Raw genomic sequence first — 71,756 nt, 5'->3', positions numbered from 1 at the left:
CCTACTTCAAAAAAACTAAAAACAATAAATTTTAAAAACACGGCAGAAGTGTGTTATTCTCTCAGGATGCTGGAGGCTGGATGTCCAAAATCCAAGTGTCAGCAGGGCTATATTCTCCCCACAGTCTCTAAAGGAGAATCGGTCCTTGCCTTGTCCTGCCTCAGTGGTGTTGCTCTAAGTTCTGCCTCTGTCGTCCCACAACCACCCAACCTGCTCATGTGTCTTTTTTCTTACACAGACACAGGTCATCAGATGTAGGCCCACATGTCATCACGTAGTGTAGGATGATCTCATGCCAAGATGCTCAGTTTAAAGCTACCAAGACTTTTTCTCTGGATAAGGTGACATTTACAGCTTTCCTGATGTGAATATAGCTTTTAGGGAGCCACTATCCAGCCTACTATTCTGTAAGAGATCATAACAGGGAAATTGTGAGAAAGAGCACTGCAGCCATGGTCAGTCTGTGCAAAGGTCCTGAGGTCAGCTGAAGTAACAGTGCTCCAAAAACTGAAAGAAGGATAGCGTGGTCAAAACAGAGTGAGTAATGTGGCCTGAGGTGTACTGAGGTCTGATGGTGCAGACTGATCCTGACGGTACTAGAAATCACAGCAAAGAGCTAGAGTTTACTTCAAGTGCAAGAGAAAATTGATGAGGTATTTGAAGTTTTTGCAATAGCAAATGCATAGCATTTTATCATTTACAATGCTATATTGAATTCAAAGGGCATATAGTAACTCAAATACAAGCCAAGGCACTATGTAACCCAGAATCTATCTGCATTATAGGTAGAATTGTGTCCTTCTGCAAAAATTCATATGTTGAAGTCCTAATCCCTAGTACTTCAACTGTGACCTTATTTGGAATCAGATTTTTGCAAATATCATTAAGTTAAGCTGAGGTCAAATCAGAATAGGGTAGACCCCTAGTCCAGTGTGACCAGTTCCCCTACAGCAGGAGAAAATTTGGATATAAACGTGTTTAAGTGGCCAGTGTTTATCTCAGCTACACAAGCGCCTGCCTGGCAAACGCAAGGTCATGACTTTGATCCTTGTACAAAAAAATTAAAAGGCATATTTAAGTGGCAAAATGCTGGAGATAATCAATTTACAAATCAGCGAGGTTTATCTCTGCTCAGTTTTGGAAGTTTCAGTCCCTGACTGATCAGCCTGTTGCTTTGGGCTGGTGGCAGCGTATTACCTTACGGCAGGAGCACACAGTGAAGGAAGTCTGTTCCCAGCATGGCTGGGTGCAAGAGACAGAGAAAGCAGCACAGACCAAGGTCCCTTGATCCCCTGGGAAGGCACACACTCCAGGCCTACAGCCTCCTCTCCAAGGTTCACCAGCTGAGGAACAAGCGTGTTTAACACATGGCTCTACAAGCGATATTCCAGATCCGAACTACAGGACACACACCCAGGTAGATCAGTTTATGAAGACAGCCATGCACAAGCCAAGAGAGGCCCAGAAAAGATCCCTGTCTCCCAGCACTCAGAAGGATACAATCTCGTCACCTCGGGCTCCTGAACTGCAAGGCATAAATTCCCGTTGCTGAAGCCACCAGGTCTGTGGGGCTCTCTTCTGGCAGCCCAAGCAAGCTAACACAGTCTAGTATCACATTTTAAGAAGTAAGGTTCAGAAGCCAAAATTAATTAAAGGCAATCCAATCTCTCCCAGCACCTCTCCCAGAACATGCCAGGAATCTAATTCACACCCGTACCATAGCTAATCACCCACTTTTCTCCCGTACGTCTTTGTTTTGACCTCTGCAACCTCTTCTGCCCTAACTTCCCAACAAAACTTCTCCTAAGCTCCCCCATCCGCTTTCTGTTCTTTCCTCTCTAGTGGTTATTTACCTCCCAAAAACTCTCTCTGACACCTCTTCTCCCTAGTGATTACCTCATCAGCATACAGGACGCGGGAAGCCCCCAGACCCCTTAACAGAGAGAAAGACAAAGCTTATGAGGCCAAGGACATAATTCCACCTCTTTCCCTCTCCCCTACCTCATATCTGTCTGTCACAAAGCAGAGGGACATGAACAGGAACATAAACAAAAGTTTATGTCTTGTCACTTCTCACATGCAGATTACTTTTAATTTTTATCTCTATCAGAACAGAAACAATAATTTGCCCACTTTGCCTCCTCCATCTTGCAGGAGCCCCTCTGCATGCAGGTGGTACAAACTGATCCCAAAAGCTTCCCCAGTCCCTGAGGCCTTGCTCCAGGCTCTGAAGTCTTGCCCCATCTACAAAGTTACTGAGCTCCAACTGTCTGGTCTTAATTAAGCTTTGGCGACCTTGGCCATGAATGAATGGGGATGGTTTTCCATCTGCTCATCACTCCTGAAAATGGATGCGCTCCTGCTGATGCGGAATGAACAGCCTAAGGCGAAGAGACACAGAGGTGAAAGGCAGGAGAGTCACCAGGTGGACAGGAAGTGGGGAGCAGCCGCTGCAACGGGCACCCCAGTCTCAACTGCAACTAGCACAAAGAGCAAAACCTCCTTCTGCCCACAGCATGTTCTGTCAGTCAGATACAACCTAAAGGAGAGAGAGGGTCTCCAGGAGAAGCCAGCAAAAGGCCAAGAGGCTCCAGAAGTCAGTACAGACCCTAGCTCCACAGGGAAAGGAACTGTGCTTAATTCAACGTTACACTCCCTCCCGTCCACCTCCAACTTCCCAGCACAGAACCTAGCACTCCATGACCCTGGCTGGTCGGAGGGATGGTTGGCTGATTCGTTGGTTGGCAGGATGGGTTTGGCTGGATGAATGAACAACCAAAATCTCTATTCCTTTCCTGAGTACCACTCTATGTCACGTATTTACATTGCACGTATGGGTGCGTGTGCGGGTGCACGTGCACGTGCGCGTGTGTGTGGAAGGCTAGAGACTGAACCAGGGCCTTTGCACTGAGTTACTCCCCAGCCCTTTTTTTATTTTTTAAGACAGGGTCTCACTAAGCCACTCAGGGCTAAGCTGGGCTCAAGTTTGGGGTGCCAGGTGCCCGATTATCTTGAATGCCTTCTTCAGAGACTCCACAATGCCCAACTCCAACTTTATAATCTGCAAAGGAAGGTTAATGGTTTCTTCGAATCCCCGCGTCCTCGGAGAGGCTCACGAGCTGCCAGGAGGCGCACATCTGAGAATCCCGTTATTAAACTAACGCCAAGCATGTGTGTGACTACTTCACCTTTATCCCCTGCAGTGCTTTACAAACTTCCTTCCTCAAATCCAAGCATCTCTAAGCATCTCCTGCGCCACAGAGCAGGTGGGCTTTAAACTTGAAAGCTCACGTGGCCCCTAAAAGAATTCTGATTCACTATTTGGCCTTCACACAAGTTTGTCTGACACGTAAAACTTTTATCATGTATTTAAATTGCACAGAGGGTACGATTATATTGGATTGTAAATATTGACGTTTTATAAATAAAACTGTTACATCACTTTTTCAGTGTTTCCAATGGGATCTAAATAGCACAGCAATTTGATACCCACCATCAGCTATATTTTTAAAGGCATAAACAAACTCTCCCTCATGAGTCAGAAAGCTTCACATTTTTTCTTTTTTCCTCTTTGAAATCAAATCTATTTATCCTAATACAATTTCATGCTAGAAAGCTTTTTATCACAATTCTATGTACAATCCTTAGTATCATAATTCCATATAAAAATGGAAACTTTGTATTTTCTGCCAACATTAGGCTCTGAGTATTACATTTTCTCCTCTGGATTGAACTATCATTGCAATTATCTGTACGCGTTCAATCAAGAAACATTAAAAAAAATTTTTTTGAGACAGGGTCTCACTATGTATTTCAAACTGGCACTGAACTCACTATACAGCCCAGGTTGGACTTAAACTCCCAGGAATCCTTCTGCCTCAGCCTCCCAAGTGCTGGGATTGCCAGCATACACCACCAGGCATGGCTAAGAAACACAAATATTTTTATGTCACAAATCTTGATATCCATTAAATGTACACATACAAATCATTGAAGACACATCTTAAGTGGGACAAGGAGAGATCTGAAAGCTTCATGAACTCTTATGGAGGGTTTTGTCTTGTTTGGCAATTAGACGCAGGGCCCCATGCATGCCAGGCAAATGCTTGGCCACTGAGCTACCCTCCCAGCCCATGCATACCAATATTTTGAATGTCACTGTTTGGCACTTCAAGAGAAAGGGACTAGGTTTTCCTTTATTGGGGTGAGGAAAGAACATCCTGAGAGAGCAGGAGGAAAACAGAACCAGCCTTCACAGTGGGCATGGTGGGCACGTTCTCAGGTAGGTGGGTGTTCACATAAATAGGAGAGGCGGGTGTGCCTCAGTGGTAGAGCACTTGCTTCGTATGCACAAGGCCCTGGGTTTAATCTCCAGCACAGCCAATAAATAATAAACAGATTTCTTTGAAATTACCTTAGCCCAGAAACCCTTTGAAAGTTTTTCCCATACTCCCAGGGATACCAGTAGCCCAAGTTTGAAGATCAAGTCATGGACAATTCAGATCAGACCAAAACTCAATTTTGCACAATTTTAATCTTGCAGGAGTTTACATTTGATAGGGAGATAGGCTGTAAATCCTTCACTGAGTGTCTTAATAGTAAAAGAGCTGAAGAACTGTTCATTGGCAGAATAATGATCCCCAAAGATACCTACATTCTGACCCTCAGACCCTGTGGCTCTGTTACATAACATGGCAAAGGAGAGGTAAGGTCATGAATGAATTAAGCTTGCCCATCATCAGAGCTTCAAATTGGGATAGTGGTCTGGGTTACCAGGTAGGCACCATGGTATCACCAATGTACTTAAGGGGAGAGGGGAAGGGAGGTGAGATCATTGGGAGTCCATGTGAGAAGGACTCAACCCACCAGGCTGGCTCTGGAGATGAAGAAGCACGGCACAAGCCAAGACAAGCAGGTCACCTCTGAAAGTTGGAGAAGATCTTCCCAGAAAGTCCTCTCTTCAGAATCTCCAAAAGGAACACAGCTTCCACGATTTCTGCTTTTGGCCTAGAGAATCTCAAAACAGACATTTAACCTCCAGAACTATAAAATAAGTCTGTGTTGTTTTAAGCCACTATATGTATATATACATATTTTGGCACCAATAGGAAATCAACCCTGAAGAAAAGTTCCCCACATAGGACACAGGTCCCAGCAGGTCAGAAAGAGGTGCCTATTTCTTCTAGGAACTACAAGTGCTATGGTATGGTCATGTTCTGTCCAGCTGGAGAGAGACCACACCTAGATATGTGTCCCAAACCCATATGGTTTGTTTCTTGGGCTATGGTCAGTCTGGGAACTTAGATGTGAAATTACTCAGCTGCCTGCCACTAGTCTCCCTGCATCTACTCTGTTGGCCATGGGGCCCCACAATCTGGATAAAGTCCAAGCCCTCTCGCAGGATCTACCAAATCCTCACAACAGCAAGATCCACCATACATATACACACCATTATACAAGATGCCAGACAACTCAGGAACCTGAGATTCCAAGAGGTGGAGGAGCTTGTAACTGGTGGGCTGAGCTGCCATGGCTATTAGATCTACTGTCCTGGGAGATTTCCAAAACTCTAGATTCCTGAAATCCTGTCATTTGTGGCAAGATGGATGAAACTGAAGGAATTCTGCTAAGTGAAATAAATCAGGCCCAGAAAGGCAAATACCACATGATCTCACTTATATGTGGAAGTTTTAAAAAAGTTGATCTCATAGTAGTAGAGGATAAAATTGTGGTTACCAGAGCTTAGGAGGGGTTTGGAGAGGGGGAATGGAGGAGGGATGCTTAAGGGGTACCAGGGTACATTTGGGCAGGAGGAATAACTTAATGCACTACAGGGTAACTACGGGTAACAGTTAATTCTATACTTCAAGGGAGGTAGTAGACAGGAATTTGAATGTTCCTAACAAGGAAATTATAAAACGTTTGAGGCAGTGGACATGCCAATTATCTTGGTCTGATCATTACATGTTGTATGTATGCATCAACACATCATTTTGTACTCCATAAATATGTACAAATATTATGTTTCAATTAAAAACTTCCTTCAAAGTTATAAAAATAAAAACCTATATTCGTGAGGTCCATTTCAGAATCACTTTAACAAAGTCTCCAGGTATCAGATCTAAGGATCTGCCCTTTTTCTTACCTCCCAGGTAATTCTAAGCACTAAGGCTGATTCAGAGACCAACACACAGCATAGCTCTGAGCTGCCAGGGCAAACCCTCACCTTACCACAGTTAACTCTCAAGGACCTGACCCTGTCCTCACAGAGTGAAGGACTAGTGCCAAGCAAAGGCCATCTGGGGCCATGTGCTCTTCTGCTGGGTACAGACAAAAGGTTCTCAGCCTCACCTGCACATAAGAATCACTTGGGAGCTTTTAAAACCAAAAGCAGCAAGCGGCGGGTGCCCCAGGGAAAGAACCAGCCAGTGTCTCTTGAGATCCATGCCATGTTGGAACTAGAACGCTGGGAAAGAAAGCAACCCACTGGCCTCCCTGGTAAGCAGCTATAAGAATCAAACGTCTCACACCCCACCCTCACCCCTATCCCGTTAGCGAATGGGAGCCAGAAGTCTGACAATCTCTTGGGAAGTTGACCCTATGCAAATAGGGGGGATTTCCTTCTACCATCTCTTTGAAGGCCAATATTATTATCACTGTTTTGCTTTGTTCTGATTAATGGTATTATTCTATTCAATATTCTGTTTTGATAAGTTCTTTAATGTTTTGTACTTGGTTTGATTTGCTATACTTGATTGAAAGGACAACTATTGTGAAGATAACAAGATATACTATGGTACCTATTACTGTTATCCTGGTAACCTGCTGTGACGTTCTGTACCAATTTCACTGCATTGTCTCAATTGGTTTTGTTCTATCTTGTTCTGTTGTGTTTTACTACCTTCAAAATAATTTTTAAAATGAAAAAAAAAATAAAATCAAAAGCCAGCAGGTGTGATGGTAACACCTGTCATCCCAGCATGCTGGGAGGTTGAAGCAGGAGGATTGAGAGTTCCAAGTCCAACCCAGGCAACTCAGCAAGACTGTCTCAAAAGAAAAACTTTAGAAGGAGATGAAGATACGGCTTAGAGCAAAGCTCCGGATTCAATCCCCAATATTAAAAAAAAGAAGCACCTTTCAAACCATGACCATGAAGGCAGAGACTCTGCTTCTGTTGACCCAGGTAAGGGGTCAAGAAGTTTCAGAAGTCTCTGAAGCTCCCCAGGTGACTTCAGTGTGTCACCAAAATGAAAAACCACCAACCTAGAGTAGCAGTAAGTATAATGAAAGCCCATGCTCTACTCTTGATAAAGCTCCAAGTGTTTGGTACATGCATATGTATATGCATATTTATTTAATCCATGTAACTACATTAAGAGATAGACACAGTTCTAAACCCTAATGTAATAAGAGATTAGAAATTGAGGGACAGAGATAAAGTAATAGGGGAACACACTCAAACCAAGCAAGTATATTTCTCATGGTTCCTGAGGCCAGAAAATTTAGCAGTAAGGTGCCAGTCTTTGGTGAGGCCCTTCATGCTGCGTGGTGCCGTGACAGGAGACATCACACGTGGAGACGGAGTATGCTGGCTTGGTTCTCTTCCTCACCAAGGCCTACCATCATGGTCTCTTCTGCTCCTGCTTCCCAAGAGCCCCACTTCCAGATCCCATCAACACATGAACCTGAAGATTAAGTTTCCAACACCTGCACTTGGAGCATGCTAATGTGTGTATAGCGTGGACCCGGGACGTCCCCCAAAGGCTCATGTTTTAGAGTTTTGGATGACAGCTTGGCATTATTGGAAGGTGGTAGAAACTTTAAGAGATGGGGCCTAGTGGAAGGTCTTCCAATCACTGGAAGTTATGTCTTTGAAGAAAGCATTGGGAATCCAGCTTTCTCTTTCTCTCTCTCTGTCTCTCTCTCTCTCTGTCTCTCTCTGTCTCTCTCTCTCTCTGTCTCTCTGTCTGTCTCTCTCTGTCTCTGTCTGTCTCTGTCTGTCTCTCTGTCTCTCTGTCTCTCTGTCTCTCTCTCTGTCTCTCTGTCTCTCTCTCTGTCTCTCTGTCTCTCTCTCTCTCTCTCTCTCTCTCTCTCTCTTTCTCTCTCTCTCTCCCTTTTGCCTCCAGCTACAAGGTGAGCAGCTGGCCTCCACCATGTACTCCTGACCATGATGTGTTGCATCACTACAGACTCAAAGACACCAAAGCCAACTAACCACAGACCGAAACCTTGGAAATCATGAGGCAACATAAACCTTCTCTCTTTTAAGTTGCTTATCTCAAGCACTTTGCTACAATGATAGGAAGCTGACTAACAAAGGGAGACGCACTCAAACCATAGCAGTCACAAAGTTCGAAGAAGGAGCAGTGGGGCTTCAACCCAGATAATTTGGCCCCAGCGTGTGAGCCTCCATCTCCCCTGTAACCCATGTCTAAGCCTCAAGGAGTTCACATTTCACTGAGATTATCCCAGTGTCAATAAATACAATGGCAGCAGACTCTCCATCCATCCATTTTGCAACTGAGACCAAAGCCATCTCCTAGGGGCTGGGGATTTAGCTCAGCGGCATAAGCACCTGCCTTGCAAGCAGGTGGTCGTGAGTTCGATTCCTGGTACCGATAAAAAGTTAAAAAAAAAAAAAAAGAGTAAACAAAGCCATCTCCTACTATAAGAGGAAAGTCAACTGGACGGGGCTTTCCTATGCACATTCTGACAGAGCCTTCGCCTACTCCAGCCCTGGCCAGAACCCTGAGAACCACAGAAATGCCTCATCAGGGAAACCCCTACGCTGGTGCCCTTGATCCACCTCTCAGCCCTCAGCCTTCACACTGTCACCCATGAGACTGCACACAGCTGGAGTCAGGTATGATGTTTTTTCTGGAGAAGCCACATTTTATTGGATTTTAAACATTATGTTCTTTTAAAAATCATTTTAAAACATCATGAACAGATGGGCATCAGGAAATGAGAGGAAAGGCGTTTTACTAAAAGGATGTGTAGAACAGTGCCCATCTTGCACCAATATATATGTAGATACATTTTTAAAGCTGAAAGAATATACACCAAGATGCTGACAGAAGGCTGGTTTTCATTCTTTCTGATTGTCTGAGTATTCTAAATATTTTACAACTAATTTGCATTACTTTTGAAATAAGAAAGAGGAAATAAGAGTATTTTTAAAGCAATGGTCTATAATAAATTAGGATGTTTGAAATTCTAACCAAAAGTATTTTTGTACCTAATCCTATATTAGTGAGGGTTGCTAAGGAACCATGTGCTGCAAAATTAGGAATAACCTCAACTATAGCTCCAAAGGGTAAAAACCAAAGCAAACAGAAGCTGCTGGACAGGAGAAAAGAACTGGGAACCAGTGTCTTCTCCTGCTGGCTCCTTTTGCCCAGCTCACATGAAGAAAGAAGCTTTTTTTCCAAACACAAACTCTGCAGAGAGGAAACCAGTGCAGAGGGTGAAGGACCTAAGAATTCTCCAGAGAAAGCCCAGAAGCACAGAACTATTATTATCCCCACTTTTCAGACAAGAAAACTGAGCTACAAACAGCATCTCACCCCAGCTCACACTGCTAGTAAGTATGAATCGATCGCCTTTCAAGCCAAACAGCCTGATTCCAGATGTCTCAACTTTTGCCATTAAATGACAACAATATCACTTCCAGAGAGGGAAAATCAAGGGCTTTTGTTCAGGTCAAAGAGCCAGGAATAAGACTCAAGGGCAGTTTTTATGCCAAAGTCAGAGTGACAGGGGGTACTGACCTCACTCCTTAAAGCACAAGTAGGGTTGGATAAAGATGGAGAGATATTAAAAGGAAGTAGAAAGAAAAGTATAAGGATTATGTTGGCATTTATTTTATGAATTTCTGCTAGGTTTGTTGTTCTATAAATAGTCATTTAATGGTTGTGCTTAGCTGCTTAACAAAGGAGTTATGTGGCATATATGTCTATGAGTGAGCATGGATGTGTATAGTACTGCGTGTGAATATGAGCATTTGTGCATGCATACAGGCTTGCATGTGAGTAGACACACGTGGCACACAAATGCATGTATGCATATGAGTACTGTGCCAGGGGAATGGGTGCACATGTGTGTGTATGTGTGCACATGTGTGCATTTGTGTGCAGGCGTGATGAATGGCCACACCCACGGGAAGCCTGACTGGGCTGACAATCCCCAAACACTCTTGTGTTCCCAGAGGCAACTTAGCTTCACTGCCAGCAAAATTCCTCATCGGAAATAAACAGCCTCCAGGGAGCCGGCCCTCAACCCCACGCTGGAAGTGACAGCAATGTCTCCTTCTCCGTCCCTCCATGAGCCCACAGGGCCCTGCAGACAGAAGGGCTCAGTCCGAGTTGTTGACTAACTGACAGCAAGCAGGGCTGTGGCCGGGCCACGGATGCCACTGCCAGGGGCACAGTGAGCGGTCACTAATGCTCGGACAACTCACCTTTCACACATTCCTCGAGACTTGAGAAAGAAAGCTTGCTTATTCCCACTCTCACTGCAGACACATGAGCATAAATAACTGTCTCCAGGTTGGCCAGCAGCACAGGCGGCCCCACGTAGGCTGCAGCGGCTGGCACTGAGAGAGGCACCTCGGCTCCAATGCCTTCTGATCTACTATCAAATTTAACCCATTCTTTTTAATTGATATACAAGGCTTGAAGGTATAGCTCAGCAGTACAGTACTTGCCTAGTATGCTTGAGGTCCTAAGTTCTGTCTCCAGCATCTCCAAAAAAGGAAAAATAATGAAGGAAAAAGTAACAGATAATTTAATCATACATTTGTATGGGGTGCAGAGTGACATTTTGATACCTGTACACAATGAGTGAGGTCACGCAGGGTCATCTGCACATTCATCACCTCAAACACTGGTCATTTCTTTGTGATAGGAATATTCAAACCCCTTCTTCTAGCTAGTGGGAAATACACGGCAAATTACTGTTAACCACAGTCACTCTCTAGTGCAATAGAGTGATAGAATTTATTCCTCATATATGACTATAATCTTGTCCCTGTAGCCAGCTCTCTCTAACTTCCTCTCCTCTCTACCTTCCCAGCCTCTGGTAGCCACAATTCTACTCTTTACTTCTGAGGGCAAGTTTGCTAGCTTCCAGATATAAGTAACAAGTTACCTACATCCTATATTTACGGCAGCATTCCTCATGATAGCAAAGATATGGAATGAAATTAAGTGCCCATCAGTGAATGAACCAATAAAGGAAATATACTATGTATATATGCGAGGGACTATTACTCAGCCATAAAAAAGAATTGTCATCCTGTCATTTGCAGCCACACAGAGGAGCCTGGAAGAGAGTACGTTAAGTGAAATAAAGCCAGGCACAGAAAGATAATCCACACAGTCACATGGCCTGCTACAACAATGGCCCCATGCTCAAGTCTATCCCTCAGATGGTACCTTTTATGAACCCCCTGGGAAGGCATCCCACTTACTAAGGTTTTCTTCAAAGCCGAAAAACTACAGGAAACCAAAACCCCATAGAAACTTCTTAGCAAGCATGGCTCTTCCTTATCTAATCCTACCATCACCAGTAACCTCAAAAAATATGGCAGGTATGAAAAGTACTAAAGCCATAAGCAGAGTACTTCCTTGGGTGGCTTGCAGGAGGCTGCACTCCGTGTGAGAGGTGACTCCCTGGGATCTGGTCAAAGGGGACAAGCCCTGAGAGGCACTTTCTCAGATCAGGGGTCCAGCTGCCCCACAGTTATACCCCAACCAGGGCTGTCCTTTTCCAGTTTTTTTAAGCCACAAAACCCTGGAATCATCTCCTAAGCAATGGGAAAAAGTATAAGAAATATAGAACAAATCAGGGGTCATTTAGGTTATTTTTAAAGCACCCCAAAGAAGGCCGTTCACTCCCCATGAAGGTCAGCTGCAGAATAGGAACAAATGGTAGAAAATGATCAGAGACATAATGGGGTGTGAGGCTGCTGATTAACAGAGGCCAAGGAAAGAAAATGCCATTCTCAAGCAAATGACTCGTGAGAGCATTGCTGAAGATGACAATCATTCCTCCACTCCACAGTCACCCCACCACCCCCGCATCTGCTCCGCACCAAGCCCCAGGATGCATATTCTCTGGAGGCAAGCAGGTGACAGGAGGCAGTCAGTTCCTCAACCAAAGCAGCTCCCATGACCCTCTTCCTTCTCCTCCTCCTCCCCCTCCTCCTCCTCCCCCTCCCCCTCCTCTCTCTCCCTCCTCCTTCTCCTCCTCCTCCTCCTCTTTCCCCTACTCCAGATCATGTCCTTCCATAGCTCTGAGTAAGGCAGTCCTCAGCCTCCCAGGCCTCAGCCCTTTTGGTTTAAGAGAGGGCAGCCCTGGGGGGGCGGTCCCTCCACAAGGCAGGGTAGAGACAGAACTAGAATCCAGAGCTCCTCCAGCCCCTCTCATTGCTGGCACCATTTCTCAGGGAGGTATCTAGACACAGAGCAAGCTGCCAGGAGCCTGGTGCTCCTCAGTTTACACATGATAAGCCCAAATCCAAAGGGCACCCCATTGTGAGCAAGGTAGACATCACTTGTCATCTGTAAAATGGGCATGATTCTTGGATCTCCTACCCCCTCAGGTAATGCTTATTCAGAGCCCCCCCCCCAAGCCCTTCCTGAGGCCTCTGAGCCAAGTCCTGAAGTTCCAAATGCCTTAAACAACACATACTAAGGCCAGTCTCTAGGGGTGGTGTCTGGAGAACAAAGGGCCAGCAGACAGGAGATTGTACTTTACAAGGCTTGGTCTTCAAAAGACTCAGCTAGAACCACACTTAGATTAGAGGGGAGCAAAAGTATTTCAGGGGAGAGGGGATGTGAGCCAAGCTGAAACAGAGGGAAGCCAGTCAGGGACTCCAGAGCTATTTCTCCATTAAAACTTAGTCCTCAATGGCCAGGAATATAATACAGTGGCATGGTGCCTGGCAAGCACAAGGTGCTGAGTTCGATTCCCGGTACCAAATAAAATAAAACAAAACTTAGTTATCTTCCGGGTATAGATGGTGGCGAAAGAACCACAGGCATTAAAGCAAGGATCACTTCCCCTAGGTTTCAAAGACCATGAAGAACAAAGATAAGGGACATTTATGGAGAACCTTTACTGTGTTCACATCTTAACAATTCATCCAGTCCTCACCATAACCCTATGAATTGTTATTATATCCATATTACAGATGAGAAAACTAAGGGAATTTAAACAACTACCCCCAAATCATCCCAAAATAGCAGAGATGGGATTTTGAACCTTTGCGAGCTAACTCAAAAACCTGTGTGTTTCTGTACTACACTAAATTGCCTCTAGTTAGATGCTAACATCTAAATAAGAACAAAACACCATTGTCTACTGACTAGCAGGCTCTACGATTCGATTATTTGGCTCCACGGAGAACAGAAATCCAGGCAGCTGACCGAATTTATTTTTCCATTTTCACCCAGATGTTTGGCATCACATAAACAAGATGATGTGCCCATGAGTGGGAGCCACTCGGGAATTAGAACTCTGTCACCAGTCGACACACTGTCTTAATTCAAGGTTGTCATTTCATGAATTAACATCCTACCCAATGATGCTTGCTTAACCTCTAGGCTATTTTACTCTTCAGGCATGTGTAGCCAATCACCTTTTGGTCAGCTCTGCATGTTTAAGTACCAGTTAATAGACATTCGGACTATTTCTCTTTCTCCTCTAGTATTAGCCCATGGTACACTGGACTTTTTCTTTCCTTTCTTTTTTTACTTTTTTTTTTTTTTTTTTTGGCTTCACAAATAACAAAAACCATGCATATTTTAACTTCATTTCTGGGATTAAAGTAAATACATAATTTTGGCAAATTACTTGGAATTACGGGCTAGCAGCATCTGGTTCGGATATTCTCAAGTAAATTATTGGCACAGCCCCTGCCACATTTTTAATTTTAACCAAAATGTTCTCAGAAACATGTGTTTTCTGTCCTGTTTGCATGTAATCAGTTGGAGAGGGCCTCGGAGTCTTAAACAGGGGGCTCAGAAATCAGCTGCGACACCTGGGCACTGCCCGCAGGCCCGCAAGCCGCCTTCCCTCCCGCTCAGCTCCAGGGGAGGTGGTGACCAAGGCCAGCGGCCAGTGGCACTCTCTTCCGCCTCCAGCTCTTCAGAAAAAAAGAGGCCGCAGGTACTGTGTGTACGAGTTCCTCGCCCTTCCCTCTGCTCCCAAATTACATACCTCGCTTTTATGTCAAGTCCAATATAGCTTCCTTAGCAGTCCCCCTCCCTAGTCCACATCAAGAGTACCCAATTACTTTTATAAATACTTGTTTTAAAAATATCACAGTGGCTTCCTGCTGCTTCGCGTTCTGAAGGGCTGTACAGGATTTTAGACTTATAAATCTTTCAAACAGTTCATATTTTATCAACAAAGTGTGCTTTTTTATAAACCCCAAGTATAACTCCTCATGGAGGACATTTTCTCAATTATTTGACCTTTCAATAAAAATGACAAAATAAAAGGAATTTTTCCTGCCATTTCAAAACTCATTTGCAGCGCCTGCCTCGTGTTTATTAATTCTGCCTCGCCCGCCGACAAGGGTGATGTTTTTGGTTAAAAGAGAACATGAGGGTTGTCAGTTTCAAACATCCCAGCAAAGGTAAAGCAGGGTTATGTGGCGGGTCTTCAAAAGGAAATTCCAGGAAGGCCTTGGCTTTTGTTAAAACTGAAAAGTTCCCTAGCTCACGGCAAGGGCTGCTATGTGAATTTTCTCTGTGGCCACCAGGCCATGTCATGAAATATCACCAGGGACACAAAAGGGCCTGCACTGCGGAGGTGGCTACTGGGACCTCAGGCTGCCCTGTCCTACACTGTCTACTCAGCTGTGTGGTTGGAATAACTTGAAGATGTCCAAGGGCTGGGGCTTACGAAGCGAACCCCAGAACGACATGCCACCATGAGAAAGACTCGGTTCTTAGCATGACACTCAGGCTATGGCTGCTAATCAAAGGAACGCAAGAAAGCTCAGGAGTGAAATGTCTATCTTAGCCCACTCCTGCTGCTATAATGAAATACCTTGCACTGAGTAATTTATAAACAACAGAAGTTTCTTTCTTATAGTTCCGGGAATTGGGGAGTCCAAGATCAAGGCATTCGTGGTTGCAGTGTCTAGGGAAGATTGTTCTCTGCTTCCAAGATGGCACTTTGGTCCGGGGGTGTAGCTCAGTGGTAGAGCGCGTGCTTAACAAGATGGCACTTTGTTACTGTGTCCTCCCGTGGAGGAAGGTGGAAGGGCACAATAAATGAGCAGTGTCCAAGTGTCCAAGCAGAAGAGAAAAGAGTGCAAAAGGAATGAATTCTGTCCCTCGAGCCCTTGTAATCCCACCCTAATCCTATGGGCCTAATCACACCTCAAAGGCCCCTCCTCGTAGTATCACCACTTAGGGGTCAAGTTCCAGCCTAAGAATTTTAGAGGCACACATACATTAGGGCGACAGTAATGTCCATAAGATCTCTAAGCTTTGCTTTTATGCCTGGAAATAGAGACAGGTTGAGAGATAACTAGCAGGAAAAAAATATAGTTAGCATGTATTTTCTAGTGCAGAGCCCCAAATACCCAAAGAATAAGCCTCTGAATTGTAGATTGATACCAGACCTTTGATTTCATACCCTTGACTCTGCCCTGAAAATGCAGGATAGTTTTCCGATCACTTTAGAGCCAACACCCCTTCAGTCCACCACCCATCCTCATGCATTCACTTAGCAAACATTGGGTGATCACCTAGGACGTGTTCCTTTCTCCTGGGAGCTAGAGGATGAAAAGAGGAACACCTGCCCCCCACGGTGAAATCAGGTAAAGCACTGTAGAGCTGTGGAAGCCCACAGCACTGCAGCAGGAAAGCCGCAGGAGGCCTCCAGACAGCCTGTGTAATGGGAACAGAGAAGACGCCAAGCTCCTGGAGGCTGGATACCAAACGGTGACACTTGAGACAAGCACCAAGGAGGTTTGTGAGTTAGGTTTTCCAGAGAAGCAGAACCAGTAGGGTGTGTGTGTGTGTGTGTGTGTCTGTCTGTCTGTCTGTCTAAATACAGTCATCTCTCAGTATCCATGAGAGATCACTTCCAGGAACCTCTGTGTATCCCAAAATTCACAGATGCTCAAGTACCTTATGTAAAATTACATTGTATTTGCATAGAACCTACACATATGCTCCCACAGACTAGATTACTTACAACCCCTAGTACAATGTAAATATCATGTAAATAGTCGTTACAGTGCATTATTTAGGAACCGGTGGCCAAGAATAAAGTTCATATATGTTCAATATAGACTTTTTTTCGAATAGTTTTGATCTGTAGTTGGTGTAATCTGTGGACCAGATCCCACAGATATACAAAGAGACAGAAATTTCTCCTAAGAATTGGCTCAGCAGCTGTGAGGCTGGCACAGCTGAACTCTGTAGGACAGGCCATCAGGCTGCCACTCAGGCAGAAGTTGACGCTGCAGTCTGCAGGCAGAATTTCTTCTCCAGGTGACCTGGGTTTTTCTCTTAAGACCTTCAGTTGAATGGCTGAGGCCCTCCCACAGCACTGAGGATCATTGTTTTGCTTAATGTCAGCTGATCACAGATGGTAACCCATCTATAAAATTCCTTCACAGAAACCCTACATTAGTATGTGATGAGAGAACTGTGTAAATAATCCAGACATAAAACTAACTATTGCAAGAGCCCATCCAACAAGGAGCAGGGAAAGGCAGGCTGAGAGGGTGACAGCCAGGCGGAAGACAGAAAGGTGGGTGGGGTGTTGAAGGAGGGGAGGCTGGGACCACTGGGAGGTGGGAGTTAGTTGGGGGAGGACACTGGACTCCCTGCTAAGAGGTCTGTGGCTGAACTGACCTCTGAGAGCTAAGGTTTCCCGTGAGACAGGAAATACCACAATCTCACAGGAGCATCGGGATGAGCTGGAAAGAACAGACCATGGAGAAAGCAGCTATAGAAATAGGAGGGAAAGGCCAGGGCCCAGGAGAGCTGTGGGGGAAAGACAGGGGGAAGGCAGTAGGACGGACAGCTGTAGGAGGCAGGTGGACAGGGCGGGAAAGAAGCCAAGCTGACCCAGCTGAGAAACTGAGCTAGGAGAAGGATGGTACCTGTGGGCCAACACGAGACAATTAGAGGGGGCAACTTGAGGGCAGAATGAGGAGACTGGTCCCCAAAGTTTTGAGGGTATGTAGGGGACACGTAACCAGACTGAGAGCAGAGCAGGGGACCAGGTAGATAATTTGGGAATAAGAGATAGAGAGAAAAACCACTGGTGTCTTAGAAACTGACAGTCACCAAAGAAGAGACTGAAAAGATCAGAAAACAAATAGTTGACCACAGGGTCACCAACGGACCCGGGAATATAAATGAGCCACCTCTCAAGGCTTCTCCCATATGTGAGAGAACCTGAGAGCAAAGGCCACAGTCAGAGAGGACATGGGGCCAAGGAGAGGGCCCAAGGCAGACAGACATGGAATAGCCCCTCTGGAGTCTGGAGGTGCCGGCAGCCCCCACCCAACCCTGGAAGAGGCTAGGTGAGTTTGAACTGGACTTGAGTAGAAGTTCCTGGACACCTAGTAGATGGAGGACAGGCATGGCAATGACTGAGAACAGAGGGCCCCTAACAGGGATGCAGATGGCATAACCTAGGAAGAAGGGACAGCCCGTGATCTGTGGGAGTGGAAGCACTGGGGCAGGCGGAGCCCTGTTACGTGAGAGGGCTTCCAGGCATGAGAGCTACTGCGTATCCAAAGCAAGCAAAGTCAGTTTGTCGAGGACATCAGCCCAGCCATGTTTGTCACAGTTCTGCTCGCAATATCCAAGACAGGGAACATCCACTGACAATGGACAAATGGATAAAGAAAACGCGGTGTAACATTATCCAGCCAAAAAAAAAGGAATGAAATGTTGTCACTTGTAACAACGTGGATAGGAGAGAACACTGTGTTAAGTGAAATAAGCCAGGCATAGAAAGACAAATCCCACACGTTCTCACTTCTGTGGAGAACCTTAAAAAGTTAACACTGTAGAAGCAGCATGTAAAATAGTGATGGTGAGAGGGTGGGGGGAGAAAGCATGGTTACCACGTACAGGATTCAACTGGATAGGAGGAAGAACTCCTAATAAAAATGATTGAAAGAGTGGGGGAAGCATATCCAAAGCAGATGATGTACACACAGGACACAAGAGACCCAGCGTCCCATTCAACATGGCAGCGAGTCGGCAAGTCATGCCGACAGAGCTCCCAGCTTCCGGCTGCGTCCTGGTACAAGAGGGGGAGTGAGACGGCAGCCTCACGATGCCAGTAATTCTTACTTCTGTGCACCGTGCACACCACACAGGGCTGCAGGGACTCCATACACTAACGTTTCTTCAGCCTGTTATTACACAGTCACCTAACAGGTGAGAAGTAGAATTATCACCACTTTACAATGAGAGACACTGAGGAAGACAGGGGTTAATAAACTGTCCAAAGTTATACAACTGCCTGATGCAGAATCCAGACTAGATGTCCAGGTAGGTGTGAGAGGTTAAAAGACATGTACAAAATCGGAAAGCAAGGAGGTAAGTTCAGTACCCAAACACGGGTCCCAAGGTTTACCTACTCAGAAGTCTTGATCGCCCTGAGAACAGGAGAATGTGACACCTTTTCCAGGCCCTCAACCAGACTCCTGGCCCCAACATCCTTTCAAAGACCGGTCTCGGATCTGGATGGTGTCTTTACGGGTACCCAAGGCCTGGCGTCCAGAGGAGAAGGGTTGCGATTTTAGGCAGCAGCAAAGTGAGAAATGTAAGAGGTGCAGGAGGTTGTCCACCAGGTTATATTCACATACTGTAGAAGCCAAAAATACCGGAGAAGCCTCAGCCAAGAAGCTGTGAAGAGGTGTTTGCTACAGTTAGAACATGGTTTGAGTGCATCCTCACCATTCGTGTGCTGGAACCTGGTCCTCAGGATGCTCACCCTGAGATTGCAGAAACTTCAAGAGATGGGATCTACTAAAAGGTCGCGGGATTGCTGCCCTCAGGTGGAAATAATGTAGCTCTCAAGGCATCCCAGTTAATTCCTGCAGAAGGAGGGGGTTATAAAAAGACCAGCCCTGGCTTCTCAGTTTCTCTCCTCCTACCTCTCCCTCCCCTTGTGTTGTGATATAATCAGGGCAGCCCACATCAGACCCAAGCAGATGCCAACATCACACCCCTGAATCTCCAGAACTCTGAGCTAAATAAACCTTTCTCTTTAAAGCATCCAGCTTCAGGTATTTTGTTACAGTGTCAGAAGAGACTGAACAGTGTTTCACATTCAGGTGTTTTCAAGTTCTAAGATGCGCTGCATCTACACTGGGCCATGACAACAGATTTGGAGTTTGGAGGTTTATTGATGATTTGCTGTGTCATTTGATCTGTTAACTTGCTGGAACCTGAACTATTCATTAAGCTTTGTCCAAAATTTAAGAAGGAGTGGGAAGACAGAGGCAGAAAAAGAAAGACTCTTTACTTTATGAATAATCTGGCTTTTGCATTGATGCTTTGCCTTCTATACCTGAAATCTTTCATTTTACAGAAAAGTCACCCACTGTGATCTGAGAACCAGCAGGTCAGCTCCTTAAGGCCCAGTAGACTCTGACCCTCTGCTGCCTTCTCCTGCTCAGCTCACCCCATCAGCACTGCCACACGGATGCCATCAACCCACACCCCTCTCAGTCCTTGTCTGCCAGGTCCTGACTCCAGTCCTGTCTCTCCTCCCCAGCCAACTGGCCAGTTTTCAGCCCTCAGCCCAGCCTCCCTGTTCCTTCTACCCAATCTCCTTCTCCACATCTGCTCTCAGGACAAGAGCTGAGGGGGCAGGTCAGAGAAGATGGGCAGGAGTGCAGAAGCAAGATTCAAAGACCGAGCCCTGGTCTTCTGTTGGCCCTCGGTGGCCACCTTGCCTGCAGCTCACAGAATGGAAAGATGCCCAAGACACAGAAATTTGCCAGAGATAGTTGTCGTTCTTGTTAAATGCATCCTCACTCATGATACAAATCAGAGTTCCCTGGAGCGTGATGTGCATTTTATTGGAGCCCTGAAGATGATTCAGGGCACTGGACATATGCTTTCTATTTAAGAGTTTTGGATTTAATTTCATGATCACCTTCTATTTATGGGAAGGGATACTGGATTTCATGTGCGGTCACAGTATGAAGTTTCCTGCTAGAATAAATTTTCTAAGTGAAAAAAAAAAAAGCCATTTGAGGGAAAGTAGAAAGTAAGTCATTGCCCTGGGAAAATGCAAGGGTGAGCAAAATCACAAAGGTGGTAAAAATAAAGTGACTGATGGATAAATGATTCTGATATCAGTTGTGCAGATGCAGACTCGTCTCATTGACCCTCTAGAGGTTCACTGAGAACAGATGGGTATCACAAGTCAGTCTGATTCAATGAACAAATGTTTGCTATAAGTCTTCGTGCTATCAATAGCCAGGGAAGTCACAAAAAGGGAGCTCTCAAGCTCTCATTGACTTGCCAAATTCACAGTTTTCTTGTTGGGAAGAACAGGTCTAACTTGTATAAACCATAGAAGAATGGAGCAGAAGAGTGATAAAAGGAGGAGGCAGACTGGGGGAATGGGAGGGAGGGGAAGAAGAACCCAGAAGATCTGAATGCATGGGGCAATTCAGAAATAGTCCTTTGGTCCTGATCTCTCCCCCAAGGCCCTGAGAAGTCACTTCCAGTCCCTGGAGACCTTGTTGTGACAGTGAAAGTCACCAGAGAACTGCATTTCTAAAGGAACAAGAGCCTTGTGAGGGACATTCAACAGCCTTGCATTTTCCAGGCTCCCGTGTGTACCAGAGGCTCACAGCAAGGTTTTCTGGGCTCACCATTGCCTGATGGGCCCTCACCGGTGGTCACTACTCTCACCCCTCTCCTCTGCTTTCCATTTTTAATCTAAAACTCCTGGTGCTGTTCGTGCTCTGTGCAACTGTCTCCTCCCTCTCAGAAAGAAGCCAACCCAAGAATCCCAGAGCAGGAACAGAGACAGGCAGACAAAATGGCCCTATTTCCCTTTAAGTCTTGGGGTTGACACCTTGGGTGCTTGACAGCTTGTCTCCCATGAGGTTCCATCATGACATCAGTCCCCACGCTACCTGCTGGGCTGCAGAGTAGATGCAAACTGACAAGTTCGAGGTTTACGCCCCGCCCCTCCCCCCACACAGAGGATTAAAGTGGAGGTCTTCCGACAATCAGACCTTCCCTCTGCAACAAAAACCATTAGGAATTTTGAATTAGAACCTTAAGATTCCAGCTTACACCAGGCCAGCTCTAAACAGCAGAGGTGCCCAAACAGCAGAGTGCAAAGGATGATTTTGTACTGTGTGACTACCAAACACAAAAAAAGGTGGAGCCCCAAACAAAAGCAAAGATCTGAAACCTAGTGCACTAAGCAGCCCAGGAGCCAAGTTCTCCACCCGCCCTACGCTGGCCTCCTGCTCAGCCTGTGGCCAACCACTCTCTCGCTCTCTAGGCCTGGCATTCCCTCCCTCAGTCCCTGGTCTAACATAACGCCTATGGGGCTCAAGAGCTCAAGAGTTCCATCACATTTAACAATAAAATCCATAATCCTTGCATTAGCCCTATTTTTTGTTTGTTTGCTTGTTTTCTTTCAGGCTTTTATAGAAATGACCTCAGTTCAAGGAGGCCTTCGCTGACCACTCTAGCTAGCCGAGTCTCTTAGTTCTTTCCCTTTTTTTGGTACTTGATTTGCTGCACAAGACAGCTGCATTGCGCATTTCATTCCCCTAAGTATCCTCCAGAAGCAGCACAGTGCTTGCTACATCAGAGACATTCACAAGATGCATATTGAATTAAAGGCTAACACATGCGGGTCGGCCCCTACTAGTGTACGAGAGAGCCACGCTGTTGTAGAGCAAGTGGAAAGAGGTGACCCCCAGCAGGGAAACGACCCCTAACTTGTCCTGAGTTTAGAAGTTTCCTAGTCAGTGAACTGGTGCAAGCAAATACTCCTAAGGAAACACAAGATGGCAAAGGACTTGGCAAATAGATCCCAAGGCTGGTCAAAAGACAATCACACTCTAAAATATGCATGACCAGATTTTTGTACACTGTGCGAGTTTTATCTTTGACCGTAATTATGGAAACATTATTCAGGAACATCGTGAACACACAAAAATAAATCTTTAAAAATATCATTTGGACGACACGCACATACAAATGAAAGATTTTTGTCTTTCTACTATGGCAGCCCATTAAGGCATTTTTAAAAAGCAAATGTGGCAAGTTACTGCACACAAAAATCTGCAAATGAAAACGTTTTCAGTTACAACCCAGTCAGCTCCCTCACCAATGAAACCCACCCCGATCTTCCCCTCTAAAGGAGTCATTCAACTTAAGAGTCAGGGGAAGCAGCAGCTCACTAACTCTGCTCCTTCAGGACTTGACCACAGGGCCTAAAGCCACCACAGGCCACAATTATTTACACTCAGATGTCCATCAGAAAATGATCACAACCATTATTCCCTACTTTAATCATGGAGGAAATAATGACTATTTGGTGCCTGCCAGGTGTCAAGCAAAAACATTTTAATACCTTACTTCATTAAACCCCATAACAGCCCTACAAAGTATGCATACTCTTACTCCTGTGCTTATAAAGCTCAGAGAAGTGAAGTAACTTGTCCATTGTAAAAAATTAATTGACTGTGTCAACTTGAATATGAAACAACCCAAATGATTGGATCAGCACAGTTCTGGGTCTGGCTGAATGGATGTGCTAAAGACAGACAACCCACCACTGGCATTAACAGATTTGCAGCCTGCTGGAATATGAAGGGGCAGGCTCACCTGCTGTCTCCTGCTGCCCTGCCATGGTCTGTTTCGCTCCTGTCACGTCACCTTGCTTTCGAGCCAACCAACTATGGACTGAAACTTCCACAAACAGTGAACTAAAATAAACCTTTCCTCCTTTGATCTGTGTCAGGTATTTTGTCCCAGCAACAAGGAGTAATTATGAGAACTATGATAACTACAGTTAATTAATGTTAAACTGGGACTTGAATCCTAAAGCCCCTAAACCCAAAGCCCCTACTTTACCCATAATGCAGCTGTTCCCTATCCCTACACTCCATAGATTGCCTCTCCTTTCCCTAAAGCATTTCCTTACATGGTTGCCACCAAAAAATGGAGATCAAGGGCCTAACATTTCCTCTTTTCCCTCACCCTAAGTACTCACATGCTGTGTTATGGATTCTGTATAGAAATCTCAAAGCCTCATATAGTCATAGATGGAGCTTTTTCAGAGGTGGTTGGATCCACAGTGTGTAATGTTGGAATTGATTTATGGTGAAATGCTAGAATCAAAGGCACTAGGATTAGGGTGTAAATGCTACCCACCCTAAATGGCCTAGATAAGATCAGTCATCTCTTGCTTGCTTTGCTGCATTCTGCTTGCCATGAACTGCTTCTCTGCTGCAATATCTGTTTGCCACATCACCCTGCCTCGGAGCCAGCCAGTGATGGACTGAAACCTCTACAAACTGTAAGCTAAATAAACCTTTCCTCTCTTAACTTGTGGGTGTTGGGTATTTTGTCTCAGCAAGAAGAAAAGTAAGACTTGACTGGCCTGCAGAGATCACTATATTGTTGGTGACACTAGTGATCTCATATACTGCTTATCACCACCCTTCTGACTAGCCTCCCATTTATTCTGCCTTCTCTTGGGAAGCTATTTTTGCCTTCTTTATCAATTATCAGTCTTTTGACCTTAACTGTGTGCAATTGATCTTGTTGCCTAGGGTTTTTTTTTTTTGTTGTTGTTGGTGGTGGTGATGTAGCCTTGCAAAAAGAGAAAAACACAAGAAGATAAGAATATTATTTGACTTTCTTTTAAGCAGTAATCTTAACTTTGGTCCTGTTTCTTTCCTCTGAGGCCTTTCTTCTAATTAAATTTTTCTTTCTCCTTCCTCAAAGATCTTTCTTTCTTAAAGTTTTTAAGATCTTAAAAAGAAAACAAAACTAACACATTTTTAAAATCATCTGTAAACTAAGTTTACTTTGATCATCATCAAGAGGAACATGATTTTCAACACAACCCATAATCCCAATTGTCCACAGGTAAGGATGGAGATGTGGATTATGACTTTTAGGATCATAAGCAAGTATCAAGATCTAGGGATTTGAATATCAAGATTCAAATCTGAACTGAGATTCTTAAAGCTAAATGAACTTCAGAAAAGCCTCTTTGGACTTGAGGTTTCATCTTTAAAAAATGAGATTAATAATTCCCAAAGAGGTGAAAGGCCTAAAGGGACAATGTGTGTGAAAGCACTTTTAACCCATAAGTAATTTCAGCATAAAGCACTAAGGGATCATGAAATGCCACAAGAGTTGAGAGGATGCCCAGTAACTTACCCACCAAATATCTCACCTGGATGCCACTAACCCCTTATATCACCACCTCCCCTCCCTACGCTTTCTGTAAGTCCTAGTCCTGCTAATGGAACTTGGAGGCATTTTGTCAGTCAATACACCCACACACACACACACACACACCCCTTTAATTTGCTGTATCAGGGGCTATAATAGTGCTAGGAATTGGACACTGAATATGGTAGGCAATGTCTCTCACACCAGGGAGCTTACAGTTCACTTTGGGTAGGAAGGGAAATAAAACAAAAAATAAATAAATAAAGTAATAAAGGCCCCGGTCTTACAGGAACAGCCTGCACTAAAGCCCTACGGAAAGTGCTTGGCCTCCTTGCAGTGTGGAAAGAAGGTGCTAGAAGGGAATGCACAGGAGATCTGTTAAACCTCCAGGGCCAGATCTGGCAGTCTTGCAGCCTGTGGTCAGTCTGTGGTCAGGAGTGTGGACTCGATTCTAAGGAGAATTTGGAGTTGAGCAACTAACTGCTATGATTTGGGGTGGGGGTTGTTCGTGGCTGAGGTGCTTTTGTTTATCAATCTGGCTGCTGTGCAGAGAATTGGGACTGAGAGGGTGGTGGGCAAAAGTGAAGCAGGAGACCAGCTGGTCAGCTCTGCAATGGTAAAGAGCTGTCTGAGGCCAGAGTGGGGAAACAAGGAGAAGTGAATGGAACAGACATGTGCTTTAGAGTCAGAAATGTGAATCTGTGATGAGTTTCATGCAGAGATACAAAGGAAATAGGAATAGCAGAGTTGACCCTGGGGACCTGCCAGAGAAGCATGAGGGACAGCATTATTAGGAGTGGAGGAGCAGGGTACAGAGGAGGGGGTTAAAAGAGAAGCCCAAACTTTCATTATGATCCCCATTTTCCCAGCATGTGCAAAAGTCAGAGTTTGCCAGTCTGCCCCCATGAGGTTCCTGAAATCACCTCTTCTTTCCCATCTCCAGCCTGCCACCTGACTTCTCAAGGTGTGCACACCTCAGGGTCTCTCCCTCCTATCCATCTGTGGCATCCACGCTAGTGCCACATCCTCAGGACATCTGGAAAGGGGAGATAATAATGTCCGTCATTATGATCCTTGCACTGGACTTTCTGTCGTAGCCATGCACTGAGTAAAAGTTTTGGTCTAAAATGAATCACATATATTATGTCTGTGGTCTCCGAAAATCACATCGTCTAGTGACAACACAGCGGCTTAGTGTGTGTAAGCACACTATGGTTTTCACACAGTGACAAAACCATCTAACATGGCATTTCCCAGATGTATCTCCACGCTCACGTAAGCAGTGCATGGCTGTGTCAGCAGATGAAGCCAGACAGCAGGTCCATGAGGTCCAACCTGAGCCCTCTCCTTATTGAACACTGTCCTTCCCAGCTTTTCAACCTGGCTGGTCGCCTGCTCCTCTGGGCTCTGTGTGTGTTGGTCCCTGTGCCTGGATTTTTTTTTTTTTTTTTCATCTTTTCAGTGCATCCTAACTATCCTTCAACAGTGTTAGGGATTTTTTAAAAGTGAGCATTAAAAACTAAAATGTTTCATCTTTGACACTTCTCACAAGTCCCTCTACCACCCTCCTGGTTCTTCTCGAGTATAATTTCTACAACATGGTGCTATAAAAATATTTCGTCACCCTCTGATTGCTACCACAAGAAGGGCAGTGCTAACACCTGTCTTCTCATTGCCCATACTGCAACAAGTCTACTATACAGATATGCATGAATCTGTTGAATGAATGAAGGTCAGAGTGGATGAGGTTCTAAAGCTGTCAAAGTAGAAAACCTTGAGTGTTCAAAATCTGTAAACATTCTGTGGGGGTGAAGGATGTAACTCAATGGTCAAGGACTTGCCTAGTGCACACAAGATCGTGGGTTCTAGTCCCAGCATCATAAAAAGTATCGTATTTTTAAAATTCTGCAAAATGCCCTTTCAGATACAGTACTCATGCCATGTATATTCAGTTCTGTGCAGTAATTCTTATACTCACCGGAGTCTGAGAAGCACTGAGTTTGAGTAGAGGGGAGAAAAAGCAGGCTATTTCGTGGCACCTCTCCTGCAAAACCTTGCTTTAAAATAATCCTCAGACTGACGATCAGTGATACAGTCTGAAATGGAAAAACGCGGGAGTCGGGTGAATGTGTCGGGAACGGATGATGAAACTGACCGTCTACACACAGTGACTCCTACTTGCTGAAGGCGTTTTCTTCGTGTTTGTTTTAATACTTGTCTCTACAACCTTAGCTCACGCAGTGTACTGGGAAAAGGATGGCATCATCCCTACCATCAGGGTCCCATGGATGGATCCTTTTTATTCTCATGACTAATCTATGCAAATGAGACTAAAAGAGTTTAACTTTATTAGAAAATGTAACAGTTAAATCCCCAACTTTAGGGAAAATTTTCCACTGTGTATTTTCCTGGGAGAGGAAGGTATATAAGCCCAAAATGGGCAAAGTCCTCGACTAACTGACCACCAGGCATTCATTGTGTACGAACCTGGGATGGATCCACTGTGTAAACACTGATCTCAGATGCAAAAAATCTAAATTCTGCCTTATCATAGCTTCTGGTTCTTCATACACTTACAACATAAAACACCTTGCTTCTGAAACCTCTCATAGCTCATAATTGTTTCAGAGAAGACAATCATCCTCGTGGCTCCACAACTGCAAAGCACTTTTATTTTTACATTTATTAACACCCATTAGAATGATTAGTTAGGGGGCTGGGGATTTAGCTCAGCGGCATAAGCGCCTGCCTTGCAAGCAGGCAGTTGTGAGTTCGATCCCTGGTACCAATAAAAAGGAAAAAGACAAAAAAAAAAAAAAAAAAAAGAATGATTAGTTAGGATGTTTTTCTTTCATTTCTGTATCACCTATTTCTATTCTGTCAACTCTGTAACCATCCTTGATCTGATTTCTTCATTTGTCCATTTTAAGTTATATCAAAAATTTTGCTAAGCAAATATCATAGATACTAAAAAGAATATTAGTAGCCTCCATTCTTTTAGAAAGATAGGAAAGTCCAGGTTCAGGTTGCAAAACATTACATAATAAAATCATTCCCCTCAAATGACTAACTGAATGAGAATATATTTTCTTTCTATCTTTAGAAATGCATTATTTATTCATAGATTCTTAAATTTGAGAACACTCATCTAAATTACTATTATATAACACACAGCCTGACATTTTCCTTACATAGTGTATTTCACCATTGTCCCCAGAGTACAAAATGCTGCTGTCACTTTGTAGTGGTTTTCTGATTTGTCTAACAATTCTGTGTTTCCCTCTGTCAATTTTCTTCTCTTCACAATTTTGTGCAAAAAGTAAAAACCTTGAGTGAGCATAGTGGTACACGCCTGTAATTCCAGCACTGAGGAGGCCGAGGCAGGAGGATCGCTATGAATTTGAGGCCAACCTGGGCTACACAGGGAGTTCAAGACCATTCTGAACTGCATATTAAGACCTTGTCTCAAAAAAGAAAGAAACTTCTACATTCAAAACTGTATTCATTGAAAGCAAGAATATATCTCATAAACATGTACGATTTTGTAGCAATTAATAAATAATGAAATGCATATTCAAGCAAAAAGAAGAAGACTAAAAAGAGGGTGTCTTTTTAAAATTTATTTTTATTAGTCCATGTTCGTACTACATAATGATTACATACATTTATCGTGAGGAGTGCGTGCAGATACACAACGTCTTAATTCTTTTAACATTCCCTCCCTCTCTCCGCCATCCCTCCTCCCTCCACCCGCTGTGTCTTCTCATTTGCAAAAGATTTATCTCCCAGTTTGCTATTATCTATATTTTATTTTGTTCTTTATATTTTGGGTTTCGTATGTAAGAGAAATCATGAGATGTTTAAGTTTGTACATCTGATTTATTTCACATAACATTATCATCTCAAGATGCATCAATTTTCCTACAAATGACTCAAATGTATCCTTCTTAACAGCCCTGTAGTACTCCATCCTGTATATACATTTTCTTTATTCATCTGTCGACATATATATAGACTATTTTCAAGATTTAGCTGTTACCAGTTGTACTGCTACAAAAATGGGTAACATGAGTGTAGCCGCAACATGTGTCTCTAACACGGATACTGAGAATGGGAATATCTGGGTCAAAGGGAATTTCTAGTTTTAGTTTTTTGAGGAATCTCCATACTGATTTCTACAGTGATTGTACTAATTTACATTCCCACCAAAACTTTAAAAGGGTTCCTTCTCCCTCACATCCTCTCATTTGTTATTACTTGATTTCTTAATGTTAACCATTCTGTCTGGAGTAACAAGAAATGCCAGTATTAATTTGTACTTTTTTAATGGACAGAGATTTTGGACAGTTTTTCAAACATTTATGGATCATCTGTCCTTCTGAGAAGTGTGTGATCATTTCAGTCGCCCATTTTTTTGACTGATCAGGTCTTTTATTTTGTGGAAATTCTTTTTGAATTCTTTATGTATTCTAATATTAGTCCTCTGTCCAAGGAATAGCTAGCACAAATGCTTTCCCATTGAGAAAGCTGTCTTCTCACTCCGTTGGACGTTTCATTGGCTGTGCATAAGCTTTTCAATTTGATCTAATCCTATTTGTTGATTCTTGATGTTATTTCTTATGCAGCTGTAGTTGCATTCTGAAAGTCCTTGCCTACACTTATATCTGCAAAAGTTTTGCCTGATTTATATTCTAGTAGGTTAAGTGCTTCTGCTTTATTATTTAGATCTTTGGCCCATTTTGATTTCAGTTTGGTACGCAGTGAGTTTCAGTCTTTTGCACGTGGACAGCCAGTTTTCCCAGCACCATTTGTAAAGAGAATGGCTTCCCCCCGGCATACGTGTTTGGCTGAGGGCACCTGGGTTGTGTCTGCCCTTTGTCTTCTTCTGTACCTTCCTGAGAGATGGTGTGACCCTACGGACGATGTAATTAAAAAGCGGGGGATGCAACAGTGACGGCCAGCTTTGTTCATCCTTACAGGTGACTCTTCATCCTTACAGGTGACTCTACCGTTCTTCCATTTCTTTATTTTAGTGATTTTTATTGTAATTACCAATAACCGGGGAGTAATAATAAAATATTTCTTAGGGTGATTAAATAGAAATTTTTATACAAGAAAACTAAAGTCACTAAGGGCCTACAATTTATCCATATACCCACCTAGATTTATAAACGGTTCCCAAAGTGCTACGTGGTTATTTTAACAGAGAATGGACTTTATTCTACTTTTGTTTAAAACGTGCTCTTTGGGCTTAAGAACACTCCTAAAAATGAACAGAAGTCGTGAAACAGCAGTTCTTAAAAAAAGAACTTCTCAGGAAAAAAAATATAATCTAAATGCAAAACTGTGATTGAATACTGAGGGTTACATTGCACTAATGGGTTTGGTCATTTACCAAAACTTTCAAAATCTACTTTCTTAGGAAACCACCCCCCACCCCCACCCCGCTGCTGCCAAAAACAGGCTTTTTCTTTACTGCTTGAAATCTAACAGCTCTCTGAGCAAAGTCGAAACCCAGTCAGGAAAAGCTCCCTGCATCCACCAGGCTACAAGCCCTGGGCTCAGCTAGCTCCCTCGGCAGAACCCAGGCAGCCACTCCACGAGATAGTGCCTCCTGGAGTTTGTCTCAGCAAACAATGGGAAAGCAAAGACTAGGACCCAGTGAAAACAAAGAGGGTTTCCGAGAAAATGCAAGCCTCAGAGCAACGCACTAACAATGCTGAGAGGCTCCCAAGCAGACAAGCAATGTTTCCTACCTTACATTCTTTTCAGTAAGTGGACTTATGGTGAGGGACACAGTCTTCCTATTCTCTTGGGCTTTTGAAAATTCCTTGTTATCATTTGTATTTCCAGTCAATACATGAGAGCTTTGACTATTGATCAGTGACATAGAGGAAGTGCCTAACTGCCCAACATGTTGTGTTCCAACACTCTGAGATTGTTTAGAGAACCCAAAATACATTTTTCTTCAAAAAATAAGTATGTACATATAAACATGTGGTATGTATTTTGGGCTCAGGGTCTTGCCGTGTGGACCAAGCTGACGGCAAACTCCTGGGCTCACGCAGTCACCCTTCTTCACCCTCCCAGGGAGCTGGGACCACAGGCACATGCAACCATGCAAGCTAAAATAAAATTATAAATTTCAGGTTTCCAAGCCAGCCCCCAAAAAAGTCTTCTTAATTCATAATATTGTTGAAGTTGTATATTTTTAGAGGAAAAGCTAGTAGAAAATAATTTTGTAGCATTATTAATAAACAAACTCAAATATTAAAAAGTTAGTCTGCTTTATCTTGAATTCTATTGAACGAAGCAATCAGGTTAATAAGATTAGAAGAACTATAGATAGCGAGGGGCCTCTGCTTGCAAGAATTTCAGAGCCCTGACAGCGGCAGTTTGTAACTTTGAATGACCAATTTCGCTCTAATAACTTTTCATTTTCCTTCCCGGAGCACGATGCATAGGAACCATGATTAGGGTAGATTTGGGGCTCACAACTGAGACAGCTAAGGAAGGAGCAGGAAAAACATAAGCTTGGAAACAATTTCTTTGATGAAGAGAATTCCAGTATCTCACTGTGAGAAGATTTCCTAAGTCAGTATTAACTAACTTGATAAGGAAACTGAGGAAAAGAGGCAACCCATTACTGGTGCTCAGGCCCTAGAACCAGATAGGCTGTTCGGTCATTCAGTTCCCACTCTGACCATAAGGTGGCACCATCAGCCCGGGCAGTCAGTTCAAGAGGGCGGGGCGTGTGGTGGGCGGAGCTCTCTGGAATAAGCCATGTTCCACACTCAGGTTTTGGGACTCACAGAATGCCTGGGCTAGACAGCGTGTGTGAAGCTACAGACACTGTCCCACAGCCAAGAACACATCTAGTCCTTTAAGGCTCCGCCTGCTCAGGCCTGAGCAAGAACACCTCACCGCTATCACAACACACATCAAGACTTCAATTCCCTCCTGCCAATTCCCCTCACCTTGTTTCGCAATGTCAGCAAAAGGCCTCTAAGTTTTTTATAATTCCTAAAGAGCATCTAATCAAAGAGCATCCCACAATCTGATCTTTAAATACCCATCAGGATGAGAGAGCAAGCTCTTCCATGATGAGCACGGATTTTCGCAGTGGCCTAGTCTCATAACATGGCACAGTTGAACTCACCAGATTGAGCCCTTTAACACCAGCTGGACAACATCTACTCCCGATGCAAATTCCACTGCATTCCCTCCTGCATTTACCTCCAAACCTACCACCTGCAACACCCACTCTCTTTCTCTTGCCTCAACTTTGTTACTGTTGTATCCTGCTCCATTTCTCAAGATCTCATCCAAATACCCCCTCTTTAAAAACCTTCCCACTTATAGAGTTGACTGGAGTTAACACATGAAGTGGATTTAGAGAAACAAGGCCGTATGCCTCAACCTTAGAAGCTACTGTGTGCCTTTTTTTTTTTTAACTTTTTGAGGCAGGGTTTCCCTATGCAGTTCAGGCTGGCCTTGAACTCGCAGTGATCCTCCTGCCTCAGCCTCCCAAGTGCTGGGATTACAGGCACGCATGACCACACCCAGCTCAGAAGCTACTATCGCGTGGCAGTCCATGACTGCCTCCCCATAGTTACATGGTCTCAGTGGGAAAGAAGGCCCAGTGCTCTACTTAACCTCAGGGCAGCACTAACTGATCTGTCCTCATGCTTCTCACAACTCAAAGTTAGGGTGGACTTCAGGTCTAGAAGGACACCGTAGTCTCAAACATGGCAGGTGACACCGTGCTTGTTCTCAATCATATTAATTTATAAGTTTTATGATTACTGCCACTCTCATCAGCCAGTCTGCCAAACCAGGCAGAGTGACAGAGCCAAAGGAATCAGAGAGAGAAAAAGAGATCCTGACAAAGTCATCAGTCCGTGCACTCCAGCCCTTGCTCTCCCCTGGGCCGCACCCCTGCAAACAGTCCAGGATTCTGCAAAATTCTCAAAGCCCTGATGAGGCTGACTGGACTCAGGGTTCTCAGCTGGACACTTCGGCCATGGCTAAGTGATCCAGAGGTAAACCTTTAAGAACAAGAGCCTATGTTTGCAACACCTCAAATTCTAGCTGCTAGCTGTTTTTTTCATTCCAAAGGGACAGTTTGCTCAGGCAAGAACCATGAACGTTTCTTGGCTAATTGCTTTGTAAAGACAAATAGCCTCAAGAGGAATGTTTAAGTTATAGTTCCTCTGACAGCAAGCCAAGGCCTCAAGGAAGCAAGGGCGGTATCTAACACAGGCAGAGAGAAGACAGGTACCAATCACCTCCATGTGCCAGGCTGCTGGCAGAAGCCCAGGTATCTGCAGCTGGCAAAGGTGGGCTTGCTCCTGCCCCCTAGATCTTCTATTTCTGTTTGGGGGGGAGGGGTGGGACCAGATGCCTTTTTAATGCCAATACTCTTTGTGCTCTCATCTACAAAAGAAACCAGATGGAAAGAAAGAACTCAGTTAATACCTTTAAACAAGACTGAGAACAAACATCCACTTGACCCCAGGAAATTTGGGGCCCTGAGCAATTAGGATAAGCCAGAATGCTGTTGTGCTATTTGCTTGTTTGGCTTTTAAGGATGGCAAGAGGTGGTTTTTCCTGAATGAGGGACGCCAAGCTGAGTAAGGCGGGCATTGAGAACGCCAGTCTGCGCCTTGCTACAAAAGATCTGTAGCTGCGGGAGCTGACTGCGACTGGAAGCATCGGCATGAGTGGACAGTTTCTTGCCACCTCTGCAGATTCGGACTAAAGTGACCATTTCCTGAGGCTCTGAAACCTAAGCAGGTGCCGTGGACAGCGGCTCCTGGGCACTCCAGACCCTGGGCAGCCCATTCTGAAAGCACTTGCCCCATTCCCCCCCCCTCCCCATTGAGGTTTGCTCCTCGCGAGAAGGTAGCCTTGGCCAGGGGTGGTCACCTAGCCCTGAGCTTCACCTGGCCCCAGGAAGGAAGGCTGAAGCCAGCTGCTGAAGGATGACCTGCCCCGGCATCTCCGTACCCCCTCCCCCAAGCATGTCACATGGCGGCCCAGTAAGGCCGGCAGTGCGCCCCGCCGCGGAAACTGCGGCTGTGTCGCCGCGGGCGGTGGGTGATGAAACCTTCCTGGCACATTACTGCAGAGCCAAGCGGGGCGGGGGCGTGTGAGGGTTGAGAGCTGGTACCCGGGCTCACCTGTTCTCCCAGAGGAGGGTGGGGACTGCGGGGGAGGGACGCGGGTGTGCCAACACGCCGCGGGACTCCAGGCTGCCGCGCGCCTGGCCGCCCTCCCCCACCCCTGCTACCCCCTAGAGCTGCGCCGTCGGGGTGAACAGTTCCTGTCCGCGGCCCCGTAGCGAGGGAGACGTGAGCGTGCACACGTACACACACAGCAAGGAGAAAGGCGCTCCAAGCGGCGCCCAACTTTCTGCTTACTTCCTCCAGCCGGGGAGCCAGCAGCTGGGGGCAATCTAATCCGGGCAGTGCTTAGGAAAGAGACTCCAACAGGACAGGGGAAGCGATGGAGAGCATTTCCCTGAATTTTGCTTTTTTGTGTTTTTCTTTTTTTTCTTTTTTTTCCATTTCCACTAAAAGAGTAAAGGGAACCCCGAGTCGGGCGGAAAGTAGCTCTTTGAGAAAATTAAAGAGTGTACTTGGAGACAGTAAAGTTGCCTTTAAGACAGACACCAGGGCACGCGAGGCTCCACAGCGGGCTTATCCAGGGCTGCGTGGGCCTCTCTGTTACCCGCCTTGAAATGATGCAAGACTGACTTGTCACCTGGATCCCTGCTGCCCAGACTGGAATCCATCTGTAGTGGGAGGGGGCGAGACACGACTTCCCAAGTGTCACAGGGCCCACCTAAAAGAAAGCGAGAAGACAGGGCAGTTGTTCAGGCCAAACATTTTATTGAGGGCTTCTGCTCCTGTCTGCAATCCTGTTTTGTTTGTAATGCAGAAGGCCACGACGCCAGGCATCCCCATGCGTGCTCCACCCATCCAGGCTATCACTGCGCCTGGGTAACTGCTCTAAACTATCCAGGCCACGAGGCTAAAATCTCCAATGAATTCCAATTGGTAAGGGAAAACTTTCCCAGCCGGATGCGATTGTGGTGCAAGCCAAGGGTCCGAGAGTCCCAGCATAGACGGTTCCCTCCTGCCTTCTGTATTCGCCACCGGCGCTGCGATCTGCTCTGGTATTTGTGGAGCGCGTTTGGCCAAGCCCTGGAGCCCCGCACCCGCGCACGCATCTCTGACCACGCTCACGCACACGCACTCACACACACATGCGAACGCGTGACCGCCGCCAGGTCTGCAACTTTGTCGGGCGCTCCCAGCCGAGCTCAGCTTCCTCCTGTAGTAGTTGGGCGCAAGCCCCGCCTCCCGACTCTGTTGTCAAACGGGCTGGGGTCTCGGATTGGTCCAGCCTGCGGGACAACACCTGCTCGACTCCTTCATTCAAGTGACACCAGAGCTTCCAGGGATATTTGAGGCACCATCCCGGCCACTGCCGGGCACTCGCGGCGCTGCTAACGGCCTGGTCACATGCTCTCCCGAGAGCTACGGGAGGGCGCTGGGTAACCTCTACCCGAGCCGCGGCTGCGAGGAGGAGGGAAAAGGCGAGCGAGGAGGAAGAGCGGGAGGAGGAGGGGAAGCGGCGGCGGCGAAGAGGAGGCGGGGAGCACAAAGAATCCAGGTCTCCCGGCGGGAGGTTTGCACCAAGAACCATGTGTGCCGAGCGGCTGGGCCAGTTCGTGACCCTGGCTTTGGTGTTAGCCACCTTCGACCCGGCGCGGGGGACCGATGCCACCAACCCACCAGAAGGTCCCCAAGACAGAGGCTCCCAGCAGAAAGGTCGCCTGTCCCTGCAGAACACAGGTAAATGCGTGTGCCCCCGCGGCCAGGAGCCACTGGGAGAGAATACCGTGCCCAGCGCAGCGCGCCTCGGGCGTTTTGCCCACAGCCCGGCGCCCACCCCGGCCGCGTAAACTCTTGCTGTGGCGCGGGGCGTGCAAAAGAAAGCACGAGGCGAGGCGAGGCGAAGCGAGGTTGCGCCGGGCTCGGAGCGCCCGGAATCCGCACGTGCTAGCAGGGTGATGAAATGGCTGGGGCAGGACTTGTTGCTGTCCTCCCCCAGGGTTGAGGGGAAATGAGGCAGGGCCTGACGCTGCCAGGCCACCCCGTGCAAAGCGCCCTACTCCATCCCGGCTGACCCATGGGAGGCATGGAGGGTCCCCGGAGCTAGACTGAGCCCTGTACCCGGAGACTTACTCTTCAGAGCCTACCAGTCTAGACAGGACTGTTTCTCCCCCTCCTCAAAAGATGCCCGACATCCCAAAACTTTGCTGGCGAGACAGATTGCGTCGCGTACTCGCCCCCTGGGGGACACTGCTTTTGGAAGGGCTAAGACGCGGCGCAAAGCGTACCTCCACCGTGCTGCCGCCGTCCCCTGACCCTGGGCAGGTCAGCAAGCGAAGAACTGGTGACACGACCCGAACCGTGCGCCTCCTCTGCTCAGCCGCCTCTCTGCTCTCCGGCAAACTGCGGAGCTGAGCCAGGCGCGCGGGACACCGGGCTGGCCCTCTTCCCAGAGCTGAGGAGAGAGAAAATCTGCTTACAGCTCAACTCCTTCGTTCTGTGCCCACCCTTACCGCACCCCACCCCCGCGGCCTTTAGGGGGCCCCGGGAACGCTGCGGCTACAGAGTGTGCGTGCGCTCACTGCCGGAGCAGGAACCGACGAATGCCCACAAGGAACGCCCCTAGTGAGTGAGTCGCGGGCCCGCCGGCTCGCCGGGGCTGCGCGTGGGTCAGCCCGGAGCCGCTCACCTCCACGCGCCGGGTCCCGCACCCGCGTGGCCCGCTCCACAGCCTAGGGCCCATACCACCCTTCCCCCCTTTGGCTCTTGCTCTGAAAACTGACCGTGATTCTTGGGAGTTGATGACCCTCAACAAATACACGTCCCTCATTCTCGCTAGATTTAATCTGAATGCAGATTTTCTACTGACCCCGCCCATCTTCCAAAATATACTTTTCTGTTGTAATTTTGTGGTTCGTTTAAATCAGAGCATCGGAAAGGGGGATGGGAGGGAAGCAAGGTTTTGCACGCAGCAGCCTGACAGTTAACTCCTCACTCTGTCCTACTCGAAAGCCTGTCCTCCCACGAGGCTTAGCAAGACCACATTCTGCGAAGGTGAGCAGCGAGCTTTGGGACCACGGGCATTCTAGGGGATTAAGTGCTGTCTCACACCGGATCCCTAATTAAAAGGAACCTGCAAGCGAGGGTGGTGGCGGTTTGCAGGGCTATAGCCCCCATCTGACTGGATTCCCGAGCCTGCTGGAAAACCGCAGCTTCCCTAGCCTGGTATTTTTAATGTGAATGGTTTGGAGGCGCTGCCTTAATAGGAATTTTGTTTTGATTTTTAGGTGTTGAATCATAATGCTGAATTGAGATTGCTTTTTGGACGAATTCATTTGGGGATCAGGGAGGAAACGGTGGGGGTGGACGGCAGCAGCTTCTCCAGATCCAAGTAAAGAGTATTTCATTGATGAGGAGCAGCCTTGAGAAAAAGCTGAACTGCTTTCTGCTTTCAAGCTATTCCCATAAATACTTTAATAAAATGGAAAGAATGGGGAGGATACTCAGAGCTATCTTCTTATTGTTATGGTTGTCATTGTAAGCTAATTTTTACAAATACAGTATTTGCAAATAACAGAACTTACTATGAGTAGTACTGAGAGATGAGATTGTTTCCTTGTCTCATTAGACCCTGAAATGGTCAATGCTAACTTCTTTCCCCTTAATTTTTCCTTCAGTCTTTAGTTTTATTTCAGCTGACCTCTCTGCATTCCCCAGCCTAGCTGACACATGTATGTAATTTTCATTTTAGCGGATATCCAGCACTGTTTGGTCAACGCAGGTGATGTAGGGTGTGGCGTTTTTGAATGTTTCGAGAACAACTCTTGTGAGATTCGGGGCTTACATGGAATTTGCATGACTTTTCTGCACAACGCTGGAAAATTTGATGCCCAGGTAATAACCACATAGAGCATGAGGGTTTGGGGTTAACATAGCATGATTAAAATGTTCACTGGAAAGATTTGTTAACAGGTTTCCTTGACTGCTCTTTGTGGCATTTTAGAACTTGCAAGAGACATTCTTGGTCTATAGCAGGATGTCAGTATCTCCCCATATCACTGATGATCTGCTCCCTGGAGCTATTGTGTAAACTAAATACCTCTACACTCTTTTTTGTTGTTGTTTTTGAAGCAGAGTGTTGCTATGTAGTTCAGACTTGCTATGTAGTGTGGCCTGGAACTTGGGGCAGTCCTCCTGCCTTAGCCTCTCGAGTACTGCAACTACAGATGTTCATCACCATGCCCAGCTTCATTCTACTCGTAACCTGTTTTGCACAGGCAAAGTAGACTGGCAAAGTTAGTAAATTACAAACATTTTATAAGATGACATACTGTGTTTGGACACCCAGAACACAGTTCCCAAAGCCCACTGCATTGGAAACAGTAGGTTGAAGGGTCAGGGATTCCCCTTCCACATTCCACTAAAGAGCTTTTTACACCTTATAGGGAAATGGTCATCTAGTGTACATAAGTATAAGCAATCTAAATAATTCAAGGCCTCCAAAAGAGCAGACATGTATTCCTTCTGAGTAGCAGGCTCTTCTCTCCCAACCTGAACAGTCAAAACCTTGAATGCCTTGGAATTGCATACTTTTCCATTGCTGTATATAGTAAATATTGTCTGGGCCTGAGCCATTTCAGACATCCCTGGGTCCCCAAGGGTAAAGCTGAGTTGCACCTCAGGGCAGAGCGAGAACCCAATGAGCAGTCTGAGGCTCCAGGGCCAACAGCCCAAGCACATGTTTTGGTATCTGTGGCTCACCTTCGTTTTCTCCCTGGCCTGATATATACCTTGTTGAAACACCCTGTTATTATAGCTGATAAATTTTTCCCCATTTTACTGGGGAGAGATCATGTTGGGAAAGGCCAGCCTTTCAGGTGTGGTTTATGCATGTCACAGTCACCATCCACTGACATCCTGTACAGAGCCGGACAAAGCAATGCCTGGGAACCAGAAGGGATCAGAGGATATGAGTTGGCAAATGGGGAAACAACCGCGGAAGGGAAAAAGCAGAACTCTGAACTCTTTGAGGTTCTCAGTTAAAGTGTCCCTTCTGAATTAACTGGAATTAGGAAACATAATAGGAAGTCCGGAGGAAAGATATGTATTGAAGGGCAATCCCATAGGACGTCAGGGAAGAATACAAAGAACAGATTGGCATAGTCCTTGCATCAATTAATCTTCCTACCCCACCCCCACCCAACAGAAATACGATCTCAAGTTACACACATCCCTTTCAAGACGATTCTCAGCACACAACTGCTTCATCATTTGGCACCCCATGTACTCCATCGCATTTGGCTCCTACTGTACAGTTCACAGTAGAAGGGGCACTGAGGAGGTGACAGTACCACATGGATTTCCAGCCATCAGACATGATCTGCAGACATTTTGATTGCTCTCTAAAGGAAGAACCAAAATAAATGTGTTGGCTGGCTTCCCACTTCCGACCTAAACCCCTTTGCCTTCTCAACTCGGTGACTTCCAGACCTGTCTAAAAGCAGAGGGTGACCTCTCCAGGGATAGCTCATTTCTATAGCAATGAGGGTGTAACCATTCCTGGGTAAGGGTCCCACGATGCCTCTGGGCCATGAGAGGTTGATAAGGGAGCAAAGGCAGAGCTGCTTCCACACCCCCGACAGCTGTCTCCTTTCTAGGATAAGCACAGTCTAATGGGATTGCCAGGAAAGAGAACTGCAGGCCAGATGTATGCTTGGCTGCCTTGGCCCCTCAGAGTAGGGCTGCGTGCGGGGGAAGGGCTGTCAGCTGGGCACTCCCAGCTCAGATGCTGCCAGGCTGGGTGCCAGGAAAGCCTTTTAGAGGCAATAATCCTAACAGTTTAAAGGAGTAGAGTCGTTTTTGGAAAGGCAAAGAATGTTCCTCCTTGAAGAATGGGAGACAACAAGAGTACAATCCAGAGGCACTCAGGCAGGAAGGGGAGACCCCATGAGCACACATCTCAGTGGTACTCCTGGAATTAAAGGAAAAAGGAAAAACATTCGATTTGGACAAAGAGGCACCTTCCACTGGGGAAGAGCTCTTGCCGAGAATGACAAAGGAGTTATGGCCCAATTCCTCCTGGTGTTCCAGAAAAGTTGCCACTCAGCAGCCAACACTGGGCTGCCTGGAGGACAGACAGCCACAGAAGCCCCAGTTCAAGGGAAACTAAAAGTTCAGCTGCGGAGGAAAGAGGCAGACCTGTTAGTGTACAAAGCCAACATCCTTCTTGGTCCAGAGCTGGAGGTATCATGTCACTCTGAATGTACCTCTGATACAGCCTGTCACCTGGGAGGTCTTCAGCCTGAGAAGGGGCCTTGGCATTGTACTGTCCAAAAAGAAAGGGAGGAAGGGAGAAAGAGAGGAAGGGAGGAGAAAAAAGGTGGGTAAATGTCTAACCATGTCACGAAGTCTTTCTTCTTTCTGCCCCCTCTCTCTTTTCCATTCTCAGGGCAAGTCATTCATCAAGGATGCCTTAAAGTGCAAAGCCCACGCTCTTCGGCACAGGTTCGGCTGCATAAGCCGCAAGTGCCCGGCCATCAAAGAAATGGTGTTTCAGCTGCAGCGGGAATGCTACCTCAAGCATGATCTGTGCGCAGCTGCGCAGGAGAACACCCGGGTGCTAGTGGAGATGATCCATTTCAAGGACTTACTGCTGCATGAGTGAGTACGCTTAGTGCCTCACCTCACAGGGAAGCTCGGGTTGGGAGGCTAGCTCCTGCAAGGATGGAGCCGTGGGCGCTGGATGGTGGACGATGGAAGTGGGGTGCAGTTGGTCTGGGGGCTATCTGTAGGAGGCTGAGCTCCTGTCAAATGGGGAAGGTTGAGGTTGACTCAGAAAGCCACATTACCTCCCCTAAGAACTGGCTTTCCTACTGGCTCTCAGGAAAACTGAAAGTGATTTCCATCACCAATTCTGAAATGACAGATTTCTGTGTGTGTGTGTGTGTGTGTGTGTGTGTGTGTGTGTGTGTGTGTGTGTTGTGTGCATGCACATATGCTGAGAAATAACTCTTTGTCTTCCCAAAAACCCAACCAGTCTTCCAAGTAGCTGCAGGAGGTGTCCTTGCAGAAAGCTGATACCTAATAACATTTGTTGAGTGTTTACTAAGTGCCAGGCTCTGTGCTGAGTGCTTTGTTATTTTTTTTCACCTGATCCTCCTAACAGCCCTTTGAGCTAAATGCCTTAATCAGCTCCATTTTATATGATGAGAAAACTCAGATCCACTGAGGGGCACAGCTGGTGAGATGCAGAGTCAACTGGGATCCACACAGTTTGGACCCAGCACCTCTTAAATGCCCAAAACTCCAAGCAATTGCTGCTTTTGCTGCCTCTGGGCTCTTCTTTTGCTCAGAAAACCCAGCTCACCTTCTCTAATTCATTAATGCCCTGCCAGAAGAAAAAATAAAGCAAAACTGCATCAAAAAACTTTAATCAGCTAAATATTACCATGCCAAAACTCGGAAATGTGCACTGAACCTATTCAAAGATTTGAAATTTAGTGATAAACCCAAGACATCTCGTTCCTTAAAAATTATCCCAGCTATAAAATCCTGAATTTTGCAGGACAATAAAGCATGTCGGTGCACAACTGTTCCTAATATGGCACACAATCCATAAACATTGAAGATTAGGATGACTCCTTCAGAGATGCCTATCAGAAAGCAAGCCACTGGCTCAGCTGTCCAGAACGTGTTCTTGCCAGCTTGGTGGCACTATTGTTCTTTCCACAATGACTCACTGGGCCAAATCAGCAGAATTTTATGAATTCTTGCTCCTCAGTTCATACCATGACCTTCTCCAAGGAATGTCACTTTTCTAACTCTATCAGAATGACCTAGGTCATAGAATACAACAACCGTCTCCTGCTGTTGCCCGTTTGGTATAAGGTTTTAGGTATCTCACAACCCCCCAATACTGTGTAAGGATTATAAGATTTATGGTGAAGCTCTACAAGCAACTTTTGCCAAAAACAAATTATGTTGCCTTTTCTGAGTCATACTAATGCCTTATGAAATACTGTCATTTTTTTATGTTGATACATAGGCCCTAGGCCAAGAGCTTTACATGAATTATCACAATTATCTTTCCCAGCAACACTGAGGCAGAAATTACTGTTTCCTTCTTACAAAGGAAGAAAGAAAAGCTAAGAACTTAAGGAACTTGCTCTGAGGTTTGGTTCCTACTTTTTAATTTAGGAATTGGTGACATAATGTTGTGGATATTAAAATCCACAGATACTCAAGTCTCTTTTTTTAAATGGCGTAGTATTTTCATATAACCTACATATATACCCCTCTTTACATTCCCCTAGCTCACTTATAATACCTAATGCAATGCAAATGTTTTGTAAATGGTTGTTATACTATTTTGTTTAGTGACTATTGTCAAGACAAGAGTCTGCATATTCTGTACAGGTATATTTTCCCCCCATTTTTTGATTTGCGGTTGGTTGAACCCCTGGATGTGGAGAACCAACTGTATATGATTGAAGCCAGCTGTCAGGAACAAGCCAGTTGTCAAAATTTAAGCTTCTTTCCCCTCTCCCTCCCCTACCTTTGCTAGACCTACTGAGGCCTCACTGGTCCCCAAGTGTGGTAGGGTTTTTTTTTTCCTTTTCTCAATATATCCCTATCCTATACAGAAGTACTGTGAAATCCCCCCCTTTTTAAGATGCGACTGGAAGAAACAAACACCACATGACTCCATGAAGTGTATTTGCCCAAGCCCAATGTCCTCCTGCCATCCATTAGAGGTGGCTCGCTGGCCTTAACAAGGGATGACAAGTGACAGATTATAAGTCCCCCATGGTGCATTTTTAGAGTATGAAAGGTCTTTATATTCTTTTGGAGAGAGTCTTTCTTAGGAAAGCTGAAAGTATTAAGTTTATTACCCAACCCTTCAAATTTAGGAAGGAGGTGAAGCCCTGTGACTTTTGAGTGTCTCCCCCATGAATATGGCCCACAGAGCCAGGGACTCTTATTCCCAAAGGATCCCCACGCCACTTCCAGTGAACACGTGGCCCATTCTAACCCACTCTGGAAGTGCCACTGGCCCAGCCTGATCAGAAGCATAGGCCCCTTTTAAGGACACATCACGTGTGTGACCCCACACAGGTCCTCTTGTTTCCCACAAAGGCAGCACCTCTAAGTTGTGAGTTCTGTCACACTGTAGCACCTCTCAAAGCTCAGGATCTGCCCTTGTGAGGCCACCTGTGGGCGTCCACCTGTACTTCAGGCTGAATTACCTAACGGTTTTTTATTTTAGTTTTCCTATCATGACAGCTTACAGGATCCTGTCAGTACCCAGACATCAAAAAGACCATTTCAGGATAGGTAGCATTGATCATATATAAAGAATGAGAACCAAATTTGGTTCTCACTGGAGAGGAAAGGAAATGCAGTCATCCAGAATCCACAACACCTCATTCCTCAACCCAATCCTCATCTACCTCAAAACAAGCACACTGGGTGAAAGCAGCCCTCTTGAGTTCTGTTCCCTTGCGTCCTCTCACCCCTTCCTATCCCCCAACCCAGCCTCCTTGTCATCTGCCTCCCCCTAGCTGCAGACAGTCTACCTGGGCTCCACACACCCTGTCACTGCCAGCCACCTGTCATCGTCCTCGTCTGGAGCCTCCAGACACATCCCCCTCTGAGTGTTGTTTTGTTTTGTTTTGTTTTAATCCTTTAGCCTTGCTGATATACTGTTGAGTGAGCTGGGCTTTATCATTAGACACGGGCTCAGCCTGCAGCCTGAGAAGGCATCATGCCAGCCTGAAACATGGCTTAGATTAACTGGCTTTGGCACACATACTCCTCCTGCAGTCCAGAGCTTCCTAGTTGGGAGTGAGGGCGGGGGTCTGAGGAGAACATGGTAGCCCTGCCTTCTGGGGTCCCGCTCAGCCTTAGGGTGCTGAGAGCTCAGGTAGCAGTCAGAACACCCTTGGGAAGAGGCCTTCCTCTTGCTTTTCTTAAAGGAAAGAATCAGTTTACAGTCCCCCAAAAGACCGATATTTGGCCCTTGCAAGGTACACATCTAGCCTCAGGGGGTACAGCAGGTGCTAAAATCCTGCTGCTACTTAGCAGATTAGTGAAATTGAGCTCCCTGAGCCAACTGCTAGTTTTAAGAAATGGAAGGAGCTGGGTGTGAGGATACAAGACCATAATCCCTGCACTCTTGGAAGGTGAGGTAGGGAATTGTGTCTTTGAGCCCAGCCTAGGAAACTTCAAGGTAGCCTTAAAACACAGAGTCATGCTGTCTTTGTCACTGATCTGCCTTAGAAAGTTTAAGCACTTTTCACCTCTACTATGAACAGATTCTGACATCAGAAATATCAAGGAGGTCTTAAAAAGTAGCTGCAACTCCATCAACCAGCACATTCCTTCTTCTCTCCTCCCAACCCAGCCCCACGCCCTCCTAGTCTGGAAACTTCTAAAGGCCGCCTTCTTCCTCTTCTTAGCTTTCACATGCATGATGTAAGAGCAGTTTGCTGGATTACAACTTGAGAACTAATTAACAAAAATGGCAGCAAACTGCTTTGCACATTATTTTAAAACATAATCTGCCCTTTCTGCATACTAACAACTGCAAAGGTGCAAAGCATGATCACCCTGGCTATCATCCAGATAATCACGGCCCATGGGGCAAAAAAAAAAATCTTTGCCGCTTGTCATAAAGATCTCACATTCCAAAGTGATTTCCCTGTTCAAGGTGATGGGCCAGGGATTGATGCTCTTGGCCAAATGTTATCTAGAACTTTTGCTAAATAAGGGCATTTATGAATGACAACTGGAAACATACTTCAGTGTAGAGCACTTGCCTAACATGCATGAGGCCCTGGGTTCATCTCCAGCACTGAAAAAGAAGAAGGAAACTAGGAATGCCAGTCATATGAAGCATTCCACCCTGCTCTGGGGATTTTAAAAGGTGAATGAGGAGTAAAAAAGGCTCAGTAAGTGGGCTGTAGCACCCATTGCTGGGCATACCACTTACCAGATGACTCATAAAGCAGGCACACTGCCCCACACCTTCTGCACACATCTTTCACCCCCTGCGGTGAACTTCTCCAGCAGTTTTTCAGAAGAATGGCCTAAGGCAGCAGAAGGAGGTGAGCCCTCCAGAACAAAGCGTGTTTGTGTCACAGACAGCTGGCTCATCACAAACACAAGAGGCCCTCACTTCCTGTGCCAGGGAAGCCAAGACTAAAGAAATAAGGGTGATCAGACACCCACTCCCACTCCCCTGCCTCTGCTACCTAGAAAGGGGAAAGACATCCCAGGAAAGTGGTCTTCCTGGAGCCCCTCTCCACCTATTCCAGCGTCATCCAGATGTAGAAGAAAGTATATTCAGTAACTTTCCAAGAATACCCTTCATCATGTGCCTCGGCCAGGGACAGACAGACATGGGAGAAATGGCTCTGGGGAGCCTCAGTCAGGGAGGCGTCCTCGAAGAATGGCACCGGGGACAAAATAAGCTGGCCTCACCAGCACCACACATGGAGGGGGGGGTGGGGAGTCAAGATCCCCATTTAGGAGCCCTGCCCCAAACTCTAAACCTTCATGTCATCTCCCTTAACGAAAGGACTGCTGAGTTTGGAACTGAAGGCCCTCTACCATTTGCCTAAATGTGTTCCACTGACACTAAGACCCAGTATTCGGGTGAAACCCATCTCTATCCTATGGCCTGTACATACCCAAAATGTCCCTGCCTTGTTATTCACACAGCTGCCCTATTCAATGCTCCCCTTCCTTTTAGTGACCCAGCCTTAAGCCCAGTGTTAGGTACCTGTGAATTGTTATTGGTTCTTTTTCATAAACAGCAGGCTCTGTTTGCATACCTAGTGTATCTTAGTTGAGATGAAATCAACATCCAAAATTGAAGTAGGAAAGGTTTGTTTTGGCTCACAGTTTGTAGAGGTTTTCAGTTCATAGTCAGCTGGCTCCAAAACAGGATGGCATGGCACAGAGGTATCACAGAGGAGAAACAATTCATAGTGGACAGAAGGCAGGAAGGCGGCAGCAAGCATAAGCAGTGACAACAGCCACCCTCCTTCTGTCCCTTATACCCAGGGTACTCCCCTCAGGGCCAGTAGTGCTCATATCCAGAGTAGTAGCATCCAACCATGAATCAATTCCAGCATCACAGGCCCTACATCCAGCCACCTCTGAAAAGCTCCACCGATAACTCTAGTCACATGAGACTTTGGGGGGACATCAACATATAAGCAATAACAGTGTAAGAATGAGAGCCTCTCTGGCCCTATAACTCCTCCCATGGACCAGGTCCACATGGACGCACATTGGCAGAGGCCAGTGCTCCACTGAATATGGGCAAAGGCTTAAAGTAGTTCCACTAAATTCAAACCAAACACTGACCCCATCCCTTTCCTGGCCCTGTCACAGTACACTAGGGCACCTATGGGACTTGTTCCATTCTTAGTTTTTCTCTGCTTTCAATCTCTAGACCCTACGTGGACCTGGTGAATCTACTGCTGACCTGTGGGGAGGAGGTGAAGGAGGCCATCTCCCACAGCGTGCAGGCTCAGTGTGAGCAGAACTGGGGAGGTTTATGTTCCATCCTAAGCTTCTGCACCTCAGCCATGCACAGGCCCCCCACAGTGTCTCCCGAGCACCAGCTCCAGATGGACAGAGCCAGACTCTCCCGGACCCACCAAGGGGAAGCAAGCCATTACTTCTCAGAGCCCAGCAGCAGGGAGAGCATCCGAGACGCCAAGGGCGAGCGTGGGAGCAAGGGCCACTCAAATGCCCATGCTCGGGGCAGAGCTGGCGGCCATGGGGCTCAGGGACCTTCTGGAAGCAGTGAGTGGGAGGATGAACAATCTGAGTATTCTGATATCCGGAGGTGAAATGAAAAAAAGCTCGGCTACGAAACCTTTCCTCCACAACGTCCATTTTCTTACCTATGGACATTCCAAAACATTTACCATTAAAGAGGGGGAATGGCACACACAGGATTTTGTGGGGACTGTGGACTTCATGAAGGTGTATGAACAGGTGAGACAGCTCCTAAGGCAGCGAGGTCTCAGAGGTGCCTAGAGAATCGGGCACTTACGCATACTCAAGGGAACCCCCACGTCCTCCTGATAACTTCGTCTTCTTTCCATCCATGGAGCCAGTGGGTGGTGGGCGCATGATGTGCTGTTATGGGGGAGGTGAGGCAGGGAGGGGCAGGTGAGCAGGCAGCCTACCTGGGCTGGACCACACGAGGGGTGCTAGGCTCCACCACAGCCATTGCAGAAGGCAAGCGTGTGGTTTCCAGGGCAGAGTAAACAAAGTATCACAACAATGCAGGGGAAGGGTGGTGAGGAGGCAGGGGCCACAGGCAGGAGCCACGGCAGGGCTCAGTGCCAAGCTTCCTGCATGGGACCTTGCGATTCAGAGCTGCTTGAGTGGGGCGGGGGAATGTAATTTCTATGTGTAATTTCTGAGCCATTGTTCTGTCTAGGGGACGCAGTCTGAGGGATTGGCCCCCATGTGTTTATATTTTAACCACTGCTTCAAATCTTAATTTCACTTTTTTATTTATCCAGTGACATCTACATATCTGTCATCTAAATAAATGGCTTTCAAACAAAGCAACTGGGTCATTAAAACCAGCTTAAAGGGGGAGAATAAACAACCCAGCCCATCCTTGGCAACTGAATTTTTTTAAGTACAATTTAAGAAGGAACCAAACAGCACTGCCCTGCACTGACACGGGCTCCTACCCACCTGGAACAAACCTCCAAACGGGAGGCAAATGCACACACAGAGAGTCCACTTGACAGCTTCCCTTAGAATGTTGCTATCTCACCTTGACCCTTAGCCAAGACCCACAGAGCACTGGCGCTCGTGTGATCTTGTGCAGCCAAGCAGGAACCTGGCTCCTGTGTACGGAAGGACAGAAAAAGGGAGAAGAGAGTAAAGACTGCTAAGTAATTCCCATGAAGCAATGCTAACTTTAGCATAAATACTGAAAACCTCTAAGGGACAAGGACTTCCAGATCCTAATTAGACATTTAGCAACAAGGAGGGAAGTCAAAGTGGACAAAAGAAGATAGAGGGAAAAGATGGAGCTGAAATACAAGGCAGGGAGGGCAGGACTTACAAGAGGCAGGAAATCTACAGAAGCGGGTTTCTTGCAGTTACTGTGAACATCTCATTAATACGCACTTTCTTCCTAATAGCTTCAAAGTGAAGCTCTCGCTACAGCCAAAGCTTGAATAGAACTCATTATCAGGAATGGACAGATGTCCTGGGCTGGGTCTTTCTAGAACAAAAGTCAGCAAACTTTTCTATAAAGTGCTAGATAGTAAATATACCATTGTCGGTTTGGTGGACCATTTGGTTTCTGTTGCTGCTAGTCAACTCTGCCTTTATACCCCAGAAGCAGCCCCAGACACATAAACGAAAAGCCTGGCTCTGTTCCAGTAAAATCTTATTTAACAGGCCCCCAGCTGAACTTGACTCCCAGGCCAGAGTTTATTGAGCCTAGTTCTAGGGAGTGAGCCAGAAAGTATGCATCCTTCCTTATCTCGACATTTGTTAGCTCTCCCTCAAGCAACCTGAGGCCAGAAACAGAAGCTAAATTTTTTTCTACTCTTAAACGATTTGTTCTAGGGAATATCTTCACCCCAAACACAGCTAGCTTTTATGTTCCCCAAATCCAACCCAATCTCTCCAGAGTCCATGTGAGAAAGCAATCATTAAGAGGGGTGGGTCAGCAACTCCCCAGGAGAAGCATCCCGAAAGAGCTCAGACTACGAAGAATAGAGGATCCATGTGTCTAATCCACCTCTGCCCTGCAAAGCAGCAGGCAAGGCCAGCCTCTGCCATGGGAACCGAGCATAAACGTGGTCATCCCGTGCCACAGGCCCCTGCAGCACGCTGACTGTTTTTCCTTACGTCACTCAAAAGCTAAAGTAATAACATTCTCCCTCGTTGCTGGGTCGGCTGTTCATTTGTCCACTAGCTCCTGGAATGGATGTGTAAATGTCTTACGTGTTCGTCTTCTGTTGTCCCATTCATTGTGTCTATTGTAAATATTTGTCATTTGTATTTATTATCTCAGTGCTTTCCCCCAAAGGCATAAAACTACTTACGCTCATTTGTACTCACGGACTGATCTGTTACATATTTTTCATTATCATTAGCTACTTCCCCCCTCTCAAAAGTCACAAAAATACCATTTCATTTGGACCTTTCATGTGACTGGAAACATACAATAGCATTTATTGCTCAAAACTGCCCAAATTCAGGTAGACATCAGTGGGAGCATTTTGCCCAATCTAAAATGTAAGCAAAGCAGACATTAAAAATAGCCCCTCTCCTTGGGCTTCATACTTCGTACAAATTTACTCATGAGTCTTCCTTGGAGGAAGGATGTGGATCTCCAAATAAAGACACTGTTTATTTTAAGCTTTGCATCTCAACAAGATGATCTGAACATCTCTCCTTTGTATCAATAAATAGCCTTGTTATTCTGAAATGAGAGGCTAGAGAGCAGTAAAGTGCTGATACTTGAAACTAAATAAATAGAAAACATCAGCCCAAAATTGCAGTCATGGCTTACACACACACACACACACACACACACACACACACGGAGAGATTTAAACTGGAACTGAGTAGAACCGTCACTAAAACATGGAAAAAATAGTGGCCACTTCCTTAGGAAAAACAACCCTGTCTGATCTCAGGATCCGCGCCACTGAGTTTGCTAAGTCATAATACCTGTTTCTATTATGGATGTAGGCAACAGGGCCTATCCATTGTTACACTACATTACTTTCCTGCAAACATTAATAAAGATTTTAAATAAATGGCTTCCACTCACTGTGTCACTGTCTGAGGGGCTTTAAGAGTCTCACATGCAAGAAGGGTCAGCTGAGCAAGCCGGCTGCAGATGCCTAGGAGAGTCCTCTGCCTGTGCAGGGCACGAAGCTCACAGGGAGCGAAACCCATTGAAGAGGGCCCTGGGCTTCTCCATCAGAGCAACCTATGAGCCATCCACACAAAGAAGGGATTCCAAATAGCTGGCCGTAAGTGCTACCCCCATGTCCTGTTAGGTTCTTGCAACTCACTCCCCTCATCTTTAGGTGTCCCCTAGGGGCTGATCACCCAGCCTTTCAGGCTGAGCCTAGCCTGTAACAGATGCCAACGTTTAATGGCTCAGTGGCTTGGCACACATGAAGCTCATGCCTTTTCCCCAGCTCTTTTCCACTACTGTAAAACACAGCTGAAGTTTTAGTTAACTACAGATTGCACCACCACGGGTAAGCCCACAATGTAGCAGGCACCATAATCGCCATTTTGCATGGTCTGTGTCATCCTGCGTCCCACAAGTAATAGGTATTAGCCCCATTTTACAAGTGAAGAGTCTGTGGTGTAGGCTTTCCCTAACTACATGGCCCATGAGCAGGGAGCTTGAACTCAACCCAGACAGAGGCTTAGAATTTCCACCTTCGCTTTATTTTTAATTTAAACCAATTGTCATCGGTTTATTTTACACAGGCTTAGGAAACAATAATTATACTCTTGTATTTATAGCAGTCAGCCCCTGCAGTGCTCTACTTCAGAACAGAAAGGAAAATTGATGCCCTCACCTTTCCCCTCCACGGGGACTGAAACTGTGGCTCAGTTAAGGGACAGCAGGGCCATCGAGAAGCCTCATCATTTCTTTCACCAGTGGGTAATTTTTTAAAAGGTTTGTCTTGTGCATCACTTAGGAAAATGTTTGGAGAGCAGCTGGCACTGGTGAACCTTCTTCATCAAATACACCCCTCACCAGCCGAGAAGCCAGCCTTCCTCAAACCCCCTTCTGTCAACATCTTCACTGTGACAGTTACAGTGTCTTGGGGATCTGTTAGGAGCCCCCTGTTTTGTCTCTTACTGAATTATGTTATTTCTGAATCCCACTTTACAAATAAACTAAGACTCAAGAATATCTAGATACGGGGCTGGGGATTTAGCTCAGTGGCATAAGCGCTTGCCTTCCAAGCAAGTGGTTGTGAGTTTGATCCCTGGTACTGATAAAAAAAAAAAGAATATCTAAATATGCCTAAAGCTGGTGAGCTCTAGGAGTCATGCAAAGCCACCCTCAGGCTCGTTCTGTTCTCCTTGATTTACCTCTTTTCACTCCAGGTACGAACATTTCTTGAATAAGTGCCCCCAAATGAGTTGAGAAACGCAGCTGCCTTCTCCAAATCCTTGGGACTGCTCCAACTCAATGGTTCAGGTATTAGACTGTGGGAGGAGGAAGCAGAAAGGCTTCCAAATATGCTGGCATTTAAGCAAAGTGTCCAAAAGGAGCAAGAGCAGCTTGCCCCCAAATCTGGAGACAGAAACCTGAATTTGTTCTAAAGTCAACAAAAACTAAAGCCCCCCTGCTGAAGAGGGACAAGCCTTGGCCAGAGAACAGGTTTTATGTGAATTATTTTTTGTGGGTGGAGAAGAAAGAAGCCTTGGACTAGAGTCACGCGTTAGTGCTTGCATAAGCAGTTCAGTTTTTATCACTCCCCAAAAAGAACAAAAAAAAAAAAAAAAAAAAAATCACTCCCCAAAGAGAACAGGAAAAAAAAGTCATGAAGTCAACCGAGTTTTTGTATGAAGTGAACTCCACTGCACTGAACCCTACCATGTGACAGAACCCACAACTCATGGCACCTTTGGGTCTCCAGTCACCCAGCTATCGTTTAATACTGTGTCTGCCAGGCAAGTTACCACTTGGAAAAAACAAGAAAAGGTCCTCCAGGGGATTCCCAGAGGCAGAGTCATTGTTCACAAGGTGGTGAAGACTGATCAGCTCTTCATTTTCCAGTGCTCTGTTTCCAGGACTTTTCACGGTTCTTTAGGGCAGGGGGAGTTCCCATGTAAAAAGCCGCAGTACCCTAAAGAGCCTGGGAACCACCCGCTACCCTCTGAGTTATGAATAACTCTGTGAAGGACTCAGGCTCCAAAGACAGACTTTTCAGGAGCAGCGATCAACCCCTAGGATTTTGTCCCAATTACTTACTGCTATGTAGCAAAACTACCCTCCAAAGCTTGTTACACACAAAACAAATAGGTATGCTGCTCACAATTTTGTGGATCAGAAATCTGGAAAGGCTCAGTTAGAGGGGACAGACTCTTCACTGGGCATGGCTGGTAAAACAGGGAACTGGAGAATCCACCTCCAAGATGGCCTATTGGAGAAGGGAGCTCAGGGCCAGGATTTAGCTCAGAGGCATAAGCGCCTGTCTGGCAAGCACAAGGTTGTGAGTTTGAGCCTGTTACAAAAAAAAAAAAATCCAATCGAGAAGGCACCTCAGTGTTGACAACCTCTCAGATGCATGTACCATAAAGGAGGACAGATGTCACTTTTGCACACCATTACCTGTAGCTTCAGTAGCCCTGCCATTGCCTGGAATGAATGAATGAATGAATGAATGAATGAATGAATGAATGAATGAAACATCTTATATAAAAGGATGTATATAAAAATATCAAATCAAAAGGTTGTTTTGTTGTTGTTTGGTACCAGGAATTGAACCCAGGGCCTCATGCTCGTCAGGAAGTAACTGTGCCACTGAGCTATATCCCTGACCCTAAAATCAAAAGTTTTTAAGCCAGGTATGCTGGTGCATAACTGTAAGCCCAGTACTCTGGGAGGCTGAACGAGGAGGAGTGTAAGTTCAAGCCCTACCCTGGGAGCCTATATAATCCTGTCTCCAAAAACAAATTTTTTAAAGTGTTGGAGATATAGCTCAATGTGAAAACCCAGTAGAAAGAAAGAAAAAGAAAGAAAGAAAGAAAGAAAGAAAGAAAGGAAGAAAGAAAGAAAGAAAGAAAGAAAGAAAAGAAAAGTTTCAGTTCACTTTTTGACTTCCAAGCAAATATATCCTTGCATTCTCATAAGAGGCATCAACTTGTCACAGAATCAGTGAGAGGGTATCAGAATTAAAAATCACTCGGAAACTATACTTTTGGAGTCAGGAGGTGTAGGCAAGAGTTCTGATTTAGCCACTTACTGGTTTTGCACCAGGTAAATCTCTTCAGGGATGAGATAGAAAAATAAATGACTCTAAAAAAATAAATGAGGACCAGTACTGAGAACTTGGCAAACCTGTTAGCCTTTCTAAGCCAGTTTCCTCAGCTACAAAATAAGGAAACTAACAGTCCCTTGCCTCCCTCGCAGGGGAATTGTAAGGATAAAATGACTTATGCTATAAGAAAAGTCACAATTCATGGGAAATGCTTTGAAGACTGTGAAATTCCATGTAAATGATAGTTATTATTTCTCCTGGCCATTTTGGAAAGCTTTGGCCTACAGCCCAGGGCACAGACAGGATAAGCTGCCTCCTTCTCCTCATTCTGTTCTGAGGATCCTCTGAGACAGGTACAAAGTCTTCAAGAGACAGAAGAGAGGAGCCAGCCCCACAAAGAGACAAGGCACAAGTGGTTGAAGGCTCACCAAATAGGGACCCTGAGTGAACTCAAACCTTTCTCCAGGGAGGGCATACAGACCTTGGACACGCTCAGCAGTGCTGCAGAGGAGTCTGTGTGACATGCTTGGCCAGGCAGTGACAAGGCCATGCTAGGGAGCAAAGGGTCTTTCCTGCCAGGCCCTCTCTGGAAACCTCAAGGCAAGGTACTCACAGAAAGGCCGATTAACAAAACTCTTTAATGAGAAAGGAAAGCAGAGACCAACAAAGACAGGGAGGAAAGAGATTTGGGGCCAGAGCCCACTCTGCTCTGTGCCAAGGTTCCTAAGAGTTTGACATTTGGAAAAGATCTGAACTGGAGGAGCCAAGGATTTGGGACAGGGCTTCTTCCGGCTCCCGGGAGTGTCAAGAAAAAGAGGGGGAAAATGACTCAGCTGAAATGAAGAGAAATGTATTTTTAAAAAAGAGAAATGATAAAAGACACAAAGGCACGAAACCAAACTCCAGGACAGAGTCCAAATGCCCTCTCAGAGTAAGTGGGTGAATTTTCAAAAAGCCAGAGAATCCATAGGGGTTCTAAACCAAGAATAAAACAGAAAAAAAAAGACAAGTCTTCTGGGTGGGCAAGGCCCACAGTCCCCAAGTCTTCCCCAGGCGATGAATTGGAGGGTCTTGTACCCCTGCTACAGGAGAACTGCTGAATGCCTCTGTCTGTACAAGTTATACTTCTGACTGTGGTAACATACATAAATTCTGCTGCAGATGCACTAGGTAAAAATGGGATGGCATCCTCATAGGGCAAGGGCAGGAGGCTCCTACTGCTCCTCTGATCCGGAGCCCTCAGGAGGTGGGAGGGAAGGCAATGGAAAGAGTTTCCCTCCCCAGAAGTTGACACAGCTCCATCCCCTTCCAACAGCCAAGGTCAGATGACCTTGATTGCAAAAGTGTCATTTTGAAATTTTCAATGGAGAGCAAGTGCGATAACGAAAAGAGATAGGCGAACATAAGCCCCTGCCTGGACAGCTCGGCGTCTCCCTTCTTCAGGGTCATTCAGTGAGCGTCGAGTTCATGGCTACGGCTGGAGTTCCACCTCCTCCCAAGCACAGGACTCCATGGAAACACACTTGGGAGGTCAGCATGGCTGGGAACACAATGACCGATGAAGACAAGGACATGGACCAGGAAGGGGATCAGTTGATCAAACTCCCAGGACTCAACTGTCCTAAAGAAGGGTCAGGTCAAGAGGCCCCTTCACACCCCTGAGACAAAGCTTCCTAACTGTATTCCTTACATGCCAACCAAAAATAGGAAACCAATAGAGAATTCCTGTCCCCTAGACCCTGAGTCATTAGGGGACTGTGATGAGGGGAGCCATTCCTGCGACTGTTAGAGGATTGCTGGTACCAGACAAGGTGGGGTCACCTCTTGCAGCCACACAGAAGGAATGGGTGGGCCATCCTCAGAGGCCCCTTGCTGTCCACCTTGAATGGCCTGAGAGTGCCCTATTACAGGTACCCTTAGCCATAATAGAAGCAACCTCCACACATCTGTGTCCAGACCTGGGCCTCTGAAGCTGTGTTGGTTCAGGTCCTTCAGGGAGCAAAGAGAATTGAGAGGATATGAGATTTGTTTTGGGAAGTCTGGAAGGGTCATGCGAAGAACAGGAGGAGGCTGGCAGGGCTGAGATGCTTGTGAAAGAGGCCCGGGGACCTGCCACGTGGCTTGGAAAGGCATTAGGCTGGGAAGCCCCAGAGCAGAGTGTCACCAGGGAGGTCTGTGTGTGGCAGACACAGCCTCGCTCTGTTGCCATGGCTGGGGCCTGAGCCGGCAAAATGTAGTTCACCATAGTCACCATAATGGGCCTATTTTCTATTGCCATAATGAACTATCTGAGACTTTATAAATAAGATGGGTTTATTTAGCTCATAGTTTTGGAGGCAGAAGGTCCACACAGCATGACACAGGTTCTAGCAAGAGTTCACATGACTCTGGCACCTCCTGGAAAATGGCATCATGGTCAGAGCAGGTGTAAAGAAGAGATCATGTGATGAGACAGGAAACTACAGAGAGGAGGGGCCAGTAACAACCTCCCAGTTGGCCCCAAGTCTTAAAGGTCTCTATATTTCTTAGTATTGCCACACTGGGGCTCCAGCTCCTAGCACATGAATCCTTGGGGCACAAACCACATACAAAACATAGAAGACCCCAAAGCTGAAGCAGCCAGAGCCAGTGAGATCATTGTTTGATGCACAGCATCCAGATCTGAGCAGCACACATCCACAGCTACCTAACAGCCAACACTTTTTGGGAAAAGGACTTTAAGTAGATCAATGTACTTAGTCCTGGAGACAAGTTCCACATAAGGCCTGTGCTGCAGCAAAAAGCTTTACAGGACTGGTATGAGAGATAAGAGGATGAATGAGCAGTTGTTTGCAAACCATGAGTACCCACACTACGGTCTACTAAATGGCACCCAACTGGGCACAAAAGTGTTTTATTTAACATGTTTGATTTTTTTTAATGCCAAGTTCATTATTAGCATGTAGAAAAAACAAAAACCTAGATATCCAACTTCTCAAAAATAAAGGCCAGTACTAAACCCATATTCCAGTCCACAGCAATGCCCACTAGTCTCTGACATACTATTCCTGCCTACTGCATTCACTGACTTCACCAACCTGGCCCCTGAAGGCCTCCTGTCTACAGTTATGGATGCACCTAAGCCATCCATGGTGGTATACAGTTCTGGGAACTTCTTGTAAAAGGCTACACGAGAATGTAATTCACCATAGTCACCATAATGGGCCTATTTTCTATTGCAATAATGAACTATCTGAGACTTTGTAAATAAGATGGGTTTATTTAGCTCATAGTTTTGGAGGCAGAAGGTCCACACAGCATGGTTTTTTATGTCATCCATAAAAAACCAAACAAGAGCTCTAGGTAATTAAAATATGGAAGGAATAAAATAAAAAACTGAATAAAATAGTTGGAAGACAAATTCGAGAAAATCTCTTAGAGATGCACTATGGGGGAGAAAACATAGCAAAGTTAGAGGATCTATCTAGACTTAACACCCAAGTAGCAAGAGTTCCAAGATGAGAAAACAAAGAAGATGCATTAGTCAGCTTTCCATCACTATAAGAAAATACCTGAGATAAATAACTAATGAAGAGGAAGGTTAATTTTGGCTCATAATTTTAGAAGTTACACTCAATTACTGGGCAAAACCATTGCTTGCAGCCTCTGATAGGGCACCAGACAGCAATGGTGGGTAGCAGTAGTTGAGCAAACTACTCACCTCCTGGCCAGGAAATGAAAGAGGAAGAGGAAAAGGCAAGAGTACCACAGTCCTCCTTCTGTGCACACCTTCGGTGACCTCACTTCCTCACTCCAAATCCAACCTTTTTTTTTTTTTTTTTTTTGCACTGGGGATCAAACTCGTGACCCCACACTTGCCAAGCAGATGCTTATGCCTCCGAGCTAAATCCTCAGCCCTAGGCCCAACCTTTTAAAGCTTCCACCACCTCCTACCAGCGCCACACTCGGGACTAATCTTTAACGCTAGAGCCTGTGAGGGCCAGTCAATATCCAGACTATACAGCATGGGAGAGGAGTACCTAAGAAACAGTACAGAACTGTGGATCAGCAGTTTCCAGTTTGAAAAGCCCTACAGAGGAGCCAAGATAGTTGATAAAAAAAATTCCCCAACAAGACACATTCTTGTGGAATTTTGAAAATCCTCCAGACAAAAGGAAAATTTCCAAAAGCTTCCTAAAGGGAAAAAAAATTTTTCTGTCTTTTTGAGACAAGGTTTCACTATGAAGTTCAGGCTGGCCTTGAACTCATTTCATAGCCCAAGCTGGCCTCAAACTCACCGTGATCCTCCTGCCTCAGTCTCCAGAGTACTGGGATTACAGGTATGCACCACCATGCTCAGGAGAAAAAAACTTAAACTCACATCAAAAGAATCAAGGAGGGGGCTGGGGATTTAGCTCAGTGGCATAAGCGCCTGCCTTGCAAGCAGGCAGTTGTGAGTTCAATCCCCAGTCGTGAGTTCGATCCCTGGTACTGATAAAAAGGAAAAAGACAAAAAAAAATCAAGGATCAGTATAGCGTCAGGTTTTTTGGAAGCCAGATGGCAAAGGATCAGTGCTTCAGTGTTCTAAGGGAAAGAAAATCTAAACCAAGTCAGATCACCAATTAAGGGGGATTCTATTAAAATATTTTCAAAATTTTCTTTCTCGTGTAGCCTTTTACAAGAGGTTCCCAGAACTGTATACCACCAAAACAAGGGAGTAAATACACCAGACCCAGGAGTCTGAGATGTAGCCCAGCAGAGAGGAAAGGGCTCCAGAAAGCCCCTTTGGAAAACAGCAAGGATCATGGATGGATCTCTATGGTTCTAACTGGAGATCAGTCAGTTACAATTAAATTAGTTATATTTATATAAAACTAAAATAAATAGGAAAAGGCTTGAACAAGCATTTCACAAAAGGAGATATCCAAATAGCCAATAAGCAGATGAAGTGGGCCTGGACATCATTAGTGATCAAGAAAATGCATTAAAGCCTCAGTGTTAACCACTGCCCACTCAGCACACAGATAAAATTAGGAACAACAGGTAATCCTGTGTTGACAAGGTGCCCCAGTGAGGTGTATGTGGTGTGGTCGCTTTGGACAACAATTTCGTACTTTCCCTATAGTTAACCATATACTATCTTCTGGCCCAATAATCCCTTCCCAGGTTTATAACAAGGGAAATGAGTACATACACCCACAAAAATACCAATATAAGTGTATTTGGAGTAGCTTTATCAATGATGGTCAAAAACTGGAAGCAGACTAGCCATCAAATGGTGAATTGATAAACCAAGTAAGCTGTTTCCACCCCAGCAATACAACTTGGTAATAAAAAGGAATAAATAACAAACAGACATAACAACCAGGAGGAGCCTCAAAAATCTTTATGAGTGGGATGCCAGGCAGAAAAGCATACAGTACAATAAGAATCTATTTAGGTAAGGGGAACACTCACTGACAAAGACAGAGGTCAAAATAATGGCTTCCTCAGGGAGGATGAGAACAGGCAGATACTAAGTGAACAGGGACCCAGGGCAACCCTCTAAGGTAGCATCAGTGTTTGATATCTTAACCTCAATCAACAGGGCCACCACAGGAATATCACAGGTAAAAGTCATTAAGCTATGTATGTAAGATTTGTAGATTTTAATAAATTTAACCTATGCCTCCCTAAGTTCCGAGAGAAAACTACATGAACACCAAAAGTTGCATTACTGATTCTAAGACAAGCAAAAAGTTATATTCAAAAACAAAATGTAGGGGCTTGGCTCAGCAGCATAAGCACCTGCCTTGCAAGCAGGTGGTGGTGAGTTCGATCCCCGGTACCGATTAAAAAAAAATATGTAAACCAAGGACATTCCCTGTGATATTCTGGGATGTGACCAGCACGGACACAGAGGTGATAATGGATAAATATATGAATTTAACCAGAATCTGCGTAGGCAGGAGAGAAGTGTCTGTGTGCAGCAGAGTGGAACACTTGAGAAAAGAGAACTAAATACAAATGTTTTATAGGAAGAAGACAGTGATGTCTAAAATGAAGTAAACTAATAGCAAGAAATAGCAGCAGCGCTGTGTTGTTTAGACATCCGGAGATAAACACTGAAAGAAACAGCTTAATGGCAGCACACGGTTGTCCCTGGCAGCAGGATTCAGTGGTGGTTAGTGGGGAACAGGATACTGCTGCTTATAATTTAGCTCTACTAGAATTAGATCTGAAAAAAGAAACCCCAAATCCCTTAACTAAAACAAATATGTACCTGGATTTAATCCCTTGCTGTCCCCCTCAAAAAAATAAAAAATGAAAAACAGAATGCATTTTTATCTCAGGGGAAAAATGTAGAAGTGAGCAGCCCCAAGACAGGCTGCTTTCTCCCCTGTGACACTGCATCCCTTATAGTTCCAAGATCACCCTATGGCCCAGTGGTACTGCTCCAGCTCCAGCCATTAAATTCACATCCCAGTCAGCAAAAGCAAAAATGAAAGAAAAGACAGAGCCCACACCTTTGTCTTTTGAGGACATTTCCCCCAAACAACTACTTAAATACTTCTACTTAAATCTCACAGGACAGAACTAAGTCCCATGGTCACCTCTGGGTGTAAAAGAGGACAGCAGATACTGTCTCTGTCCCAGACAGCCATGGAAGAGGCAAGTTCCTTGCCATTCAGGTTGTATTTCGTGTTATTAATTACATATAGGTATCACTTTGATAAAAGTTAAAACATGAACGACAACCAAAAAAAGTGTTTGAGCTGCCAACAGACAATATGAAGGACAATTCTGCAAGCAGCACTGGGCCCAAGCACACACCTGGGCAGCCAGGAGGAAACACCTGCTGAGAACAAAGCCTGCAGCCTCCGTGCAGGAAGCCCTAGGCCCCTGAAGGAAGGCTGAGCAGTTGCTTCGGGGAGGAAGGTATCAGGTGGTGGCTGTCAACTCCATGGCAACACCTGACAGCCCCAAACCCTGAAACGTTCTTGCCTTGCATGCTAAGACCCACATTTGGGGAAAAAAAAAAATACAGACTGATGAGGCCTCTCAGGAGGGTAGAAACTGTTATTAGTACTTTACAGTAAAGCAAACAGATCCAAAGAGGTTAAATGACTTCCCACTTGAAAGGTCCGAGAGGAACCTAAACTCAACCTCGGTAACCCAAAGACTAAGGCAAGATCTCTCTCCTCTTCCAGGGGCTCTGGATGGCCACCCATGGGCTTTGGGTTCCCTGCAGAGCCAGATCAGGCCTGTCCATAAGTCACAAGCAGCAGTGACTCATTTGAAGACAAGATAAACAGCAGCAAGGCCAGTGGGCCGGGAGGCCGTTTCCTAGGCAGTGTGACTTCAGCAGGGCTGGAGAGTACACAGTTAGCGGGAGGATCCCCTTCAGCAAACACCAGCGCAGCAGTTTCCAGACAATGAGAGAGAGCTTCTGGGACTAGAAGCAATGTGCAGCCCAGCTGGGAGCTGCAGAGTTATTTCAGTCCTCAAAGGGCTTTTGTCAAGATCAAGCTGGGAGCCTAAGCATATAGAATTCCAAGCTTTTCCCCTCCAATTCCTCCAGCACCAGAAGGGAAAGTCATTCTGTGCTTCTCTAATAATAGTTGTATCTGGCACCCCATCTGGAGATCCCAAAATGCCTCACTGACATTTCTGAATAAATGTCAAGGTCCAAGGAACCTTGGGGTGGTCGTTTCCTCTCCACAGCTCCGAGGTAGTTATAGGTGGACACTGTGCTTCTCAGGGAAGAGAAAGCAATTTTGCAGAGCTCAGAGAGAGCGTACAGTCCCGAGAACCTGCCCCAGTGTCTGGGTGCAGTGGGCTGAAGGGTACCAGCGGGCACCTGAAGCCCAGATGACCCAAAGGAAAGAGACAAAAGGCTCAGGGAGAGCTGGACAGGCAAAAATAGCAGCTGGCACGGCAGAACTGCATGCAAGGACTGCAGTAGAGACGCAACCCAGGGTTCACAGACACACAGGGCTCAGCAAATCCAGAGACTCAACCAAGTCAGGACTCGAGCCTGGGTAGAACCATTGCTGGGGTAAAGAATTCACGGAGGTGATAGCTCGGGGTTGGCCTGCAAGAAACCAGACAGCAGTCAGTGCTATTGGTCCCGTGAGGTGACATAATGCTGACCTGGCCAGAAAGATGCCAGTGGAGCTTATCATATTCCCTGGCTCGTCCCAGAGCTGACGCAGTCTCAAATGGTGCAATTTTGGAAATCGGGAGTCTCTTAGGCCAGGCTACCTTGGGAAACTCGGAAAGCAGCGTGTCTCAGCTGCTTCCTCATGTTCTCCTGCTTCTGGGTGCAGCAAGGGACATTCACTCCAGCCCCGACACTGCATAACAACACTTAGGACTGAGCCCTTCATACTTGACCAGCTCCCCAAACTCCCTCGGTTTGAACCTTTTAGTGAGTGGGCTTGATCTTTTTTCTTTCCTTCTTTTTCTTCCTTATTTTTCTTTTTGTTGTTGTTGTTTGCAGTGCTGAGGATTGAACCCAGATTCTTGGCACTGAGCTACATCTCAACCTTTGTTTGTGTGTGTGTGTTTTGTTTTGTTTTGTTTTGTTTTGGAGACAGGTGTCCCCAAGTCACTAAGCTGCCCAAGCCTGGGCTTAAACTTGAGATCCTCCTGCCTCAGCCTCCCAAAGTACTGGAATTACAGGCTTACACCACCACCCCTAATTCTGTGATTTATTTTTATATAACTTACTCTTAACTGTATCTCAACTTTCAGCAAAACACAGAACCACAAGAGCTGGGTAATTTATTTCTTTTTCTTCATCATCTTTTTCCTCTTCTTTTTTTTTCTCCTCCTCCTCCTTCTCACTTACTTTACCTATAAATATCTATTTAAGGAGGTTTACAAAAACAGTACAATAAAATGATAATCTGTGGTACCTCAGCTCATGAACTCAATTCCTCCACAATTCTGATCACAAACAGAATTGGATGAGAACCAAATCAAATTTCCCCAAAATCTCAGCATTGAACCTAACTATTGAATTTGACTCAGTTCTTGTCCAATTTGGTTTGCAACCAGAATTTTGGAAAGAATTAAATTCATGAAGCAGGGTACCACAGTATATAAATAAACACAAAATGATACTACACAAATAAAATTTATAAATCCTGAGGGTCATTGAAAAGACAAAGTGGATCACAGAAAGAGAACATTAATCTGGGAAAGCTTCTTGAAGCAGGTGGGGTTCAAACTACCTCCTGGGAAAAAGCAGAGTTTGGGTTTCTATATTATATTTTGGTTGGAAGTGACAGTAATGTAATCCAAAGTAATTTAAGCCAAGAAAAAGAACAGAATCAAGGAAATAAGGGGAAAGAAAAGATGGAAGGAGAAAAGGAAGCTTAATGAAGGAGAAAATAGGGAAAACCATATTGCCTTGGGTGATTAGAAGTAGGCTGGTGTGGGAGGCTGCCTCTCTCTGTTCTGCTTCATTCCCAGGTGGACTCCTGTGGGGAAGCTCTCCAGATTTAGATCCTATAGCTTTGGGAACCCAACAGCTAGAGAAGGTTTCTCTTTTCAAAAAAAAAAAAAAATTGTTATAAAGAAATGCTAAGGAGTTGATATGTTACTGCACCTCAATTCATCCTATCCTGACTAACCCCCGCCTCATTGGTCTAGCCTAGGATACATGTTCACTGCCCCAGCCAATTGAATTTGGTGCCCTGATTAGCAAGCAAGCCAATCCATCCCAGTACCATCAGACTCAACAGCAGTGCAAAACCAAGCACTGAGTCACAGGCTGGCCCTGGAGCCAGGGAGCTAAGGCCACAGACACCCCTCACCATTCCATGGGATCTGAGATCTTCCAAAATGAAGATCAAGATGTGACTGCCAAAGAAGAAAAACGAATGAGTAATAAAAGTCAAAAGAGCAGAGTAGTGGAGCAGAGCACCCCGCATACCAACAGTCTCTGGAGCTGCGGGCTGCCTTTCTGCCTAATGACCCGTCTCACTGCAAGGCCCCAAGCTCCTGGTCACAGGAATCACAGGACTCTTCAAGGGACCTTGGGGCTTCCAGAGTAAGTATCAGTTCTGTCCTCCCCTCCCTTGCCTCTTGCCACCTGCTGTAGCCCTGACTCCCAGCTGTGAAGATTGGTTAGCCCTGTAGGGAGGCCTGCAGGTGTCCAAGGGTGACCCGGAGGCCAAGCATCCACACCTGCAGCCATGAGGACCACAAATCCCTCAGAGACCCTGCAGCAGCTGCTGCCTGCAAGCTCACACCTCATTCCAGCAAAGCCCCTTCCTCAGGGAGCTGAATGAGCACATCAGCAATTCCTGCTCTCCCATTCCCTTACATATTTTTAACCTCTTGGGCCAAAGAATTCAATCTGGCCTGTCTGCCTCTCCCACAATGCCCTGAATCCAGCCAGAGTCAGCACGTCACACTTCCTGCAGCAAGCCCGAGGGTCAGGAGTTCATCCCACTGAGCCATGGCTGGGGGCGGGGGTCCTAAGAAGCATGACATCCTCCCCCAAAGCCCCGACAGCTGTGTTTCCCCACTGCTCAGAAGGAAAGAGACCAAATAAAGCAGCGGGAGGAATTACATGGTGCAGAAATGCTCCGCGTAGGATTCAGAGTCAAAAGGTCAGATTTTCCGTTATAATTCGAGCAGGTCTCTTTTTTGGTTTCTGCTTCAATGGGTTTTCCTGTTGGCAAAATGAAGAATGAAAGGGAACATTTAAGCAAGCAAACCAGTCTCTCCCAGTACCATGAGCCCTGACGGCAGTTTCAAACCAAGCCAACTCTTTTGTAAAGCATTTCCAAGCTCCCAAAGCCATCTTGGGAAAGAGAAGGGAAATCTAACCAAGCCTACATCTTCGGTCCACACTGGCCACTCGAGAGAGCAGAGGAGTGGTGGGCTGAGCCACAGCAGCTCTCAGAGGTGACCAGAAACCAGACAGGACAAACTGTCCCACCACACTAGAGCCTGGCTCCCACTCACACCTGTAAGCCTCAGTACAGTGGGCTTCCAAAGACTCCAAAGCTGCTACTCTCAGCTTTGTGGGTACATGTTTAAAACAACAAACCCATGGAGAAAGGCAGAGTCTGTAAAGTTAGAGGGGAGGGGCTTGAAGACAGATAAGTTTGTGACAAGGTCAGAGGAGGCAAGAGACAGGCAGGTCCTGGCTGCTCTCAGAACTCAAAAGTTATAGATACATCAATGGAAATAAAAACAAAAGGTGGAAGATAGATAGATAGATAATAGATGATAGGTAGAAATGAAAAAAATCTGACCAGAAATCTCCTGTGTACTAGGCTGGAGACCATACCACTAACTATATGACCAAACCACTTAGAGGCAAGGATGAATATAAGGGCTTTGCATAGGTACTTTAAAGGACACATACCACAACATCACTCCAGGGAACTCAGAGAAAGTCCTGGCAACTGCAGTAGATGATTTTGGTTGCCAGTGGCAACCACCCAATGGCTAACTCAACTAAAAAAAGATAGGGACACCAGATTCAGGTATGGTTGGATCCAGGCTTAAACAGTGTCTTGAAACTCACTCCCTCTATTCTGCATCTTGTATCTGCTTCCCTCCATGCCAGCTTTACTGCAGGATGCCATATGCAATATCCTGGAAGATGCAGGCTGACAGTGTACTCCTGGTGGGCATCACAGGGAGGAAAATGATTTTTCTTTTAAGGTTTCCATTGATTTCATTTCTGTCACAGTTTCTGCGGCCAGTAAGAAGGAATACACTTATTTGGCAGACCAGGGAAGTACAGGAGGGGTGGCATAGGTCTGTAAGGCTCTGAAACTCCAAGAAGCCTGGGCTGGAAATAAAACGGGAGCCATTAGGATGAAGACTGAGCCGAGCTGACTCAGTTCTGCCACTGACCAGCTTTGAGCAAGTCATCAACCTCAGTGAACCTCGGGTTCTTCATCTGTGAGTGACATAACAATGTTGACTACAGACACCTGCGGTGGACACAAAGCCACTGGAGTATGCAGCTAATGCAGAGTATTCCACTTACAGCTCGTTTTATGCATTTATCCCCCTTTACCTTGGTTCTACCTTATGACTACCAGAGGCTCACTCCAGTGCACTGTGATAGCCCCCATCTCCTCCATCTACAGTTTGGTTTCTTTGCAGTATCAGTTATTTGTGATCAACTATGAGAGTCTGAAAATATTAAATGGAAAATTCCAGAAGTAAGTAGTACATGCTTTTTCAATTCTGTGCCATTCTGAGCTGTACGATAAATCCCATGCTGTCCCACCAAACCTCCAAATCCTGTCTTTGTCCAGCGTAGCCACGCTGTATACACTACCCACCCCTATAAGGTACTTAGTAGCCATCTCGGTTACAGTGTCATGGTGCTTGTGTTTACAGAACTGTTATTTAATTTAAGAAAGGCTCCAGGGTACCAGGCTGATGATGCTGGCAATTTAGATACACCACCAAAGGGAAGATGTAAAGTACTTCCTGAAGTAAAGAAAGGTGAAATATAGATATTTATGTATTAGGAAAAAACACAGCTTCTACAAAGTTTGGTACTGGCCTGGGGATATAGCTCAGCCAGCCTGGCAAGCATAAGGTCATGAGTTCGATCCCTAGTACCAACAAAACAAAATACAGATTGGTATTCTTTGTGGTTTCAGACATCCACTGGGAGTCCTAGAATATATTCGCTGAGGATAAGGAGGACTGCTCCTCAGAATCCTGGGAAGTGCTGAGCTGAACAGACGGGAGGGGACCTGGGCATAGACCTCTTCTCAGTGTTCCTCCTCACATCTTGCAAAGCAGACTGAGAAACAGGAATTGGGCACACCAGGGCCAGCCAGCACCACACAGAATGCCAAATTCTATGCCTCCAAGAATGCACCTCAGCTCTGGAAGCATCAAGGCAGGAATAGAGCCGGGACTGCCAAGTGGAGAGGGTGGGAACAGGAAAAGGAAGCAAAGCACACGGAAAGGGCAGGAAAATCTGAGAGCTCACAAGGGCAGGGAAACAGGCTCGGCAGAGCTCCAGGACCGAGTCAGGGCCGTCCCTGAGCTCTGAGATTGGAGAAATTCTTTGATTTCAAAAAACAAAAAAAATCAGAACAACCTCATCCAGTATTCCTGGAAAGGGCCCTACCCACGTCCCCAGCATTATAACCCAGATACCAGTGGGAATTCAGTGTGCAACAGTCTCAAGGGAAAAAAGGAGCAGAACACAGATTTTGAAACTTCAGGAGGCCACCCTGACACCCCTCCTGCTTTGCCACTGCCTTCTCAATACACCCAGCTGCCAAGAGCACCTCTCCAGCCTTCACAAGGGCAGGATAAGCAGCCTCAGACCCCAGGCTCATCGTGAGCTCACAGAGGTGAAAGCCAGGCCCAGGTCTCATCGGTCTTAGGCAGAGAATCCCTGCAAGTCCTATCTTCTTGTTTAGAATAGGCACCTCTTACACGGTTTCTAAAGGAACAGAAATAATGTATGCAAAAGAACTTTGTACATTCTGAGAAGTAATTTAAGTGCTTGTTTGTAATGCTATTATTATTAACATATCCAGCCAGAGCCCTACCCTTGCAGTCACCCACACCCACTCTTGCCTAGTGAATGCCCTCCTTGCCGGCATGAGTACCCGTGTCCCTTCACCAGGAGGCCTCCCCCAGGCCCATGCATAGGCAGGCAGAAGTAAGAGACCTGATGGCCCTAGGAACAGTCCTTAGCTGGTAGACAGACACCCCAGGTTTTCCCAATTTTTGAAAAGTGTATACTTTGTTATCTCCAGAATCCCCCAGCCTTAGCTGCCTTCTCATTCCACTACTTGAATTCACTCCACAACGTCCCATCATGAAATTCTGTCTCATCTGCTTGTACACAACTAGTGACAAGGACCTAATCACCCACCTGGGCACCTTATTTCCTACTTAGACAGCGCTGACTCTTAAAAGAAACTTTCTTATCTTATATCCAAGCTGTCTTCATGTCATTTCTACCCCTTTTTTTCTGCTTCTTCCTTCTAAAAAGTATTGAATATGCTTGCTTAATTCTTGCTAATGTCTTCATGACTCACAGCTGGGCACTTGAAATGTGGGGAGGCAGCACAGGAAAAAGAAACAAAGTCAAGATGAGAAGATTAGAAATAGGAAAACTCCTGTACTAGTCAACTTCCCACTCCTGGGACAAAATACGTGACATAACCCAAAGGAGCCAACACATGCCTGTAATCCCAGCACTCGGGAAGCTAAGGCAAGGAGGACTGCCATGAGTTTGAGGCCAACCTGGGCTACGTAGTGGGTTCAAGGCCAGTAGGATCTACATACTGAGACCCTGCTGAAAGAAAGAAACAGAGAGAGAGAAAGAAAGAGACAGAAAGCAAGCCAAACTCAAAGAGGAAAGGTCTATTTCGGCTCAAGGTTTCAGAGGTTTCAGTTCATGGTCAACTAGCTCCAAGGCAGAAATATCATGGGACAAGGGTGTGACAGAGGAAAGTCACCCACTTCATTAGAGCCTGGAACTAGAGAGCAGGGTAAAAGCCAGAGAGGGAGGAAGAGACTGAGACCAGATCTTGTTCCTAAGGTCACATCCCCGTGACCCACCCAGAGCCACTGAGCAGTGTATTTTGCTAATTTTTTCAGCATCTCTGAATCAAATCAAATTCACAATTAAGAATTGTGCAATAGATTCCCATTGTTTTTACCTGCCCAGGGCCGTGTTTAGGAACTTCATCAGAGTCTTGGCAGGAACCTCCCCTCTGTCCATGTGCCCAGATAGGGACAAGCAGGGGTAGGCAGGCCTTCTCTGCAACTCAGGTTGGCCAATAAGTTTGGAGGGGCTGATCAGGAATAGGTCGATGGCCCAAACCAGTGGACTCAGGGGTAGGTGGCAGCTGGAGCTAGCAAAGGAGACTGGCAGGCAGAGGACCTGTCTTTGACTTGCTTCCCTGGGAACAGACTCTGAGACAGAAAATCACAAGATGTGCTGGGGGAGGCCTCAGGAGACACACCAGGGGAGAGTAAGCAGACAGAGCCAACCCAAATGCCACTAAAGAAAGGCTGGTTCCCCCAGGAAACATGCAGGCCCTTAAAGCATTGTCCAAAGAGCAATCAGAGTTGGTAGCCGTGCCTCCCCCAGAGATGTGGCATGACCTTGGGCAATTGGCCTTGAGTCCATGGGTAAGGTGAGATCAGCAGACCCTGCCTGCCCTGAAGACAGGCCTGGCTCTAGGGAAGGCCACCTGTGCACCGCAGCGTTCACAAATTTGGTCACAGACATAGGTGAGCACAAGGCACAGTCCCAGGACCTAGCCAGCCCCTGGTACCTAGCTGGCAGCCAGAAGGTTCAGGCAGGAGAGCGGACACAGTTCCCTAGACTTGAGCTGCTTCCTATAGGTTTCTGTCACCAGAGTGGAAACAGTCTCCTTCCCATGTCACATGCACTAGAATTCCTACTTTGAGGAAAACCAAGGTATCTGCTTTCTTTTCCTCTTGCTAGAACAGAGCACCTGAGACTGGGCAATTGATAAAGAACTGACACTTTGTTCTTACAACTCTAGAAGGTACAAAGCCCAAAGTGTCTTCTGGCATCTGGCAACCGCCTTTTGCATCACACAGAGAGGCAACAGACACATGCAACGGAGAGTAGAGGCAGGAAGGGGCCAAGCTGATAACAAGCACACCCAGTAATAGCATTAATCTGTCACCTCTTAAAGATCCTGCTTCTTCATCTTGTCACAATGGCAACTAAATTGCATCACGACTATGGAACGGAATATTCCAATTATAGCAGAAGGGCAGGTCAGGGTTCAGGAAGGGCCAGGAGGAGCCATGAGTGCCTGACCTTACCACCCACTGGGCATGTTACTTACTTGGTTAAATCTCCAGTGCTCACTCATAGTGCTGCCCATGGCATGGAGTGGGAGGCACAGAGGTGGGCAAAGGCCTTTACTGTCCTTGATGAGTTTCCAGCCTGGATAGAGCCTCAGTTAAGTCACCTTGGACCAGACACAGGCGGAATGCAGTAAGAATGTGGAAGAGGGGGAAGTCTGGGGGTTCCCTATACTCTACCTTGCATTCTTAGGGGGCCTGCACAGTAAGACCATCTGTTGGATGATGTCTTAATTACTTTTCTCTCATTGCTGAGACAAAATGCCTGATGCCCAAAATTAAGCAAGGAAATGTTTATTTAGCTCACAGTTTGTAGAAGTTTCAGTCCACAGTTGGCTGGCTCCCAAGCAGGGTGGCACGGCAGAAGGGCAACCATTCAGGCTGGCAGAAAACAGCAAAAGCAACAAAAGCAAAAGGGAAAGCAAACTTCTTTTCCTCCCTTATGCTGTAAGCAGGTTACCCACCCTAGGGCAGGGGTAGCACTCACACCACCTCTGTGCCCTCCTCTTACACAGGATAAGGATGTAGACAAAGCGAGGACTCTGACCCCCTGCTGAGTCACTTAATTAAGCTTCTAAATTTCTCAGGATGACACAATGTGTCAACCATTACAACACCCTGGAGGGTAACCAGCCACCCTACCATGATGAGTCCTCTACACCCTAGAATGTAAAACTGCTAGGTTACTTAGTTAAGTTTCTAAACTTCTCAAGTTGACACAATGTGTCAGTCATTTCAGATGCATAGGGGCAAATCTAAAGGACACCTAGTCTTCACCCTTGGGTCCATCCCTGGCAGCAGACCACTGGCACATTCCAGTCTTTTCTGAGTCAGAAATCTTCCTCAAACCAGCAGTACAGTGTGCAGGAGGCAGAAATGTGACAGAGTTCAGCACATACGCTTTGAAGCCACCCTGGCTACTCAATAGCATCATTGTCACCAGGACTGGTTCCAGCACACCCTGAGGTTACAAATCCACAGGTGCTCTCGTCCTTTCTATACAGGGCATTGTGCTCGGGAACAAGCTCCACACATCTTCCCATGTCCTTTAAATCATGTTGGATGACTAATGGTGCCCGAAGCAACATAACGCTGTGTAAACAAGCATCAGACTGTATTGTTTGGAGAATAACAATAGGAAAAAAGGCCGTAATATTCAACATAGATGCAATTTTTTGCCCAAGGATTCCTTCACTGCCTCCAATTCTTGCTGGTTGTGTAACTTTGGGCAAGTCATTTCCCTTTCCTAGGCCTCAGGCCATCTGTTAAATGGAGATAGCAGATCTGTATCATGGAGTTGTCAAGACGATTAAATGAACTTAGCAACTAGCCAATGAAACTCACTACAGAGTAGGATTTTGCAATTACTGAAGTTGTTACTACTGTTTTGATGATAGTGGTGGTCATGATGATTGTGATGGTAGGTTAAGAACAGGAAAAGAGATCGCCATAGTAACACATTTTAAAACTCACAGATTTCAGCAAAATGGCTCATAACCTCTGTTCTGTTTTGCTGTCCTTTATCTTTCTGCTTTCTCGTCTCCAGTGCTTTCTTTGCAAGATGGCCTAACCAGCTGCTTTGTGTGGATCAGTAGTACAAAAATGGACTGCAAGAATCCAGGTGAAGAAATGAGGATCCTAACAGGTGGCACCTGGGTAAATGGTGTCCACTGGAGACCTAAGACAAGCATGGCTCTGAATTCTGCCTGTTACTTGCTAGCTCTGTAACTGCAGGCAAGCCATTTAATCTTGCTGAACCCCATTTTGGCTAAAACGGGGAAATCATACTCACAAGACTTACAAAGGATTAAATGTGATCATGTGTCCTGGAACAAAATGCACATATCACCTCACCTGCCCAGGAGCCCAGCAGTAAGTCAGTGAGAGCAGGAAGGAGCCCATCATGTGAATGCAGCTTGGCACCCTCTGCCAAGCACAGGATAGTGACCATATTATCAGAAGCACCAAGCTCCTTACATCATGGGGTGAGGTCAGTATAATAGCACCTGGACATCCCCATGGCCAGGGCATGGGAGCTGCCCATTAAGAAACACATGTGTGCCCTGAAGGTCTTTCTTAGTCCCAGAGTTGTGTCCAGAGTCAGTATTTACCCAGGCCCTGGACTCACATGCTGCGTTGCCCTTGGCCTGGCATCTAAGTGCCTCAGCCCCCCGCGTGTATGGAGGGCAATTGTAGTTGCTCCCACATTGCAGACGCCCTCTGATGCAGGAGTGGATAGGGTATGTTGTTTGAACAGCACTTTTGAACATTCTGGGTCAGCTCTCCTCCCGTGCCAGTTGCTACTCCCCATCCTTGTGGAGAAAGCCTCATACAGCAAGGATACCTTGAACCTTGAGAGACCTCGACACACTTCAGACCTGATACCTGCATCCATGCTCCTGCCGTTGCCTCTCAGCCACACCTACTGCCCACACCAACATCCTCCACACCTGACAGGTGTCTGTTCTGGGCCCTGCACCTCCACACAGGATGAGGCGGATGCAGGCTTCACTCGTGGCTGTCCCAAGAGCAGGCATGTGGGCCCCCATTGCCCAGGGGACTGTACCCACCAAGGCAAGGCCAAGTGCTCTGACTGGATTCCCAGGGCTTCTCAGGGGAGCACCCGCTCCCCAGCCAGCTCCAATAGTTTCCTCTTTCCCCACTACCAGTAGGCAGGTCCTCTGTGTCACGCATCCATCCCTCTGCCAAGCTGTCCTTGAGCCTAGGAGACTAGGCACCTACTGTCCTTCAATCCTGTCTGTTTTCTAAGAACCTGCTAAGCTCCACCAGTTCCAAGAATTCTTCCTGGGCTCTCTATCCGATAGCACACAATACTTACTGTCTCTCTCACGATGTGAAGCCTTCAAGTACACATTTACTCAATTGATTCAATGCAGCCAAAAACATATTGGGTACCTTCTACAGCCATACAGGCAGGAAAACACTGTACCAAGAGGGTATCCTCATCGATGAGAACCACAGCTTGCCAAATCTTATAGCATCTTGACAATCTCTGTAAAACCTTTCTCCTTTCCTGCATCTTCCCTGCAGCCAAGAGACAGCCCATCCCACAGATATAAGGCTCAGAAATAAGGACCTTACTACATCACACCACTAGTAAGTGCCTGCAGGCAGATACCGGCCTGCCCACGTACCCAGAGCCCACAGGAATCCCCTCTACATTATCCTCTGACATATGCAGCATGATTGAAAAGTACAATAAAGGTTTAAATTTATCGCAGCAAAAGGCACATTGTCCTCAGTCCCCCTCAAAATACGCCCCTTTGCTTCAAACACATGTATCCCATCATGCTTGCCCCTTTTTGAAGCAGTTCTAGAATCC

At 46.0% G+C, this 71,756-nt stretch overlaps 1 protein-coding gene and 1 long non-coding RNA gene across 4 annotated transcripts; one reads left to right on the top strand and one right to left on the bottom strand.

Annotated features, from left to right (window-relative positions):
- Nucleotides 1-28,305: 28,305 nt before the first annotated feature.
- On the bottom strand, nucleotides 28,306-36,622 carry LOC111757815 (uncharacterized). Of its 3 annotated transcripts, none has more exons than XR_002792087.2 (3): nucleotides 36,352-36,622; nucleotides 35,857-36,023; nucleotides 28,306-34,292 (listed from the first exon to the last, which is right to left on the bottom strand). It is a non-coding gene; the product is annotated as an uncharacterized LOC111757815 (long non-coding RNA). The 3 variants fall into 3 exon arrangements; XR_010041105.1 differs by lacking the exon at nucleotides 36,352-36,622 and adding an exon at nucleotides 36,258-36,345; XR_010041104.1 differs by lacking the exon at nucleotides 36,352-36,622 and having other exon boundaries at nucleotides 35,857-36,234.
- On the top strand, nucleotides 34,359-47,160 carry Stc2 (stanniocalcin 2). Its single transcript, XM_003473218.5, has 4 exons — nucleotides 34,359-35,308; nucleotides 37,320-37,462; nucleotides 40,017-40,228; nucleotides 46,029-47,160. The coding sequence occupies exons 1-4, from the start codon at nucleotides 35,158-35,160 to the stop codon at nucleotides 46,429-46,431; spliced, it is 909 nt and encodes a 302-aa protein (XP_003473266.1). The 5' UTR covers nucleotides 34,359-35,157; the 3' UTR covers nucleotides 46,432-47,160.
- The last annotated feature ends 24,596 nt before the right edge of the window (nucleotides 47,161-71,756 follow it).

This window comes from Cavia porcellus, unplaced genomic scaffold (assembly GCF_034190915.1).
Source record: "Cavia porcellus strain 051 isolate PalLab524CR breed Dunkin Hartley unplaced genomic scaffold, mCavPor4.1 scaffold_19, whole genome shotgun sequence".
Classification (NCBI taxonomy): Eukaryota; Metazoa; Chordata; class Mammalia; order Rodentia; family Caviidae; genus Cavia; species Cavia porcellus.
The sequence above is the reverse complement of the archived record's forward strand: the minus strand, read 5'-3'. Positions and strand labels throughout refer to the sequence as shown.

Coding starts and splice junctions, on each gene's coding strand:
- Stc2 (XM_003473218.5), top strand. CDS start 35,158: ATGTGTGCCGAGCGGCTGGGCCAGTTCGTGACCCTGGCTTTGGTGTTA. Junction 35,309..37,319: donor CCTGTCCCTGCAGAACACAG/GTAAATGCGTGT, acceptor TTTTCATTTTAG/CGGATATCCAGCACTGTTTG. Junction 37,463..40,016: donor CTGGAAAATTTGATGCCCAG/GTAATAACCACA, acceptor TTCCATTCTCAG/GGCAAGTCATTCATCAAGGA.